This window comes from Equus przewalskii, chromosome 22 (genome assembly GCF_037783145.1).
Source record: "Equus przewalskii isolate Varuska chromosome 22, EquPr2, whole genome shotgun sequence".
NCBI lineage: Eukaryota > Metazoa > Chordata > Mammalia > Perissodactyla > Equidae > Equus > Equus przewalskii.
In genome coordinates, this window is record NC_091852.1 from 3,423,792 (window position 1) to 3,495,880 (window position 72,089).

At 45.2% G+C, this 72,089-nt stretch overlaps 1 protein-coding gene and 2 long non-coding RNA genes across 4 annotated transcripts; 1 reads left to right on the top strand and 2 right to left on the bottom strand.

The window, feature by feature from the left end:
- The first annotated feature begins 18,292 nt into the window (after nucleotides 1–18,292).
- LOC139078418 (uncharacterized) lies at nucleotides 18,293–20,179 on the top strand. The gene is made up of 3 exons (XR_011531351.1): nucleotides 18,293–18,583; nucleotides 19,473–19,661; nucleotides 20,038–20,179. It is a non-coding gene; the product is annotated as an uncharacterized lncRNA (long non-coding RNA).
- Nucleotides 20,180–24,757: 4,578 nt separating this feature from the next.
- On the bottom strand, nucleotides 24,758–45,498 carry LOC139078417 (uncharacterized). Of its 2 annotated transcripts, none has more exons than XM_070589793.1 (2): nucleotides 38,112–38,202; nucleotides 24,758–30,285 (listed from the first exon to the last, which is right to left on the bottom strand). In XM_070589793.1, exon 2 carries the CDS (start codon nucleotides 26,465–26,467, stop codon nucleotides 25,544–25,546), a length of 924 nt encoding a protein of 307 aa, XP_070445894.1. In that variant the 5' UTR covers nucleotides 26,468–30,285; nucleotides 38,112–38,202; the 3' UTR covers nucleotides 24,758–25,543. The 2 variants fall into 2 exon arrangements, 1 of the variants encoding a protein (XP_070445894.1); XR_011531349.1 differs by lacking the exon at nucleotides 38,112–38,202 and adding an exon at nucleotides 44,469–45,498 and having other exon boundaries at nucleotides 29,921–30,285.
- A 1,645-nt stretch (nucleotides 45,499–47,143) lies between these two features.
- LOC139078419 (uncharacterized) lies at nucleotides 47,144–55,093 on the bottom strand. The gene is made up of 3 exons (XR_011531352.1): nucleotides 54,928–55,093; nucleotides 52,383–52,472; nucleotides 47,144–48,749 (listed from the first exon to the last, which is right to left on the bottom strand). It is a non-coding gene; the product is annotated as an uncharacterized lncRNA (long non-coding RNA).
- Nucleotides 55,094–72,089: the final 16,996 nt, after the last annotated feature.

Below are 72,089 nucleotides of genomic sequence, written 5' to 3' on the forward strand. Positions count from 1 at the left end.
GGCCTGAGACAATAAGTCTTTTGGAAGAGAATATAGGCAGTACACTCTTTGACATCAGTTTCAAAAGAATCTTTTCGGACACTATAACTCCTCAGTTGAGGGAAACAATAGAAAGAATAAACAAATGGGACTTCACCAGACTAAAGAGCTTCTTCAAGGCAAGGGAAAACAGGATTGAAACAAAAAAACAGCTCACTAATTGGGAAAAAATATTTACAAGCCACTTATCCGACAAAGGGTTAATCTCCATAATATACAAAGAACTCACACTGCTTAACAACCAAAAACAAACAACCCGATCAAAAAATGGGCAGAGGACATGAACAGACATTTCTCAAAAGAAGATATGAATATGGCCAATAGACACATGAAAAGATGTTCATCATCGCTAATCATCAGGGAAATGCAAATCAAAACTACACTAACATATCACCTTACACCCGTCAGATTGGCAAAAACATCCAAAACCAAGAGCGACAAATGTTGGAGAGGTTGTGGAGAAAAAGGAACCCTCATACACTGTTGGTGGGAATGCAAACTGGTACAGCCACTATGGAAAACAGTATGGAGATTTCTCAAAAAGTTAAAAATAGAAATACCCTATGACCCAGCCATCCCATTACTGGGTATCTATCCTAAGAGCCTGAAATCAGAAATCTCAAGAGTCCGTTGCACCCCTATGTTCATCGCAGCATTATTTACAATAGCCAAGACGTGGAACCAACCTACATGCCCAGAAACTGATGATTGGATAAAGAAGATGTGGTATATATACACAATGGAATACTACTCAGCCATAAAAAAAGACAAAATTGGCCCATTCACAGCAACGTGGATGGACCTCGAGGGTATTACGTTAAGCGAAATAAGCCAGTCAGAGAAAGACGAACTCTATATGACTCCACTCATAGGTGGAAGTTAGTATATTGATAAGGAGATCTGATGGGTGGTTACCAGGGAAAAGGGGGGGTGGGGGGAGGGCACAAAGGGGGAAGTGGTGTACCCACAACAGGACTAACAAAAATGTACAACTGAAATCTCACAAGGTTGTAATCTATCATAACATTAATAAAAAAAAAAAAGAAAAGAAAAAAAAATCATGAATTAAAAAAAATGTAATTCAAATGTTACCAGGTTAAAAGAAATATCCTTAAATCAAAAGCCCTTGAAAAGTGTGCCTTGAGGAGCGAGCGCCTTGGTGAGTTGGTCTGTGCAGACTGAGTTTATTCTGAACCCCCAGTTTGGAGCTTGTTCTTGTTTCTCTGTATTTAGTAGCAGTTGGTACAGCCTCTCTATCCCCCAGGGGTTGTTTCTGGTTGAGGAAGCGGGTAGAAGGTCTCATGTGATCCCATGGATTCCTCGTACTCTAGAAACAATTGTGATCCTGGATCCCTTCTCCATCCTCCCGTCACCACTTTTTAAGTGAACAATGATCACTTTAAATGCTGCCTCTTATTAAGCATCTGCTATATGCCAGGCAGTTGACATGGAATAGCCCACACGCTCACAAAATTTCTGTGAATTACAATCCTATGAAATATATTACTTCCCTATTTTTCAGATGCAGTAACTTGCCTAAAACCAACATTATCCTAGTGAACAACAGGGATAGGATCCGGACTTAGACTGTTCACCAAAACATAACTTGCCGGATAAATTTCTTGTGGTGGCAGATAAATCAGTGCTCTAGTGGCAACACAAGTGCCACGGGTGATCAAGAAAAGAAACAAACTAGGGAGGGGTGGAGCGCCTGGAATTGTCCCCTCGGGGTGCTTTCCCCTTCAGGCTTCAGAACCCATCTTTAAAAGACATTCAGCCAAGTTCTCAATGTGTTTTACCAAACACTTTTCCCCTTGAATTTTAAACCCATGTGTTATTTCAGGAATAATAGAAACCATATGTCTCTGGCATATTTACACTTAAATCATCAAGATGTTGTTTTGTCAGAACTTTTTGATGTCTTCTGAGATTTTTTTTTTTAAATGGGACCCTCCTAGAAGCAGCAATTCACCATCACAAATAAACAAATTAAAACCAAAAATGACTGAATCAGGACCATCTCGGGATGGCAGTGTGGGATGGATCTGAGACTTGGCAAACGGCACTGTTCTTCCCTTGCCACAGGAGGGACTGAGAATAGAATCTGGTGTCCGATGGTCATTTCGGAATTGCTTAATGCATTTCTAGCTTCAGATGAAAACTCGAGTTCAGTTAGAAATATTTTACTGATCTGATGACATTGCAAAACCTGTGCTTGGAAACTTGGAAAGCCAAATGCAAAAGATAGAAGGCAAATCAGTGTACCAGCTAATGAGATTTGATGAAGCTTAAACCTTAGAGTGAAGGACCCCTGAGACAATGACCCCTTTAGGAAAGATTCAATCAATTGTTCAGACGAACCCATGCTATCTCTAACAGGAGTCCCAGCGCTCCAACAAGCAAAAGCTTTCCTTCTTGTTGGGGATAAGCTCACCCATAATTCATAGAGCCTGTCCCTCTAGAATTCTCCTGAAGACAAAGAAATCTTCTCAATCACACCTTGGTTTTTCCGAAAGTCCTTTTCAGAGTCAAGTGCATTGGAGAGAATTCAAGTGAATCTGAGAGGAAAAGCGTTGTTTTCTGAGTATCTCCCTCAGCATCTCCAGAAAGGCTCTGCTGATGAATGCACAGAAACAGGCATGGTTTCAATCCCAGTACTGCTCCTTACCAGCTCAGTGACCTGGGGCGAGGTCTTCAACCTCTCCACAGACAAATTTCTTCATCAGGAGAAGGGGTGTAAGAATGCCACTCTGATGGGTCAGTGTGTGGATTAGTGGTACTGACACACGAGAAGTGTATGATAAAATGAAGTTACTATTCTGACACCTGAAAGAATAGGGAGAAAAATCTTTAAATGTTGATTCAAAGGAACAGCATTTTCTGCTTCAAGGTTTTGCTAATACACTTCATAAAATGCTGTAAAAATAGACAATTTTTAAATCTGAGAGATGACATCTTTAGGCAGTGTTGTGTCCTCTGTATGGTAGCCTCATCTGTATTACTTGGTTTTCAGTCCACTAACAAGTATCTCTTTATGACATAAAGCACTGCTTCCCTTATCCAAAGTGTATGAGGATATCCATGTCTGCGTATTTTGAAAATTTATGTGTTCTTAAGTATTTTAGAGATGGAGTGTGGTCCAGTTTTACAGATGGGGAGGAAACTGAAGTCAGCGATGTTGAGGGACTTGTCCAAGGTCACCATGCTATTTATCTGGGTTTTGGGATGAGCTCCCAGGCCAGTGTTCTTGCCACGTTATTCCAGCTTCCAATCTGTGGTACCTTTTATGTTGGCTCTTCTCTTCTTTCTTTATTTTAACCACCTTACTTTACTTAAAACAGAATCCAGAATCAGTTTGCTCTATTTTTTTTAAAAACTACCCTTGTCAACTCAACGGGTTGTACCTGGCCCTCCCAGTCTAGGATTCTGGCCAGAGCATAACAGAAAGCTTTGTCCCCAGGGAGCACTCAAACTCTTGGTGCCGTGGAATGTTACAGAACACCGCAACTGCTGACACATGGGGAGGCCTGCTGGGGATCACTAGAAAACTCGGGAGAACTGATGGGTTTAGGAAACATTTTTGTAGGGTTTTGCGAATGGGAAAAAAAGGAATCTGGTGTATGTTAATTGACAGATTATTCCAGAAGAATGTTCAAAAATATAAAATATAAATTGGCAAATTCCAGAATGTCTGAAACATGGAAGTTTGCTGAGACGCTCCTGTGCATTGACTGAAGTGATGACATTTGCACTGAATCCAAACTCCAGAGTTCCGAGTCAGTTTCCACTTTCATCCCCTTCCCACCCCATCCTCGTCTGCTTTTCCAATGTGGGTCTCCTAAACTGGGTTTGGGGCCAGGAGAGTCTATATTATCTTGATTCCTTTTTGCCTTGGTAAATCTATCCATAGTGTGGCATTCTCCACTTCACTGTGCCCGTGTGGATGGGGGCTCCCTGAGGGCCCTACCTCTGTGCAGCCAGAGAACTTGGAGCAAAATAAGAAAAGACTGGCCTAACCTGGGGCCGGGACTCACAGATGTTTCCAAGGAGGAAATGGTCATCAGCATGCTCTGCAAAGGGGAGAAGTGGCCTCTCAGAGTGAAGGGGAAAAGATGACAGTGGTGTCCTCAGAGTCATATTGCTGCTTGGCGAAGGGGGAGGGCTCACATGAAACGTGACAGCTGGGAGGCCCCTGCCGGCCCCACTCGACGCATTCCTTGGCCACACCATGGTTTTCCAGACAGCTTAGCCCAGGATGCAGCCCAGCTGTTCCCAGCTGTGGGAGCCAGGCAGAGGATGAGAAAAGGTGGGAAGCCCATGAGGACATCGACCACCTACCCCCAATGTCAGCCGGTCACTCCCTATGAGGAAATGTCTCTAAATCTCCCTTTTTTCCTGTCTCTTGGCCAATGTAGGTACCTAGATTTTAGGACCCGTGGCTATTTAACCTTTCTTTTACAACTTAGGGATAGAAGATGCCTTGGTGCCCCACCCATAACCCACTGGGGCTCACAGGTCAGTGGCTTGGTTTCTTACCATAGGACCCCGTGGAGGATCTGTTCTGGCCACAGGAGCAGGCTCTGCTACGTGTCAGGGAGCTAACTGGCCCTGGGGCAGCCCATGTCCAGTGGCATACGGACCAATAATCCAGATGGGACAACCCCAAGCTGTGTCCTACATAAAGTGCCAGAAGGATTGGGCCCAATGTCCTTCACAGGTAAATAGCTCGCTGGCCCACACTGGCCTGGCAGCTCCCCTCTCTTCTCTCTCCTTCCCCACCTCCTGCCAGTGCTTCCGGGGATCATTGCCCAAGTAGACAACTTGCCCCTGAATCCTTGTCTTAGGGTCTGCGTCTGTGGGGACCTAACCTGAAATATTAGATTTCTGTTATTCAGTAAGAGCTCATTGAACACTGACGCACCAAGCTTTGTGCTAGACACTTGAGGTCAGAGAGGGAAGGGGTGAGGCCAGGCTGAATAAGACACAGGAACCTAGTCCCCATCCTCAGGTGCCTGCACGTTTTTAAAGGGAATGAATGTAGATACACAAACAACACATATCAAATGGCATAGTGAAAAGTTCCATAAAAGAAGATGAGAAAAAACCACTCTGGAAATTCAGGAAAGAGAACTCAGACATGGTGGGGGGCACGAAAAGGAATGTGGGAAGCTTAGCAGTGACAGGTAGACACAGGGGAAGAACATCCCCTCCGAGGACAGCTGACCACAGGAGGGCACTGCTCGGGCGCCAGCTGGCAGACACCGGTGAGGCTCCCATCCCAGGCCTGACCCATCAGCTACGGGGTGGGGAGCGGGGGGGCTGTCAAGGGGCTCAGCTCAGAAGCAAAAACAGGCTTCTCCAGACAATTCTGCCTCCCGTGGGGAGTTCCTTGAATGTAAGTTATGGCAGGGGACTGACAGTTCTCAGGAGGGGAGAGGGGCCAGAGACTGCAGTAACTGCATCTTGTATTCTCTGTGTTCTGATCCTTTGATGTCTGGGGCCTTGCTGATTTTGGAGGGACTGCCCCTCCCTGAGATAGCCAGTTGTGTGAGAGAGAAAACCATTTGCCTGTAAGCACGCTTTTCAATACAAACCCACACGCCAAGTTCCTCCTCCACAGAGCTCTCATACCCTGGGCCACTATCCACCTGTCTTATCACCCCAGGACGCGGTCCCTGACGACCAGGGACTCCCCTGTGCCCCAGAGCCCCCTGAAATCATTCAGACAAGGCAATCCTAGTTCACCTCGCCTCACACATTCTTCCTTGTAGAAACCACAGTAAAGGCTCATGCCCACGCTTTCCCTCACTCCTCCACCTCCTGACCAGCCCGGTGCTTCCCCTTGTGGCCCCCTGTGGCATGGCCTTGGGATCTGTGAGTAACAAACTTTACAATGGCAGTCATCTCTGGATCTGTTGGCCTTACTATACATCCAATTTTCTATTAATACACTATATTTTAAAACAGAGAGCCACAGAGTGAAGGCAATAAGAAGAAGTCATGAGACAGAGAAAGAAAGAAGGTACTGAGAAGATAGTATGGCATGAGCAAGAGAAACAGAGAGAATGGGTGAGCCACAATGACGAGGCGTGTTGGATAGGGATATGGACACTGGCTGCAGGTAGGTTTCACAATCATCTAGTTACAAGGTCACTATTGGACCTAGAATAACATTCCAGTTCCTGAACAATGTGCCAAATTCCTTGACTCCGGGCTGCATGACGGCTGGGTCTGTTGGCTGTCTTCCTTCATACCCACCTATCCTGGCACACCACCTCCTTATAATTGTGCAACCTGAGAGTGTCTCTCTGCTCCCGTAAACAGGAATGGCATAACTAGCAGAGCCTGAGCTGAAGGAACATGTGGAAAAGCTAAGGGAGCGTCACTGAGTCACAGAATTTTGGCATTGAGAGGGACATGAAAAATCATGGGGACACAAAATAGCCTAGGGACACAAAAAGTACTGACCATTAAGGAAATGAATTGGTCTACCTTAAATTAAGAACATATGTTCATCAAAAGATACTGTTAAGAGAAGTAAAAGGCAAGCCACAGAGTGGGAGAACGTGCTTGCCATACATATATCACCAAAATAACTTGTATCCAGAATATATAAATAACTCATATGAGTCAATAGGGACAGACAGACTCTCCAATTTTTAAAATGTGCTGAAGAATTAAATAGGCACATCATGAAAGAGAATGTTGGATAGTCAATAAGCTTATGGAACTGTGCTCGATACATGGTAAGACCAACTGTTGACAAGGATAGAGAGGAGCTAGAACTCACACGCTGCTGGGAGAATGTAAGTGGATACAACAACTCCAGAAAACTGGTGCCATCTACGAAAGCTGAAGTCATGCACACATTATAATTCAGCAAGTCCACTCCCAGGACAAACTAGTATGAAGTGAATCTAAAAGTCAGTCAATTAAAACTTTGCAGAAATTTTCAAAATCATTTAAACAAATGTGTACATATCCTCACCAAACGCATGTGCTGGAAAGTACAGAGCAACCCTCTTTGTAATCGTCTCAAATTGAAAGCAACCCAAACGCTCATCAACAATAGAATGGATCAACTGCAGGATGTGCCTATGAGGAATATTAGACGACGAGAACAAAAGAACTATAACCACACGGCATGAACAGATCTCACATCGTTATGCTGAGCAAAGGGAGCCCACACTACAGAGTTCACACGTATGATTCTGTTTACATAATCTTCAAAGTAGACACACAAAGACAGAGCTGATCTGTGGTGAGGGAAGACAGGATGGTGGTTGCTCCGGGGGAGGGAGCACAGCCCCTGCAGCGGGAAGCAAGAAGCCCTTTTGGAAGGCTGTAGATGTTTCCTGTCCTGGGCTGCATGCAAGTTTCACTCTGCTGTCACTCATGACTTGTGCACTCTCCCACACATATCTGATTCTTCACTACAGACATTTACTAGAAGAAATCCTTTAGCCTGCTCTCCTCTCAACTCATAGAGGCCTCTCTACGTCTCTCCAACAATTAGTCATTTACTCTGTTTCTGCTTAAACTCCTCACAAGTGTTACTTGAGACGGGCAAGTGGAGACTTCTTTCATAACAGACTTTAGAAGATGACGTGCAGTAATTCACCACATGATCATGTCACCAACGCCAATTTGCTGAAGTTTCCAGTCACCCGTAATCTTGCAAATATATTCATGAATATGCTCTTGAACATGACACAAATATAAACGTCCACTTCTTCCGGCGTTTTCCAGAGTGTGTCAGCCTCTTACCCGTGAGATCCTCATTCCTCTTTGTAGTTTTTTCCTTTCTTTTCAAATATCATCTTTATTTTTCCCAATTTGGTTTTTTTCCCCAATTCTTTCACTAAAGCCTTTTCTTAAATTTATTTTTCTAACAGTAGCCAAATTTTAACATTTTTAATTGTCGTGCAATATCAGATCCTTCCTCAGAGACTTATATTTATGGTGAATGGGGTATCAACCTTATATGGAAATTTTAAAATATACTTTTCTGAAGAGTATGTTCCAATAGCACAAATCGCATTATGTTCCTTAATAATTTCTGAAATTGCTCCTCTGAGAGAATTAAAAGTCAGACAAATGTAATTTTGTAGGTATCTCCAAAAGCTATTAAAACTATATCATCCAATATGAAGTCCTATAAATTATACAAATAGTTCAAATTTGTAAGAAATAAACATTAATGTGCTATTAGAGAAGTTAGTCCAAGAATTCTAAAATTGCTAGAATTTTGGTGAATTACAAAATGGCTTTTACAAGATTTCAAAACTGACAATAAACTGAAAAATTCATAAGTGAGTACCTGAAATTCAAAAGAACTCAAAAGATGTAATAGGAGAGAGAAATGTAAATTCTGAGCACGTGAAAGGGAAGCTCTCCCCCTCGGGCAGGCGTGCACGCAGAGACGCTGTGGCCACTGCCGTGACCTCCTTCTCAACTCGTCATACGCTCATACCGGTGGGTCTTCACCACACTTCACTTTAGCTTGTATGAAGGTAGAAATGGAGTCCTTGTTTGTGGAGAGAGAGGGACAAAGAGAAAGAAGAGGCACAGGGAGAAAATGTAATGAAGGGACATGAAAAACAATTTTTTTCGAGCTTTACTGAGATAAAATTGACAAATACCATTTGTGTGAGTTTCAGGTGCACCACGTGTTGATTTGATACACTTATGTATTACAAAATGATGGCTACCAGGGCATTAGGTAACACTTCCATCCCGTCACATAATTGCCATTTCTTTTTTGGGCTGAGAACATTGAACATTGCTGAGAGACAAGGGACAGTGATGGAACCCCTGCTTTATGCAAGACACCATAAAGTTGTGCAAAGACAGTTAAGAAAGTTTTCAAGGTCATCGGAACAAACCCACAGTGCTGATGCACTGGGCGCTGTCCTCCACCTTAACGTGTGTCAGTTCGCTTTATATCCGCACAGCAGCTTCCGACGGAGGTACCAGCGTCGTTACCGCCATGCTGTGGATGCAGCAGCTGAGGCAGTGGGAGTTTAAGGAGCTTGTCTGAGGTCACACAGCTAGTAAGTGGCAAAGCTGGTTGGAACCTTTGTAGCTTGTGCTGCAGAATTGATGCGCATTAGCACAATGCGCTGGTAGACACGACTCACCTCGGGGCAGGTGACCTCTTTGTATAGCTCCATAGAAGCGTCAGCTGAGCAATAAAAGGAGACAAAAAAATATATTTAGCTACTTGGCAAGAAAATTACATAAAGGGAAGGCTGCAGATGAGTGTGGAGCCCTCCTCTTTCAGGGTAAGCCCACCCCTTATTATCTTTTATTGGTGCCTCATCACCAAGTCACATTAAGAGCTGACACGAGTCTCCCTGTCCACCACTTTGCCCTGAGCCCTGCTCTCGTTCAGCCGGGTTAAACCAGCTTCCCTAATTGCCAGCAGGGGCTCAGTCTCGCACAGGGAGAGTTTGGAGGATGAATCCAAACAAGGGACCTTTGTTTGGTGCATGCAGTTGGGCATCACAGTCACCTTAATTATGCAATGATGTCACCAGGGCCAAGGGGAAGTTCTAAGGGCTTAATCACTGGGAGGCCCAGGAGGCCATGAGTAATGAGTGATGGGCGCTGTTGCGTGGGCTCAACGCGGTGCCTCTCCTGGGCAGAGCCAGCTGCAAATGGGACGCGGCACAGGGAGTCAGCAGGGCCTTTGTCCCATGAGCGAGGCAGGACTGTGGCGGGGGGACCAGAGCATGGCCTCCAGGCTCTGGCATGACCTTGCTGGGTGCCCTTGGAGAAGCTCTCTCAGGTTGCTCCAAACAGTGGAGTAACTAAACCTAACTCATAGGATCTCGAGGAGCAAATGAGATGGTGTGTTTCAGTGAGTATTAGTTCTGGGCAAAATAAGCACTCGGTGTTTGTGCCACAGGAGGAGGGGAACCCCTTCTGCCATTAAGAATATATGCATTCCTCCCAAGAGGAGCAGGACTGGGACCTTCTGCTATTGCCCAGCTTTGTCACCAAAGCCCTGGGTTTGTGACCCCACTCTAAGATCCTGAACAAGTGACTTCACCTTTCTGAGCCTTAATTTCCCCTTTTGTAAAATGGACGTAAGATTAGGGAGGCTTGACTGGCCTCATGGATGTAGGAAAGCTCCACGCAGCGCCTTCATTTATTTCTAACTTGGGATGAGAAACAAATGTGTGGGGAGCACAGCCCCGGAGGCCCCTGGTTTCTTCCCAACCACGTGACAGCTCTATTACCACCCGCGTGCAGACAAAGGCTCTCACACTCTGCTCAGCTGGCGCTCCGTCACGGAGACGTTCTGTCTTCCCACTTACTTGGTCTTCTCTTGCCAGCTTATTGGCTGCTGGGGCGGAATAAGTACTTTGGCTTCCTACCTTCTCCCCTTTGCTCCCGTGCTCGCCTCTCCCTCCCCTTGGCCCATGGTGGCTACAAGCAGAAGACAGGATATGACAGACCACCGCACCTTCCTCCTTCCCCAGCCATTCCTACTGCTCCCGCACACCGCTGCGCCCACTGTGCCCCTGGTCACCCAGCAGACAACCCCAACTGCAGTCTACTTCATGTCCATACTGCCCCCACTCCAAGTTTTCAGTCTTTCCCAAGATCAGGCAAGAATCTTGCCTCCCCTGTGCGGGGGACAAGCGAGAAGTCCCGTAGCACTCACTTGGGCTGCAGCCAAGGCCCTGTGCTTTCATCACTGATGGGAGAGAACTCCCACTGCTTGGGACTTTCTGCACACGCACTCACACACACCCCCTCCACCATCCACACAGGAGACAGGATTTCACATGCATATCCGCAATGGATGAGAGCCCCCGGCCTCCCATGGAAGTTTCTGAAGATGATGCAGATGGGTTTCCAACAGTGAGGGAGAGGGCTTGGCACACGGGCAGCTGGGAGCCATGTCGCAAGGATGACTTGGCGGTTTCATTGGATCCAGAGCTAGCTCCAGTGGTGTGTGCTTCTGGGAAATATCTCTGCCAGGAAGACAAGGCCACCCATGCAAACTGTTGCCTTCTTTCTGATCCACATTCTATTTATAGTGTCAGCCCTGTGAAACAAATGTTTCAACCATACATCTGCAAGCGTTTCTGGCACGTAAGCTCATTCCTCTTTGGTCTCAGTCCGCACCACCGGAAGTCCCCGCTGGGGTATTTCTAAGGGTATCAAGGAGAAGGCACACTCGTCTGCAACAAGAACTCTGCACAACAGGTGGCAGAATCCATGCTGGTGGAAGGCAAGGCCACGTATGGTGCACAAAGGAAAGGCGTGGCTTCTGTCCCCTCCCAGGCCACCAGAAGACCCTCTCTGATGTGCTGGCTGGTAGAGACTCGTTTCCCACTGGGGATGGAGTGGATGGGATAAGACTGAACACGCCCATGGTTGTGCCAGTTCTTCTTACTCAACAGCCACACGCTTTATCATGTCAAATGATGAAGAGATTTTGTTTCCTGCCTAGCTTGGGGGCTTCCCATTCTGGCAGGGATTACATGGACGCCAAAGCGAGCCGTCTGCTCGGAATGTGAGCGAACTGGCTGAGAACAGAGCCCTCAAGATCCAACAAGCTGCTGCCTTCTGAACATAAGCAGTCACTTCTCACGCTCTCTCTCTCTCTCGGGGCTTTAGAGGGCTGCAATCTCCCCCTGGTGACTTGGATGCTGAAGGCACATTTTACCAGAGTTCTGTCTCTGGCAGGAATTTGCTCAATCCATTTTTTTTTTTTTTTTTGAGGAAGACTAGCCCTGAGCTAACTGCTGCCAATCCTCCTCTTTTTTTGCTGAGGAAGACTGGCCCTGAGCTAGCATCTGTGCCCATCTTCCTCTACTTGATATGTGGGGTGCCTACCACAGTATGGCTTGTCAAGCGGTGCTATGTCTCCACCCGGGATCCAAACTGGCAAATCCCAGGCTGCCGAAGTGGAACGTGCGAACTTAACCACTGCGCCACCAGGCTGGCCCCTTGCTCAATCCTTTTAGAAAATATACTTAAATTGTCTGTGAATTAGTTCCTCCAGCTAAGAAATTCAGAAGAATATATGATGCTTCACCTTCCACCTGCCCTAACCATTAAATATACCCCAGCCACATTAGCCCTCTGCCCCGATAGGCCTCTGGGCCTTTGCTCATTCTGTTCCCTTACCTAGAGTAGCTTCCCTCCCTTTCCCAAGTCATTTAAGATGCAAGACAAGAGCCACACTTCTAATGAAGGCTCCCTCAACCATCCCCCCAAAAGAAAAGCCTCCTCACGCTCGTTCCTTGTGGCTGCTGTCAAGAATTCCTGCAGACTGGACGGCTTTAGCAGTAGAGACGTCTTCCCTCCCAGTTCTGGAGGGCGGAGGTCTGCAGTCAAGGCGTTGGCTGGGTCGCTCCCTCCAGAGGCCCCAGGGGAGAATCTGTGCTTTGACTCTTCCAGCTTCTGATGGCTGCAGGCACTCCTTGGCTTGTGGCTCTATCACTCCAGTCTCTGCCTTCCTCCACGTCACCTTCTCCTCTGTGTGTCTCAAATCTCTCTCTTTCTCTTATAAAGATGCTTGTCACTGGATTTAGGCCCTACCCGGGTAATCCTGGATGCTGTCATCTCAACATCCTTAACTTATTACATTTGCAAAGATCCTTTTTCCAAATAAGGTCACATTCATGGGTTCCAGGAATTTGGACACACATAGATCTTTTTGGCGGCAACCCTTCCACTCACTATACCTCCTGCTCAACCAAAAACCCACTACACCACGCCACCACACACTACCCCCAAAAATATATCCGTCACTAAGTTACAGCACTTAGCACATTCAGCCAGAAAATGTCCCCACGCCTGGATTGTTAGGCCTTTGACCTACGTAAACTCTACTGGCTTTTCCTTTCAGATTGCAAAATTCTTACGTGCTTGTTACAGTAGACTAGTAATAAAAGTTAAAGCCAAGAATCTCCTCTGGCGCATCCAAATCCAGCTGCTCGGTTCCACCTCTGCTCCTTCAAGGTGGCCAGGGGTAGCATGATGGTTTGTGTCCCCCCACCATGTCCTCAACACTTATACAAACATGTAAAATATCTATTTATACACGCTTCCCCCCACACACAAAGGCTTTTGCTCTCCCTTTGCTTTAAAAACAAAGCAAACCTCTTTTGCTGCTTAAGGATAAATCATGGACCTCCTCTAAGTGAGCTACAACCTTTTTGGTAGCTACATAATACTCCACTGCGTGGAAGCACAGTAGTCTAATCAATCAGTCCCATATGGATACACACAAGGTTTTTAACTGTATTTTACCACTAAAAATGTAGTCATGGACATTCTCCTATGAATATGTCCTGGGATATTCCTGATGATGATGATGAAGACTTTTTTTCCATTTAGGTCTTCAGTACACCTAAACCAATAGTTCTCACCTGGGCAATTTCCCTCTCCTACCCCCTGATAACGTCTGGGCACATTTTTGTTTGTCACAGCCTGGGGCAAGAGGATGCTACTGGCATCTAGTGGGTAGAGGGCAAAGATGCTGTCAAACATCCTACAATGGCCAGGTCAGCCCCCACGCTGACAGCCATCCAGCCCTGGTGTCAGCAGTGCCTGGGTTGAGAAACTGGTGAAAATGCAGCGTCGTAAGTAGGGGAGGCAAGGGTCTGTCTTTGTTTTCATTTATATGGATCATTAATTATGTCCATATCGGTTATTTATAAATCATCTTTTCCCCACTGAAATAAAATGCTGTTTAACCTCATATTTAATTCACATATATCTTTATTTCTAGACTCTCTACAGTGCCTCTAATTTTTCCACTGATCTGTTTTTCTATTCTTGTGCCAATGCTATACTATTTTTTTTACATAAGTGATTTTTTTTATTACCATATACAAGCATATGCTAGGTATAGACTCCTTATTCTCACAGCTCTGCAACTGTCAAACTAAATCTGCTTTACACATTAAATACAAATAAAACTACACAGCCAGGAAACTTCAGATTAACCCAACGCGTTGCCACAACGAAGTTGCTGGTCAGAAGTGAACAGGGCACTCAGGGCCACGGGCAGGTCATCCTGAGCTGGGTGTGCCGCCGAGAACAGCACGTGTCATGCTTGTCGTTCGAACTGATGTCACCTTTTGCTGTCACTGAGCCGCGCTGGCAATTGGCACTCAACACAAACACATCACCAGTGTTTTAAATATGCCTCTCCCTATCCGCACAGGACTGTGAGTAAATCACCACTGCTTCGCACTAACACAATTGTGGACTGTAAATGCAAATATGGCATGGAGATTTTGTGACAGTTCTCAGTTATCGGTGGCCGTCAGATGACCTAGAATAAGATTATGCTTACTTGTGCCATTATTTTGAAAATAAAACACATTTTAGGTTTGTGAGAGAATTGTCAGATCCCAACAAATATCCACAGACACCGATTTGAAAAATTCTCCGTGTGTCTTTCTTCCGTCAGTGAAGTTTCCCTCCAGAGCCGCCTCCTCCCAGAAGCCTGCGGGCTCACTAGTGCTGCCGCGCTTCCTTGCAATGCCACACTATTTTGGTTCCAGAAGTTTTATAACATATTTTCACATCTGGCCTGGCAAATCCTCTCTGCCACTCCTCGGTATTTTCCTTTTTCAAATTTTTATTAGAAATTCTTACACATTTATACTTTCATATATATTTCAAATCTAGAAGTATGATTTTTTGGGGGTGGAGGGGGGAAGGTTAGCCCTGAGCTAACATCTGCTGCCAATCCTCCTCTTTTTGCTGAGGAAGATTGGCCCTGGGCTAACATCCGTGCCCATCTTCCTCTAGTTTTATGTGGGACGTCTGCCATAGCATGGCATGCCAAGTGGTGCCGTGTTCGCACCCGGGATCCAAACCGGCGAACCCCAGGCCACCGAAGCTGAACGTGTGAACTTAACTGCTGTGCCACCAGGCCTGCCCCAAGAAGTACGATTCTTAATGTCCCATAATAAAAGAGGGGTCCTGGTGGGAAGTACCTTCCACGTAACTAGTGATTCCATGAGGGTTGAGACGTGAGATAAGTCGTCTTTCCTCCAAGAACGTGGTATGTTTCTCTATTTGCTTCTACCTTGTTTTAAGTCCTTCAATAAAATTGATAATATTTTTTGTTCTTATTCAATGTATTCTTGGTTATTTTATAGTTTCTGAGCCTATCATAAATGGAACTTTTCCCATTCCCTTTTCTAGCTAATTGTTGCATTATCAGAAAAAAGAACTGTTGATTTTGTATATTTATATACACAATCATATAAATATGATACGTAGTAATTACATACACATTATCAAAATGTCATAAATTCTAAATGGTTTCTAATGAATCTTTCAAGCTTTCTAGGAATACATTAATATTTTCTGAAAACAAAAAGTGTTTTGAGGATTTTTAATTCCAACATACATTCTGCTGATTTAATTTTCTAGAAGCTTCCAACAACGTTGAATAAGAGTGGTGATAGCGGGCAGCCCCTCTTATCCTTGAATTATTGGAAATGGCCGTAGAATTTTACCACGTCGTGTATTTGCTCACGGTCTTCAGACATTTACTCGATCTGAGCTCAGTTAGAGCTTTTATGAAGAATATCTGTCAAATTTTATCAAGCACTTCTTTAGAATCTCTTGATATCATTATTTGGTTTTTCTCCTTAATTGAGTTAAGGATGATGTTTCTAGATTTCCTGATGGGGAACTATTCTTTCAACTGTAAGTCCTACGGGCTTACACTGTAATATTCATTCTTTCAGTATATTGCTGGATTATGTTTTCTAATGTCTTATATAAAATTTGCCATATTATTCATATGTTTATTGTTCTATATGTATATTGTTCTTTTGTTTCAGTGCTTTTTTCCCTCAAATTTTGATATTAAAGGTTATAATAGATTTGAAATGAGTTGGGGAAATTTACGTAATTTTCTGTAAACCAGAAAAATTTAATAACGTAAGGATTGTCTATTCTTTGATTATAAAATGGATGTTAGCTGCGAAAATTAACAGAGGTAGGTAGATTTTTAGTATGTTTATTCTTCTACATATTGGGTCCATTTTGTTGCTTAATATTTTTTTAGAAAATCATCAATTTCCAGTATTTTTCAAATATATTGCTGTGGAGTTGCTTAAAGTATCTACTTGTAGTTATTTTTTCTTTTTAGTATCCATCATGATACTTCACTTTTCATTCTTAACGTTGTGTTTTTGTTTTCTGTTTCCCACACCGTTCTATGATTTTATCTATTTTATCTTTTAAAAAACTGATTTTTTATTTTGTCTGTTTTTTCTTTTTTATTTCATTACTTCAACTTTTATTTTTGTTAGTCCTCTTCTCCGAAGTCCTTTCGTTTATTGTATTCTTCTTTAATTATTTTTAAATATGATAAAGACTATGTGTTACAAATTTTCCTCCCAGCATAGTTTTTGTTGTATCCCCTGTTTCGTCTTAATTTTTCTATATAACTTGCGATTTCAATCTCTTTTTACTCTTTCATATGGGGAGGTATTTACATACACATTTCTAAGATTTCAACTGTTTAAGCTTTTGAGCGACATCTTTTTGTTAGAGCTTTACTAGCTTTGAGCTTTGGGGTGAAGGATTACGGGCAAAGAATGTGATCTATAAAAGCTCCCATATTTGGAAATTTGTTAGGGCTTTATTCTAACCAAAGACCAAATCAATCTTTATCCCTATTCCATGAATTATAAAAGAAGATGGTATCTTTTCCATGCACAGAGATAACATTGCTTTGCTGCTGTTGTCCCAGATTACTATTATTGATTTTCCTATTTTCGTGGGTTTGAAGAAACTTCATTTAATATTTCAATCACAGCTTCCAGTCACATCATCATTCGTTCTAGAAGATTCACTACACATCAAATTTCCTTGCACCTGTTGTCTTTCCTGCACGTGGATCTCTGCTCCATTTCCTTCATATTTCAGAGTACTTTCTTGAGTCTTTCTTCAGAGAGAGGTGCTGCACTTTCTCAACAGTTACATATCTAAAAATGTCCTTTTTTTTTTTTTTGTCCTCACGTAAGAATGTTATCCTGGCAGAACAGAAGATTTTTAATCACATATTTTTCTCTTAATAGTTTGTAAATATGCTTCTATTTTCTTTTACCTTCTAGTATTGCAGAGAAGTCCACGACTAATCCGGCTCTCTGTACTTTCAAGGTGAGCATGTGTGTGTGTCTAGAAGTTTACAAGTTGTTACACTGATGCTTGTATTTCAGAAACTCCACCGCGAAATGCCTAGATCTAAGCTGTCCTACGTGACAGTGACTAGCCACATAGGACTATTTTTTTAATTTTTTAATTATTTCCAAATTATTTAATTATTTCCAAATAGATATTCATGCCTTTTTTTTTCTCTTTGCTGAGGAAGATTCTCCCTGAGCTAACATCTGCTGCCAATCTTCTTCTTTTTGTATGTGGGTCATTGCCATAGCATGGCCACTGACAGATGAGTGGTGTAGGTCCAGGCCCAGACATTGAACCCAGGCCGCCAAAGCAGAGCATGCTGAACCCAACCACTAGGCCACCAGGGCGGGCCCCACATATGACTATTTAAATGTAAATGTTAATTAATTAAGTAAAATTTAAAAGTCTGTTCCTTGCTCATACTACATGCTTAGTAGCCCCATGTGGCTAGTGGCTATTGTGCTGAACAGCACAGAATCATGCACATTTCCATTATTGCAGCAAGTTCTATTGGACAGCTCTGGTCTGGTCTGTATGATTAGTAGCATTATCAGTAATCCTATTATTAACCCTGCATGACATTTGCCGAATCCTTTCTATTTCAAAAGTTTTCTTTAGTTCAAAATGTTTTCTTTTATTATGTATTTATCACTTATCCATCTATTTCCTTTTTGCTATTGGAATTCCTCAATATTGCATACAAGGTCATCTTAATTTTCCAAGTCTCTTTTAATTTCACTTCTTGTTTTTCTTTCTTTTTTTCTTCTTTCCTTCCTTCCTTCTTTCCCTCCTTTCTTTTGCATTTTTGCTTTATGAGATATTTGATTCAGTCATCATGATTATTCTCCTTATCAATTATTTTATTAAACGTTTTAATTTGCAAAACATATTTTAGTTAAACTTTCTTTTAGGGGGGCTCTGTGGATGCTTCTCCCTGAGAGTTTACCTTTTTTTTTAAGTTAAGCTCTCCTTTGTTTCTTCCCTCTGCAGCCACGTGCCCTGGTTGGTTACGCGGCTGGTTATCCGGATGGTCCTCCGCGCTTCACCGATTCCGTTCCCAAACTCCGCCTACTTTTCCTTCCTCCGCAGTGGTGGCTCTCAGCAGCGCGCACCAAGCTCTCCGGGCAGATTGGCTGTAGTCGCTCCGCTCAGTACCCCTCGCCCTGGCCGCTCCCACAGTTGGGCGGTTGTGGAACTTCTGGTCATTTCTCCTGACCCCAAGGTGCCCAGAGCTGGCGCTCAGACGTCACAGATAACGGAAGACCCTCACCAGGTCCCCTCCAGAGCCTCAGGATCCGTTGTTTAATTCACCCTCCCAAGTAGTCAGGACGACCAGCAAGAAGAACAAGGCTTCCAGGTGCCGTCATCTGAATTCTGGGCTCTCGAAGGCTCAGACTTTATCTTACCTGTCGTTGGACGAGAGGCCCAGGAGGGTTGTGGGTGGTAAAAGTTCACTCCTGGTTGTTGGCCTCAAACCACTAACTTTTTTCCCCCAAAACCACTGGCTGGAGCGAGAACGGTGTTCCTCACAAAGTAGCACAAACTGGTACCAGCTTTCTGGAGGACAATTTGGCAATATGACTCAAAATTCCTAAAATACAAATTCCCTTTAACCAAGCAATTGTATATTCAGATGTTTATTCTGAGGAAATAATTAAGAATATGTACAAAGATTTAAGTGTAAGAATATAGTTTAATACTGTTTAAGATAGGAAAACATAGATGGTAGGTAGGTAGATAGAGGAAATAGCCTAATTGTCCAATGATAGCAAGTCAGCTGCACTAACTGTAATCTGTGCACCAATACGAAACCATGAGGTCATTTAAAATGATATTGTAGAAGATGTTCTTGGTTTAGGACTAACTAAAAAGCACACACGAATGAGTGTGGGCACTGGGTCCATTTTAGGCCATATCTAAATTTCTAAGTTTCTCTCTATATTTGTATCTCTCTCTACATAAAATGTGGAAGGACATCATATACCCAAGTGTTAAGAGTGGTGGTTTTACAAGTAATGTTTGACCATTTAAAATTGTATTTTATTATTTTTAAACATTGAATGTATTTTGCTTATGTGATTTTTTAAAAATAGGAAACATTTTTAAACTCCTATACCAGAACTCCAACTGAACTTTACAAAATTGTGTTCAAGGTTTCCAGCAAGCTACATGGTTACCTGATCCCAGTTCCCAAAACCAAGCTGCACAGTTGCCTGAACCCTTCTCTCCGTTCTTGATGCTTCCAGATTTGGTCTGGACCCAGCTGAATGTGCCTCCCTCACAGCTCCCTCCACCACCCCATACCCATTAGACGAGCTGACGGATGACACAGTCATCGTGGTCTGAAGAAAATCACACTTCCTGAGAGGGGGTGACGCTTCCTTCCTTGTTCTGCTCCCAGGTCTTCCTCCAGGTTCCTGTTTCACCAGCAAAAGGTGAGTCGGGGCAGGAATGGGGAACCAGAGCATTTCTCATGCTGGAGCTGCGGCTGGGGAAATGCAGTGGAGGCTAGCACAGACGTCTCTGGTCCTGCCCCGGTGCTGAGACAGCGTCGAGAGGGCTGCAGGGCTGGGGCCATCGCCAGGGAGTAGCAGTAAGCAGGGTACCAGGTCAGAGCAGGGCCAGCGACAAGGCTCACTGATGGCAACTTACCTGCTGGTCTGGGCTCCTTCAATGTTCCCTGATTAGCAATGACGTTAGTCTCAGAGTCTGAGATGGAAGGATAGAAATTTTAGGTCTGCTGCTCCCTGTTCAACCCTGTTCGGGCACCATGTGGTGTAACAGGAGCATATCAACATTTTCTCCCACCAGGCTCTTTGCAGGAAGTGCCGGGACTGAACAACAGGCTAGAACATGGAGATCCTCAGGCCTTTGAGTAACTTTCTTGACACTGACGTTTTGTTATACCCAAGTTTTACTTTCTGACAAAATAAATGAGAAAAAAATGGACAAACTCTTGCTGAGCAGAATAATACATCAAGGTGGCGCTTACCATGTGTGGCGAGTTAAGCTCTCTTTGCTGCTCAGACAGTCTTGGAAGTTGCTTCCCAGCATGTGGCAGGGTACCACACAGCGGAGCCTTCCCCCCGGAGGCAGAGGTTCCCTGCTCCCCGGACGTCTGGCTTTTCTCCTGTTGGACATCATGATCAGTCTGTTGCTGGTGGCATCTTAGGCCTGGGGGTCCCACGACTTTTTCTACTCGTCTCTCTCCCTCCAGCATCAGCCTATGAGAGTGGGAGTCCCTCAAGGGCAGGAATCCTTTCTGAATTCCTGACACACAGCAGGGGCCCTGACACACAGCAGCGGCTGGCTCAGCAACATGCTGAAGGGGTGGGTAGGAGGCCCACAGCACAGGTACAGAGACGAGCTGCCCTGTGACCTGAGGCCTTTTCGTCTTGGGAGCATCCCAAAGGATGAGGCAGGAGGGGACATGTGGGAGAGTCTGGGGAGTCAAAGTGGCAATCCCCCACCATAGAGAAGGGCTGACTTCTCTCCAAGGGAAGTGGCCTTCTCAGGGGCTCCCAAGGGCCCTTTGTCTTGTAAAACAACATCTCCATCACTTGCTGCCTTTAGACCAGTGCTCCTCAAATTGCCATGTGCGCACGAATCACTTGGAGATCTTGTTAAAATGCAGATTCCTCTAGGTCTTGGGTGGGGACCCACGAGTCTGCGTTTTGACAAACTCCCGGGCGAGGCTGCTGCTGCTGGCCCGGGGCTCACACTCTGAGAAGTAAGACTTCCAGGAGCACACATCGCACAGAAGCCTGTTCTCTGTAGAATAGAGCGGGCTTCGTCAGATGCGCAACTTGGTTTCTGGCCTCTACAGTGTCTGGGGAAAGGATAGGAAGATGCTACGTGTGCACAAAGAGGATGGGCTTGTTTACCCACAGTTCCAATAAGCACATCACCTCTTTCAAGTTCACTGCATGTCTGCAAAGATACTCTTTATAGTCTCTGCATCTAAGAAATCCGTTCTGGGCGTTTAAGGGGTTAAAGGGGCCAGAGACAGTGGGAGAAAGCTCCCTTTTCATGGCCTTTCTAACAAGCTGAACCTGGTCCAAACCCTGTTTAATGAGCACTTATTTTATACAAATAAGCTCACAGGCGTGTACTCATCTCTAATTAAAGCAGAAAGGAAGCATTTGTTCTAATTGGACTGCATAGCTCAAGAATTAATTGTGAGATTGTTTAGAATTGCAATCTTGTGACCCGTTCACCAAAAGGGGGAAAAAAAAACCCTACTTTAGGAGTCTCACTCTATGTAATTTTTTCTGGACTTTTTTTTCTTTTTAATTCCTGGAAACCTTAGTGCAAGTTGAACTGATGATTTACAAACAAAAGCAGAGACTTCTAAGGGCAGCTTACTGTGCAGTTTTACAAAAGCCTTGGCAAAGGTGAAGATAACTTCATTTAGCATAATATTCTAATGTGCCCCTGAGAAAGTGCCCTCATAATTAAGGATTTGCACAATTTCTATGGGGGGAATCATGTGTCACATTATTTATCAATATCAAAAGAGTCACTTTTGTATTCGGCAGTCTGGAGTGCCTGGAAACAACAGATATTCTCACCAAATGCTAGTCTCAAGCCACATTCAGCCAAAGGTGCAAGAGGTTTTTATTGGCACATCTGGTGCCCTTGGGTGGCATTGATTACCATCGAGTTTGCAAAAGATGACTTGACGGGGCTTGGCACCATCAGCTCCAGAGCTGCCTTCCCCTGCTTGGGCTCTCTCTTTTGCATCTTGTTGGTACAGCTTGCTGAGAAACCCTGCTTGTTTGCCTGCTGCTGTTTTCTGCTGCAGAGAGAACAAGCTGCCTCTTTGCCCTACAAAAGAAAAAAAAAAAAGGGATATAGCTATGTCATCCTTGACTGCATACTCTGAACCCCTCAGGACCAGGGGCACATGTCTTTAGAGGGCTGGGCAGGCTGGGACCAAGATGCTCTTTCGCCCCCGGGGGGCTCCAGTCCATTGGTGCGGCTCTGTTCAGCGAGCTGTGCTTTGGTTACTAATACTCTGCCAGGGGCAAAAGAAACCAAGTTCACTGCCAACAACTAGCTTGAGCTTGTGATTCTGACACTTGGAAAAGTCTTGCTTTGACTTGTGTATGGAAGGAGTATATTTCAAGTTGAATGTCAGTGATGGAGAAAAGGAGGATGCTTGAGATGGTCTTCCCACAACATGCTGCGTTTCACGCTAACGACACTTTCAGACAGCATATTCATGAGCAGGTCAGATTTCTGCCGGGTGTTTTTCCACCTCACAGCCTCCCGCCAAATGTACAAGTTTACACAGTTGCTTGCTATCAAATGCAAACCCTGGCTGTCCTTGAGCAAGTTTTAGGAATGGAAAATGAAGATGACTTTGCCAGAATTACATAGCATGAAGCAACCCAAAGCAGACCATAGTAATCCAGGACGGGTGAATGGATCTGAACTAAAAGCAGGAGAACCATTTTGCTTTGGGAATGGATTTTAATAAAAATCAAGAGGGATGCACGGGCTGATGAATGTGCCCAGTGCAGAGGGGCATCAACTATCTATGAAACAGCCTCCACGCTGCCAGCATTATGCCAGGGCGTGTGGCAGATAAATGGGAAATGAAAGGCATAATTCTTCCCCAGAAGGAGGGAGCAAAGTGGACAACTCTGAAACTCTGAGTAGACCGTAAGGGAACTTCTCACCAGACTGTGAGGTCTTTAAGGGCTAGCTTAGGTCTCGGAGTTCCCATCTAGGCTCAGCAAATGTTTGTGGGAAGAATGGATGAACAATATGAGACAGAACATAACTAAGGTGAAGCACAGATAACCACCGCCATAGCGGTTCGGAAGGGGACAGGCCAGCGTGGGACTGAAGAGGCGAGGGAAGCTCCTGGAAGCTGAATTAAGCCTCGATTCCAACAGCAATTCTGAATATCCTGTGGCCTCTGGAGCTCCAGATTCTCATTCTAGGCCTTTTCCTGCTTTTCTGAGCTTCCTTGGGCCACAGACTGTTTCAAGCTTCATTCACTGCAGAAAAAATTTGATTTATAGACTCCTAATCCCACTGTCCACATTGGGTAAAAATCTTACCATGTGCTTAATACATGAAAAAACAGAAAGAGTTGCTAATTTGTGCTTTATTTTATTTCCTGCACAAAAGAATTTTATGAGCCCAAACTTTTTAATCATATATTTTCACATACATGGTAATATGCATACATAAGAGTATTTTAAATATTTTAAGATTCAATTGTTTAAATAAAATTTACTTAGAATACATGTTGTATCAGTCAGGATAGGTTAAGCTATGCAGTAGTAACAAGTGAGCTCTGAAATCCCAAAGGCTTTGCACGCTACAAGTTTACTCCTCACCCTGCTGCATGTTCAGGTGCATGGCAGGGAGGGGGTCACTCTGCAGGAAGCAGGCTCTACTGCTGAAAACATCTCCAGATCCAGGGAAGACACAGCTGAGAAGGGTCACGCTCCAACTCTTCTACACTTTAGCCCAGAAATGACACAAACCCCTTTCGACTACAGCCTGTTAATCAGAACTAGTCACGTGACCTGCCTAACCACAAGGCAACGTGCGGGAGGGCAGATGGAAGCTGTGTGTGCCACCATCCTTTCTGGAATCACTCTCTGTGAGGAAGTTCCAGGACCGCCACAGTGGTGCACTCACTGCTCTTATGAGGGTAGTCCCTGGAGAGAGGCCGGCTTTTCTTCCCCCGCAGTCTCAAGAGAACCTGGAGTGGCGGGTAGCAGGATGCGGGTAGCAGGGCACCTGAGATGGGGCGGCCCCTGGCTCCCTGCTCCTCTAGCAAATGTGCATTTCCCAAACAAAATAAAGGGGCCAGCCCCATGGCTGAGTGGTTAAGTCCGCGTGCTCCACTGTGGCGGCCCAGGGTTTCACCAGTTGGGATCCTAGGTGCAGACATGGCACCGCTTGTGAGGCCACACTGAGGCGGTGTCCCACATGCCACAACTAGAAGGACCCACAACTAAAATATAAAATTACGTACCAGGGGGATTTGGGGAGATAAAGCAGAAAAAAAAAAAAAGATTGGCAACAGTTGTTAGCTCAGGTGCCAATTGTTAAAAAAAAAATTTTAAATAAATAAAAAATAAAGAGGAAACGGCAGCCACCACTGGCTAAAAACTTACCAGGGAAGTCACCAACCTCTCACGGTAAAGCCCAAGCTACTGGCTAAGATCTTCTCGGCCCCCAGGGTACCTCGCAGTTGGGTGATACCAAAGTGCCTGTCAAGAATCTAGAGCAGGAACCACAGCCGACAGGGGCAGGGCAGACGAAGTCTGACGGGGAGATGCTGAGAGCAGGGGAACTGTTCGGCCCAATCTTCACATTCACGAGGTCTCCAATTTTGTCTTTGTTGTTGTCATTTCTAACTAGGGATATCATACAATTCTGGAAATATACTTAGTATATTGAACATTTAAAATTGAACATTTAAAACATATCATAAGTTGTTTTTTGTTTGTTTTTTGCAGGGGAAGATTCACCCTAAGCTAACATCTGTTGCCTATCTTCTTCCTTTTTTTTTTTCCTTTTTACCCCCAAAGCCCAAGTACATAGCTGTGTATAGCTGTAAAGCCTTCTGGTTCTTCTGTGCGAGCTGCTCCAGCACGGCTGCTGACAGACGAGTAGTGCTTCTGCGCCTGGGAAATCAAACCCGGGTCGGTGAGATGGAGCGCGCCAAACTTTAACCACTAGGCCATCAGCGCTGGATCTCATAAGTTTCTTTTAAGTCTTTTAAGACTTATTTGGTGTTTCTTCCTTTTTCTAAATACTAGGACCTTCAAAAATTGGGAATTCAGAACCCCAAGAATCCCTGAAGCTCTGAGAGGCCTGACCAGGGACAGATAATTCAGTGAGTGAGTCAGACAAAATCAGCTGCAAATGCACGTGGGTGTCAGCCCTCTGGAGACTGGCGGCTTTCACACGAGACCACCACCAGTCATGAGCCAACGCCATCCCAGCAGGGTGACCGCCCACTCAGAGAAAGGCAAGAACATGCACCAGTGGGCGGGCCTTCAGACCAGGTTTGCAGCCCAGCTGGTGTGGCCCACGCCAGGCCTCCAGTGTCTCTGAGGGAGGTCCCTCTAGCTGCCAAAACCTCAAAGTGTTAGTGAGAGAAGCTGGTTGGATTTTTCAGGTTGAGGGGATACAGGATTAAGCCAGTGTGCGGACTCAATTGCCTCTCAGCGCTGGAAGGGTGGCCCCTGGGGATGGGGGGGTCTGGCCCAAGGCCCACTCAGCCCCATCACCTGAACAAATATCTCCCTGTCACACCGATGTCACTGGCGAGAACAGCTGAGGTTCAGCAGGGCATCCGCGGTGCCCGCTCTCCTGCTGGGGGCCCAGTCTGCACGCTGACATTCTTTTCCTTACGTGAACAAAAGGAACCCAGGATGGCATTTCTCCAGGCCAGGTGACGAGGTGGGCACAACTGGCTCCCCCACCTTAGAGAGCCTCCCTGATCCCCAGCTCCACACAACCTCAAAGCCAGGCTCTGTGAATCCTCCTCCTCTGGGAGACAGACGCAAACCGGGGCCCAAAACCACGGCTCCCTGTGGTGGGAAGATGCCAGGATGGCCGTCCTCCAAAGGCTGGCAGCAGGGTGACAAGGAGAGGGAGAGCACGGCCTGGCCCCGGGGCGGGGTGGGGAGGGTTCCTGGGAAAGAGGGTTTGTTCCGGTGCCTCTGTGAGGGCTGCCTGGGAACTCAGGGAGGAGCCGGAGCCCAGGCCGCAGGTGTGCGGCAGGCAGCCGTGTAGACGCTGAACCTGGGCCAGCTTCAGCAACGGCGAAGGTGAAAGTGGGTTCTGTGGGCAATTGCCTAGCCGCTTTCTTCCAGTGGCAACTTATGTTTGAAACTGCACTTCGCATTAAAACGTGGAAAATGGGGTTGAGTTTGTTGCACAAGAAAGCAGACCGGGCCAGATTTAGGTTGTCTATTTTCTGAGCTAAAAGAACACTTACTTGGCCTTTCAAAAAGTTTTCTCCAACTTTTAAGGCGTGCCTACGAAAAGTACTTACAGGACGGTGCACGGCCGCGGGAGCGCACTCCGCGGCAGAGCGGCTGCGCAGACGCGGGCTCCGGGACTTTCTCATCTGGCACAGAGAACACCGACGTGTTATGTATCTTGCAAATTTGAGAAGTTCAAGAAAGTCTTCGAAGGTGAATTTGGGACGGGTGACCCTCTCGCCCTGGAAGAGCTCCTTCACAGTGTGACACCCAGCCATCTCCTTGAGAGACACTGTGCTCTCCAATTCTTTCCCGCTTCAGCCTCACCAATAACCGCACGCCTAGGAAATGCTTCGAGGAGTGTTCAGGCTGGGCTCTCATATTCAGGAGCGCACAGGAGAACCCTGCTTTTAGAAACTCAGGGATTTCTGTGTTTTTTGAAAATGAAGTCCATTTGAAAAACTCATGCATTTGCACCTCTCTGGCTCCCATCCCCTTTAGAAGGACTAATCTGAAATGTGTATAATAAAGGGAGCACTGCCAGGTTAGCCTTCATCCAGGCAGATGACCAGGTCAGTACAGTCAGACTTTTCTGCAAATCCCCCTGCGTCCATGGTATCACCCTCCGGGGAAGGGACAAGCCGTGTGACCTAAGTTACTCACGGCGGAGCAGCAAATGGACCCTTCCCTGTGGATTCTTCAAACCCTTCTTTCTCTTGCAGCATTGTTCCATTCTGGCTTATTTATATGGATCACTATGAAAGTAAAGGGTCAGCGTCATCCATTAAAGACCACGAGGCTGGGAGTGTTGGAAACAATCATTCTAACTTATCTGCTTGAATTGGGGCTCTCCAAAGCAATGAACGTGCAAGAAGGTCAGCAAGGATGGATGGCCATTTGCAAAACACACGTGGATATAAGTCTACGGGAGTTTGCAGGTTCTAAGCATCTGCATTCTTTCCAAAGTAAAGTAAATAAGCCAACAGCATAGCTCTGCCAAACCAGCCTCCAATTCCTGTATTTATATGAAAAGGAAGCACAACTCTAAGCCAAGAGAAAAAGAATATTTTGTCTCTAAAGATCTACTCAGAGAAGAAAGCCCTGCACTGAGAAGGTCTGAGAATCCGCTTTACAATGAGAAGCTGATGTGGGGACGCAGATGATTTCCGACGTTCATGTAACAAGTGTCCTGCAGTAGGTAGGCTGATTTGGCTCTGCTCTCAGGGCACTCACAGAGTAGTGACAGTAAATGAGTTTGAGCCAAAGGACATACTGATAAAAGGATTACAAATTGCAATAAGTGCCATGGAAAGATCAAGTAAAGGGCTGACTCGGAGAAGAGCAAGTTATCAGAAAAGACCCAGTGGAGGCTGCTGTATCCAGGCTGAGGCCAAAAGTATGAGGAAGGGAGGGAAGCAAGCTTCCAAGCAGAACAGCAGTGCTGGACAGCAGGGCAGGGACGGGGGACCAAGAGACCGAGGGAGAGAACGAGAGCAGTGCCCTTAGAGAAAGCGGGGCTGGGGCCTGAGGGCCTCTGGCCACTGTGAGGACTTCGGACTTTACTCCACGTGCAGTTGGAAGGGATCATAACTGGGAACCATGATATGATCTGGTTTACATAATTAGAAGATTATTCTGGATGGTGTGTGGAGAATGAGTGGGAGGGGAGCTAAAGAAGAAGAAAGAAAACAATTGAGGGGCTGTTAGAATAGTCCACGGGCACTGTTGGAATAGGCCACGTAAGTGGTAAGAGTGGTCTGGGTAACGGCAGTGACATGAGGATGGAGAAGATAGACCTGATGACAAGTAAAAAGTGTTTTTTTGGACAAAATTCAGGTGTACCTTCAAGATCTCAAAGGAGAGAGAGTGAGTAGGCAGTTAGGTGCATGAGTCTGGCGTTTACAAATATAAATTTGGAAGTCAGAGACATAAAGCGGTATTTACACATCCAAGAATGAGTGAGTTCCCCTGGTGTGCGAGCACAGAGTGAGAAGAGGGGCCAGGACTGAGCCCCGGGAGCAGCCAACAAGTCCACTTAAGTAGCTGGCCAGTGGAGAGAACAGCTTCAGGTAATTCAGCCCTAGCTCTGTCACTAACAAGTCTGTGTCACTGAGCACAGAGACTACATTATGTGGACCCAAAGGTCCCTAACATTTACCACTCTGTGATTTTACCAAAAGGCATTTTCCAGCCCTGCAATCTGAGGAATGTTGCGGGAATTCAGGACTGACATTAAAGAGGTCAGCTAGAATGACACCCACATTATCCTCCCGGTGTTTTTGCAGATAAAAAGCTGGGCTAAGTAAATGATGGGCCTGATATTCCTGTGGATAGAACCCTCAGACCATAGCAAAGAAAACTTTAAGTGATAAGAAGGATAAATGATGGATATTTGTCAGCCTAGAGGTGAAGTTTGGGAGTGCCTTTTGGGTGAGGAAATAACTGGGAAAAGATTAAGAGCGCCAGGGGAATTCCCCACCCACTCGCGAGACCTGAGCACACCATTGGCTTTTTGACAAACGAAAATGAATATTTTTATTCTGCCTTTTGCAAAAATGGAAGCAGGATGGAATAGCTGATCCTTTGGATCACCTAAAGCAAATGCTTCTCAAGTCATTGGGAGAACCAATCTCAGTGTCATTCTTTTTCAGAAAAGCTTTGAGGAAATGAATGTTGTAGATTGTCTGTTGCAGAGTGCATTGAATTATGGGTGGGTTCTTCTAGGTCCGGAATTACTCTCTCCTGCAGTCTGTGTAGTTTGGGAAACTATAGCCAGGGAAAAATTGGGGGTTATTATCTTTAACAGAATTCTTGAAGGAGTTATATTCATAGTTAGTGTATCAGTTTGCATTTGCTGTGTAACAAGCCACCTCAAAATTTAGGGGCTTAAAATATTAAACATTTATAATTTCTCACAATTCCATGGCTCAGCCGGGCAGTTCTGGTTTGGGCTGGCTTGGATCCATCAGATCAACAAGTTGCCATCACCCAGCAGGTGAGCCCAGGTTCCTTCCTGTGGTACGGGCTGCAGGGCTCCAGGAGAGCAAACTTTCTTGTGTGAGCACTTTTCAAGCCTCTGCTTGCATCACGTTTGCTATTGTCCTGTTGGCCAATGCAAGTATTACGTGCAAGTCCTGATTAATCTGGGAGGGGACTAGCCAAGGGTATGGATATAATGAGACAGGAAGAAATTGAAGGCCACTACTGCAACAATCCACCACAGATAGGAACTATGTGATGCTCTGGAAGAATCCAGAGTTAAAAAGAAAGAATTTAGGGGCCTACCACAAGAACATGAGCACCTGAAAATATTTTATAATTGTCTAAAGAAAATTTTAAATTTCGATATGGCAGAAAACACTCTGGACAAAGTTAAAAGTCAAATACAAATGGAATAAAAAATTTTTCTAACACAGAAGACGTACAAAGGACCAGTACCCCAAATGTATAAAGAACTGGTACCAAACACTCAGGAGGAGACAGATACCCCATAGTGGCATTCGCCTTTTCCTTGACTGGGCAGTTTGAGAGCCCAGTGACCCTTGGGAGCAGTGAGGGAGGAGTGTGTCCCTTGGTGGCAGCTTAATTCACCCCCAGCCTCCCCTGTGGCCTTGGCTGTGGTTTCTGTCTCTTTTCCTTCCTTTTGTTCTTGCCCATTTTCTAAGACTCATTTTTCAGCCTATCTGTCGATTCCGTGAGCCACTTTGTACCCTAAAAGAATCAATTCTCAATTTGATTAAATTGGTTTCTATTGTTTGCAACTCAGAACTTTAACTGATACCCTAATAGAAAAATGGGCAAAGAATACAAACAGACAAGTCATAGAAGGCAAAATATGATAAAGCAATGAGAAGGCTGCCAACTGTGTTGTAGTCGGAGATCTGCGTGTGAACATGATGCTGATGATGTTCCTATGCGATAGGACGGAAATGAAAAACGATGAGCAATCCTCACGGTGGGGAGGAGGCGGAAAGCAGGCACTTTCCAGCGCTGTTTCTTGGAGTTCATGCTGCATCAATTTTGCAGAAGTCAATTTAACGTTGTGTATCAAAATACAAAATTTCATGTTCAACAATTCCATTTCTTGGACTCTCACCTGAGGGCATAATCAGAAAATTATGTGAAAGCATATATGTATCTGGAGGACCATGGCACCAATGTACATCATGGCACAAAAAATGAAAAACTGAAGTCATGGTACATACACAAAATGGAATAATACACTGTCACTAAAAAACGAATGCAAATTGGCACTGTTTCATCTGGCAGGAGATCTGAAGATGATTGGCACACACTGGCAAGCAGAGCGCAGAACCTGCGGACTGGGGGGAGCGTCTCTGTGTGCACAGAGACATGTTTCTGGATATGGTTATTAATTCATCTGTCACTTCCTTGACAAACACTTATATAGCATTCACTCTAAGCCAACAACTCTTTTAAGTTCTCTACCAATACTAACTCCTTTACTCGTGCTCATAGCCCTGTGAGAGAGGGCCTCGTATTCTTTCCATTGTACAGACCAGAACACTGAGGCAAGGACCTCGACCAAGGTCACAGGCTGATAGGTGGTAGAACTGGGATTCAAACCTAGGAAATGTGGGTCTATACCTTTAGCATTACAATATGTGCCTTTCAAAACAGTAACTGGAAAATTTAATGGGAGCTGTATCTCTCTCTAGTTGAAAGTTGGTTTCTCTTTGTTATATTTTCCTCTTTTTTCTTTTTTTGCTTGTTTTACAATTTTTATGTGCTAGTTATCTAATTAGAGAGATCTTCAAATAGGCTTGCCCATACAAGGAGCAATCTGAGGGCCAGACAACCCCTTTGCTCCCACCCGCACGTCTCGCTCCCGCACAGTGTCGAACACAGCACACAGCACAGACGTTTCCTGTATTAGAAATGGAGACAACCAAGTTGACCTGCAATCACTCCACCTCGAATGTGCCAGAGAACATTCATGGGAAGGGGAACAGGCAGCCAGAGAACCCAAATAGAAATGATGAACAAGAAGGGGAGAGATTCGAGTCTGCTAATCTAGGGGAACATTATCCAAAGGAGAGAGGGAGTCATACACTCAAGGCTCCTACTGTAGGGGCCACAGATGGAGAAGAGCGTGGGGAGAGTAGCACTCATGGATTTTCTTGAATTTAGAGGTGAGCTCTTCTTAGCACAAACGTTGAGTTTTACTCTTTACTTTTGCTGTTATTTTTGTTGGGGATACAGATGATGGTGACAGTGGTGACAATATGATCTTGATAATAGGTAACTTTAAAGGTAATTTGTCATGTAGAACAGTGGAAGCATTAAGTTTTTAAAAGTGTGTTTGCATTAATGAATAGATTTATGTAGGTCTAACTCATTCATCTATTAAGACTTTGCCTAGACTAGTTACAGTGTAGCCACACTGTCCAGGTTGAAGCCGTTCTACACAACACCAGAGCAACTGGGAAAGTTTGTCAAACACGTCCAGGTTGGACTGACGTGAGGTGTTTGTGTGAAGGAGATTCGCCTTAATTGACTTGTCTTGTTAGTCCAAACGGCTGGTTGGGCAACCCAGCATCGCCCGTTTGTGGTGGACACGGAGTGGGCCCCCCAGGTTCGCCTTCAAGGAAAGAACTGCTGTCCTTGCGGCTGGGAGTGTGGTGAGCAGACAGTCCTTGGCCCCTGGAGGGTCTGCCGCAGCTACAGAGAGCCTCTCAAGGTCACGGCCGTCCAAGGGTGGCCCAACCTTCTGCAGCCCAGTTCTGCTGGAGCCACATACCGTCCAGAGCTCCCCATTGGGTTGGCCAAGGCTTTGTCCAGCCTGCACCACAGTTCAGTTCCCTTCCACCACAGGTGTTGATGCCCAATAAATACCCTGCACCCCAAACTCCCTCTCAGCTTCCACTTCAGTGAATCCAAACTGCCATACCATTCTAGTCTCCTTTCTTCATCTACTGTCAGTTATTGATCTTGCCTTTTGCCCATTGCAGGTGATAATAAGCAAAACTAAAAAATCAATGAGAAAACTCACAGATGCCCATGACCATCTTCTCTTGTTGCCAATGACAAAAGGGCAGGGGGACAAGGGGAGAGCCGTGTAGAGGTCCACGGCTGACAAGACGCTTAGGTCCACGGGACACCGCCCTAGGAACAAACCCAGAGGCACGGTGGCGGGAGCCTGCTGAAATGCATCGAAGAGAGAGCAATTGCCTCTTGCTCTCTATTTACATTTGTGAGAAACAGATACAAGGGAAGAGATCCCACATTCTAGACTCTGCAATGTGCGCCGTGGAAAGAATAAAGGAAATGCAAGTACCACGAGTGTGCACGAATGTCCTGCCGTACAAAGGGTGAGCCGCTGAGGGCATGGAGAGTATGAGGCAGAAGCAGCAGGCCATTCAAAAAACCCTGTGTGACCAAACCGTCCTATTGGCTAATAGGCCATGACCTGTGGGTAGAGAAGTATCAATTTGCCACCAGACTTGCCTGATGTCCTGTCCCCCTTGGGTCAACGCTGAGCTTGCAAATGGGTATGTCTGTTTGCAAAGTGACAAAACGGGCCTGCTGAGTGCGAGCTGCATCCCACGCTGTGTCTGCTGGTGGTTTGCTTATGTTCCATGGGGCAAAACTATTTTAAAGGAGAAAGCATGTTTGCGTCTGTCCGTTCAATGAAGGTAGTGCTTCAGTTGACTTTCTGTTGTGGGTTTTACTCGTGTGTGTTGGGGCCTCATCACCGGCCTGGCTGGTGACAGTCCCATGGCACTTGGCCCAAAGGGACTCACCAAACGCCCGTTCTCTCCGCTTCTCAACCAGCGCCCCTCCGTGATTCCCTCTTCCGCCCTGCCGCTGTTCTCCCCCTTGGGGACCTTTGTGCCCAAGTCCATCTACCTAAGAGGAAGCCACCCCTCTCTCTCTACCCTCTCTCATTCCCTTGATGACAAGCACACAGCTTCTTTATCAAAAAATGTGTATTTTCTAGAATAAAGTAGAAAATACATACAAGTATAAAGGAAAAAAAATGGAAGTACCCGTAGTTCCACCACGCAAAGATGGTTACTGTTAACCCCTTGGTCTAGATCCTTTCAGATCTTTCTCCATGCGTACTGATTTATACATGTTTTATTTCACTTCTCTTCACCTCCTGGTCCCCTCTCTCTCGCTAACCCTGTGCCGGAGCCCTGGTCATAGGGAGGGGGCTTCAGAGGCAACTCCGGGCAGGAGAGGAAACCAAACCACTGAGCATGCCGAGCTGGCGAGCCGCGAGCAGGAGGGCAGCGAGTGTGCGGGGAGTTCCAGATTGCCCCACAATGCTCCCCCGGATGGGACCCTGGGGAAAACCACTTCCCTCACCTCCTGGTCCCTGCACCAGGAGGAACTCCATAGCTGACGACCAGCATCAGAGAAAAGGAGAAGAAAAATGGGAACTTCCAGGGAGCTGAAGCATCACTAACCCTAATGTGTGTATGTATCCACGCACACGATGGAATGCTCCTCAGCCACGAGAAACGAAGGAATGCCGCCCTCGGGGGCCGCGTGGATGGACCTTGAGCAAGTTGTGCCAAGTGAGATAAGCCAGACAGAGAAAGATAAATACTTTTTTATCTCAGTCATATGTGGATCTAAGAGTCGAACGCGTAGAAATAGAGTCAAATGGTGGTTCCCAGGGCTGGGGGAACCGGGGAGGTGTTGTTTAAGGGGACAGACTTGCAGCTGGAAGATGAATAATTTCTGGAGAGCTAAGGCACAGCCTGGTGATTAAAGACATCACTACTGTACTGTCAACTTCAGAGATGCTAAGAGACTACATCTTAACTGTTCGCACCACAAAGAAGAAATGGCAGTGATGAGCCGGGGCGGAGGGCTAGCTAATGCTGTGGTGGTAATCCTACTGCGAAGCATAAACGCATCAAAGTAACGCATGGTGTGCTTCAACCTCACACGATCTTACATGGCAATTATATTCAATTTTAAAAAGGATTGCAGTTTCCCTTCTCCTAGGGAGGGGGGCTAGTTCAAATGACTCAGAGAACAACTCGCTAGTCCACACACTCCGGGATAATTCAGTTCTCCCAAGCAAGTCCCCTCATTGACACCTGGAGCTGACAAACCACCGTGCGGTTGTGAGGCCTAAATAAGGCGAAGTGAGGTACTGCGGCCACTGTCTGACGGAAGCCAGCGCCCAAGAAGTGGGAGCTGTCTTTATTATTATCATCACTCTAGTGCTGTCAATTCTTTTTCTAAAATGTTACAATAGGTACAGAGTATTGCATTGGACATATTCACTTAATTTACTTATCTCATCCCCTGTAACGGAACATTTAACTTGTTCACACATCCTTTACCATTAATTCTATTCATGACCATAGGGAAAGCAAGCAGAGGATGTCAAAAATACGAGGTGGGAGAGGAACACGACTTACTGTGTCCTAATGAGTCCCGGTCTCTCTCCTAGGGAGGTCCCTCTGCTTCAGTGACCGAGGGGATGCTCCCTGGCCTGCACCGTCTCATGCTTGTGTTTACGAGGGCAGTCGGCATTCCACACGCCTGAGCAGGCCTGCCCAGAGCATTTGCGGGCTCAGAAGAGTCCAAATGGAGGCCACACATAAACCCTTAGAAGTTCTAAACCAAGCCCACAAACTGCTCAGAGCATAATCTTCTATCTTCCCCCTTCATCCCCATCCAGAAGGCCAGGTTTCAATGCAGATTTTTCAGATTCCTTGGCGTTCCATGCCAAAACTGGCAAAGGGGAAAAGCAGCCCTCATCTCTCACCTGCCCCTCTTCTCTTGCCGCCCCAGGCGCCATCCCACGGCACGAGGAGTGAGCGGATCCCCGCCTGCACACCTGAGACCTGTCCACACCTGAACCCAGCCAGCTGCTCCTCTGCCTCCACCAGGCCTAGGGCCGTGCACCGCAGTCGGCCTTGAGAGGACAGACACAGGGAGGAGTCCTCTGTGGGCCCTGGAGGGGAGCTGCAGGTCACCAGGCAGGGAATTCTGGGTCTAGAAGAGGTGCGTTCTAGAAGGGGTTCTAGAATATTCCCTTCTAGACTGCACTCTGGGAGTGCCCATCACATCAACTCCTTGATATCCTCATCCTACGAGGAGGAGCAAGGCTAGAAGAAGGTCAGAGAAGGGCCCCATAAAGCAAGGGGCCCAGGACAGAGGCCCCTTTCGTCCAGGTCTAACTGAGGGCAGCATTCCCCAGAGGAAGTCCTCTCTTCTAGCTGGTAAACTCGTAGACTACTATCGGGGCTTGAACTCAAGTAGATACTTTCATTCATTCATTTATTCAACAAGTATTTTTTGATCATCAACTACATGCCAAGTATTCTTGTAGGTGATGGGGATACAGGGGTGAAAAGACAAAGTCCTTGCTTTCACGGCACTTATGGTGGTGACTGGACAGGTAAATAACAACACTACTTCAGAAGATGATAAGCAATTAAAATACGGTAATGAGTGAGAGAGGGAGGATCAGCAGGCTCATTTGTGTGGAGTGTTCGGGAAAGACCTCTCTGAGGAGTTGACGTCAAGAAGGAGCCAGCCATGTAAAGCCCTGGAAGCAGAGGGGATAGCAAGTGCAAAGGCCCTGAGGCAGGAGAAAGGTTATGATATTAGAGTAACAGGGGGCTAGAGCCTAGTAAGCAAAACGAAAGGGGCAGGAGGTGAGGACAGGGAGGATGCCAACACCAGATCTAGGAGGGTCCTTTAGGTACCTATATTTCATGGTATTTAGATTATTGTTCAAAGTGCTGTGAAAAGCCACTGCGTATCCTAGGCAGGATGAGATGTGACCTGATTTATGTCTTTAAATAGTATCCTGTGCTGCTGTGTGAAGAAAGAAGAGGGGATATAGTGGCTGGAAGCAACCACACCAAACGAGAGGCTCAGTCTGGGTGAGAGGTGGCAGTGTCTGGGACTAGGTCAGAAGCTGTGAAGGTGGAGAGACATGGAGAAATTCAGGACATATATTTGGAGCTAGACTTCAAAGGACTTGGTGACAGATTGGATGTGGAAGGTAAAGAGAGAATTCACAGATGAGTCTCAGAAGTGTGTTTGCCTGGTTGGGTAGAGGCTAGGGCCGTGAACACAGATGTGGCAAAGTGAGAGGGGTGGGCAAATCCAGGGCTTCTTATGGGCATGCTCAGTTTTCAGTGTCTCTTAGAGTAGAGATGTCAGGGAAGCATGTGGATAAATGGTCCTCTGGAATGGAGATGGAAACATGAGAATCATCAGCATATGGATGGCATTTGGAGCATGGGACCAAGGGGATCACCTAGGTGCCCAGAGAGATGAGGTCCCAGGATGTACCCTGGGGCCGCCCTAAAGTTGAGTCATGGAGAAGGGAAGGAGAAGATGGCAGGAAACTGAGGATCCCCCAGTGAGGTAGAAAGAAACCCAGGAGAGTAGGAATACACGGAAGCCAAGAGAACGTTGAGACAGCCAGGTCTGCATCTGCAAGTGTCTCTGTCCTCCGCAGATGAAGCATCTCCTCTGCTCTGCGCCAAAGAGGCGGAGGAAATGTTGGCAGTACCTTATTGCCTCTGGGAAAAGCCCCTCGGGATGGTGGCATTTCAGGGTTTTGAAGAGCAGGTCTGGGCCAAAGCACCATTTTACTGCTTCTGAAAAGCAGAGGCTGGCTCATAGACAGGCCACTGAAAATGCACCGACTGTGGAGAGGTCTGACCATCAGGTGTACCAGCGCCGATGTTAGCAGCGTAGGATGAGGCCAGGCTACGCTGCAGTAACAGGCAGGCCCTGGAATCTCAGTAGCATAACACAATATAGTCTTATTTCTTGGTCACAAAGAAGTCTGAGGGGATTTGGGTGGCCATCCTCCACCCTATAGCCCTCTGGAGCACGGGGTCTCCAAGATGGCCAAAGTAGGGGAAGGAAGAGATGGAGGAAATAAATAACCTTTTGGCCAGGGGGAGATACACAATATTCCCAATTCAATTGACTAGAACAAGTCACATGACCCAACCTAATCACAAGGGAGGCTGGAGAATGCAGGGGAGCCTGTGGACTCCTCAGTGAGCAGTCACCACCTCCACCACAGCGGGCCACATACGGGATTTAAGAGAGGAAATCCTCCTTTGGACCCTTCCTACCTGGCAGCCCGTGCCCCTTTCCCTTCCACCCCTTCTCTGCTAACTCAAGCTCCTACTCTGTCTCCTTTCCCAGGACTTGGCTCTCCATCACTCAAGAACTAACAACGCCTGAAGGAGAGCTGCTTCCTTGGGAATCTGCTGTTACCCATTAAAATGCAAAGCAAGTCTGTATAAAGATAGCATTTCTGGCCCAGTAACAGGGAGACGAGGTGCCAACATGCCAATTAGACATTTATCTAATTTGTGTAATAATAATGGCTTCCTTTTATTGGGTACCTGCTACATATTGCCACTATTATTTTTATGGTTATTACTATTACTTTGAAAATCTTCATAGTCAAGTCAAATCCCAAGTCTCAGACTTAGTGACCTTGAGCAAGTTACTCAACCTCTCAATTCCTCTGTTTGCTCAGCCATCTGAGACTGAGGCCCATGCCACCACCTCTCCTGTGGCCCTGCAAAGGACGAGCAATGACAGATGTAAAACCAAGTTGTTGTAAGAGCTGCTCCAACAGAAGAAGGGCTGAGCGCTGCGTTCTACGGAGCCAGGCTGGCGGCCGCAGCCGGCCCACTGCACCTTCTTTCCTGAGTGGAAGAGAAGCTGGGGGAAGAAGGGAGGAGAAGGAAGTGAAGTCATTCTGACGGAGGCCTTTGAGGCAGAGCTGGAGGCCCTTATTCCTGGGCTGAGGGGCAGCTGTGTCCAGAGCCTGTCCTGCCCACACTGTCAGAGACCACGAGGCAACCAGGAGCCCTTGCCACATGGCCCACCCCAGGGAACAAGCCTGTGCCATCCTCCTGTTCTGCTCTCCCTCCCTGGACTTCCACTCACCGTGTGAATCCATGCTTGGAGACCTGGGAATGTTTCCATGCAAAGGAAGAGGCTGGCAGCACACGAAGAATATTGCCACAGTGGCGGTTTTATTAAATCTTTAGTGGAAAAACATAGTTAAGAGGTGGGGCCTTCCCCGACACCCGTCTCTGAGTCACCAATTTGCTGGGCGTCTGAGCCCTTGGCATCCCAGTACCAACGCTTGAGCTAATGCTGTCACTCTTGCCATGACGGCACTCCCAAAGGTGCTGAAATGTCATTTGAAAACACAGCCCAGATCTTGAAACCAGACACCTTTGGTGGAGAAACCCCTCGGGTAGAAATTCTGAGCGTGACACAAGGCGAAGCAGAGACCTGGATGCACTGATGCACGGTGCGGTGAGACGTGAGTCCAGTAGGAGCTGGGACGATGGTGACAGATGCGCCCCGGGAGATGGGGAACTCCAATTCCTGTGCCCTCAAGTTCCGCAGGCTGGCCCCAGATCTTTCCTGTACAGACCCACCTCTACAGTGACTTTGAGCTGAAAAATCTGGGATCCTAGATGAGACAGCCATTGAGGCGGGCCAAGGCGCAGGGAGGAGACCCAGCAGACGAGAGCGTCAGGCCTTTGACTGGTGCAAGCCTCCTCTCTCAAAACAAGGCCAAGAGTATTTCCCAGTTCCTATTGATTTACCAGTACCATCTGACGTTTATTAGGCATTACAAATACACCAGACCCGTACTGTCCAATATGGTGGGTACCAGCCACACATGGCTATTCAGCACGTCCATTGTGACTTATTCAGTTGAGATGTGCTCTATGTATAAAGCACACACCAGATCCTGAGGACTTTGTTTAAAAAAAAGTGAAATACTTCATTAATAATTTTTATATTGATTGTATGATAGAATGACAATATTTTGGATATACAAAGTTAAATGAAACATTATTAAAATTAATTGCATGTATTTTTTTTTAGAATTTTTTAATGTGGCTACTAGAAAATTTAAAATTTCATCTGTGGCCTGCATGAGATTTCCATTGGACAGGACTGTGTACTGAGCACTTTTTGTATTCTCATCTCATTTAATCTTTTTTTTCATATCAGAGCTAAAGGTGTTTTCATTCTTTCCCTTTCTCAAGGCATCAACACAGTCAGAAGTTTGTAAATTATCTCTATCTATCTTGCTACATTCAGTGTAGTACAAAGCAGATGAGGCGATCTTTCCTCTTTAGCACTTAGTGTGAAACATGTACAGACTTACTGCAGCTGAACTAATATTTAACACACATCTACAGTATTTGCTGTTTTTGCTTTTTTTCTTTTCACCTTTAAGGGGGTCATTTAGTCTTCAAACAACGTCCCTGAGGCTGCTTGCATTTTATAGATGGGCCCTTCACAAGGCCGCATGACGCCCCTCTCCCCTCTGACTCCTCTCCCTGCTCCAGCCCCTTCACGCCCTCACTCCGCACCAGCCACAGGCTCCTCCATGTTCTCAGACCAGGCCCTGCGCACTCTGCCTTCAGAGCTTCTCCAGCCGTCCTCTCTACGTGGAACACTCTTCCTTCAGACAGCTGCCGGCAAATCCTTGACACTACCCAAATGAGATTATATTTCAGCAGAATTTTCATTACTGACCCCCATTTCCTTCAAATTTTGCTCAATGTCATCTTCGTGAAATGTATCTTGCCCATCTAACCTTCGTACCCTCATTTTCTTCCTGCTCTTCTTTATCATCTTTACTAGCATTTGCCATCTTCTGCTTGTTATGCAGTTTACTCACTTGATATGTATATTGTTGAATTTGAGTCTCCTCATGAAAAAATGCTGGATCTCCAAGGCCAGGGACCTTGGTTGGTTTTGTTCCTAGCTATAACCCAACCCCTTAGGACAGTACTTAGCACAGAGTAGGGCCAACTTCTGTTTGTGGAGCAGGAGGGTCAGACACAGAGGCAATGGAAGATCAGCAATTCCTCTAGGAAGAAAACATTGCTATTTCTTCAACTGAGAGTTCTGAGCCCTTGCTGTGGGCCAGGACTGTGCAGCTGTGGCGAACACGGCAGCAAAGCCATCGCTCAAATAGGGGTTACACTTCAGCAGAATTCTAGTTCACGATCCCAAGCTTCTAACATCTACATTCTATCCCATGACCTATGGAGTCCAGAGCACTTTAAGTTTGACCTTGAAAATTAAGTATGAAGAGATGCCAGGCAAGGACACTCCTGAAAGAAGGATTAGCATGTTCAAAGGTGCCCACATCAAAAAGTACAACGCCTATGTTCAGGGGGTAGCTAGAACTTCTTTATGGTTAACACTTTTGATGAGTAAAGAGGAATGGCAAAAAACCAGCCTTGCAAAGTAGCCCAAATCAAATTGTGGAGAGTCTTGAGGGCCAAGCTAGGGAGTTGAGACTTGTCCACCAGCAAAAGGCAGGCATTTAAAATTTTAACCCAAGTTGAAAGTAATAGAGGAACTAGTTCATGTGAAAGAGGAAGAGGGCTCCACTTGAAGGCATGAGGTGTGGAAGGGTAAACAGTACAACAGAATACAAGAGTGGAAGGGACAGAAACTGAAGGATCCCGAGTGGGAGCTGCAGAAAGGGTCCTGGATGGCTTTGATGTCTGCAGCCTGGGAAGCGGTGGACGGAAGGTCATTACCTGGGATGGAGAATATGGAGGAGCACAGAGAATGAGTCTAATTGAGGACCTTTTGTGTTTGAGATTTCCCTGGACCCCCTGGCAGAAGTGAGAAGAGACAATGCTGACAGATCAGGCCTTGGAATCCACATTTTAAGCCATGCATGTAGATGAGAGCCCCAGAGACAAGCTGTAGAGAAGTGGCAGAGGGCAGAAACCTGGGGGATATCAATGTCGAGGTGTGCGTGAAAGAAATCGGGCCAGTGAGAGACGAGAAGGAAGAGTGAGAGGAGAAAACCCAAATGAGCGTGATGACACAGAAGTGGATGGGAGAAGAGCTTCCAAAGGGAGGTGTACAAAGAACGAATTTTCCCATGGGACCATGTTAGTTTCTGGACAGTCCAGGGAAGCCTATTATCTGAGTCAGGGAGGAAACACACGGCATACGCAAAGTGGGTCATTTAGGAGGGTTAACCAAGCGATTCGGTACTTACAAAGACCTGGGCGAGGCGTAGGGGATAGTGCGGTAATTTGGAGGATAATCATGGGAGGCCCGAATAAAAGCGACTGACTTTGTTGACTAGGAGAGTTTCACCAAATTTTACGAGGGCAGTTCCAGGGGGGCATGAACGTAGATGTCGGCGTACAGAGAGTTGAGGAGCAAATGGGAATCAAGAAAACACGTAGAATACAGCCAGCTCCAACAAGAATAGGGGCGGCGCTGGGAAGGATAAAGCAGAGCGGCTTGAGGAGGAGGCAGGGTCAGGGGCTTGTCTTAGGATGGCGAAGGCTCGCTGGTGTTAGCACAAGTGTGAGAAGCGTATGATGAGGAAAAGATTAATGACTGAAGAGGAGAAAGAAAAATGAACAGTGTGAGGTCCGGGAAGAAGGTATGAAGAGCACGCCATCGCTAGATGTAGAAGTACACAGTGGCGGTGTGCAAGTTTTCCCAGAGGCTGCAGCAGTAGATAATTTGGGCAAAATTATCTCCACTCGACCAAAAAAGGAGTAGGCTCTTGAAGTTAAGATGCTTTTCAGAAGCCCCAGGGCACTCCCTCTCACATCTCGTTGGCTAGAACTGGTCTCAAGCCCTCTTGTGAGCCATTGTAAAAGTGTTGGGATTATCACGATTTCTCAGAGCAATCTGGATTTACCCCTGAACTGGACATAGGGTCACCTCCTCTAATGGGCATTTACCTGAAGAAGCTGGAGTTCACCAGGAAAGCAGCAGTGTCAGCTACAGGAAATAACTCTTTCAGTGAGGGATTCAGTGTTATTTAATAACACATCTGAATTCTGCTTGAAATCATCTCTTTTTGTTTTTAAGTATGCTTTTTGGTGAGGAAGATTGGCCCTCAGCTAGCATCTGTTGCCAATCTTCCTCTTTGTTTTTTTCTCCCCAAAGCCCCAGTACCTAGTCATATATCCCAGTTATAGGCCTTTCTAATTCTTCTACATGGGATGCCACCACAGCTTGGCTTGATGAGCAGTGTGTAGCTCCACTCCCAGGATCTGAACTGGCGAACCCCAGGCACCAAAGTGGAGCACGCCAACTTAACGTCGCGGTCACGGGCCAGCCCCGGAAATCATCCTGAGTATCACAGTGGGGTGCAGCCCACACTTTGGGGAATTAGCAGATGACCCATAAAACACAGCTTTGGTTGTCTCTAAAAGAAGGAGGATTTGTGATCGTAAATCAGATGGAAATAGAAGTGGGGCTGAGGCCGCGCTAGGGGCTGGATGGGTCAGGACGTAGTGTAGAGTTGGGACACCCTGACCAGAAGATAGTTTCCTAGCCAGCACAACAACTCAAGACCTTTCAGCCACCTGCCCTCATCTTGCTATGAATCTTCTTCGCACAGGAAACCATCTTCAGGATGGTGAGAATTTGAAAAACTTGTTGCCAGTAAGGTATCAACAGCCAAAGCAACCTAAAGTAAAATCTTTCTTAGGGACATTTACACTTACGTGGGAAAAAATACCTCAATGCGAAGGAACAGTCGTGTTAATGGGGAAATTTAAGCATGGGGCATAGCTGACATCTTCTCAAATTGTACCTCACAGGTACACCCACTATCTGAGAGGAATGCTTGCCAAGCAAGTATAACATGCAGTCTGCTCTCTGTATCCGCGGGTTCCACATCCACTGATGCAAGCAACTGTGTGGAACCTGTGGATATGGAGGGTTGAGTAAGGGACTTGAGCACCTGCGGATTTGGGTATCTGTGGGGAAAGATGTGGGGTGGATGGCATGTGATGTCCTGGAACCAAAATCCCACAGATATCCAAGGACAACTATATATGCAATATATACAATGATTATGAAGTAATGAGATTAAAATTCATTTGGGCCTTTCAGAATCCATCTCATTGCGTTTTAGTTAGGGTGCCATATGTCACAGTTTGCCCAGAATAGTGACAGTTTACCTATTCAATTATTATTAATTATTAATAATTATTAACACCACCCCCTCCTTTCACTCTAAAAATTAAATTAAATGATTATCTTAACTATATTAATGCATGTATCAGCACTATTAGATATATGTGTATATGTATACACAAGACATATATGTACAAGAGAGAGACACTCTACACCTTACAAATGAGTGGTCTTCAAGCTCAGCAAGTATGTGTTTGGAGCTCGGAATGCATTTTCCAAGAAATAATAGTTGTTGAGTTCTTGGGGCCTTTTAGAAAGCCATGTTGTGACTGGGGATCCCCACTCTTCTCTCTTCCACCCTGCTCCACCCAAAAAGGCAGATCTGAGTGGTCTGCACTGACTGTCACCTTGGCCTTTGGCTTCTGGGTAGGTTCACCCAATGGGGAAGGAGAGAGTGAGGTGGATGCATTGATTCCCCTGTCTCCCTGTCCCAGTAGAAAAGCTAGCGGTGTCTCTCTGTAGAAGGGGCTTGGCTGGTGGCTCTCCCCACAAGGAATTCTCTCTCCAAGTCTTGGTAACTACTCCCTTTGCCTCTTCTGGCTGAGGGGTGGCACCTAAGCTTTCCCCCTGTCATTCTCCAGGTTCCTGCACTACGCTTTGTGATTTCTCTATAGCATTCCCACATCTTTGTAAACAATCCTCGCATTAAACTCTCCTTAATTACCCAACTTGAGTGCCATGTGTTTCCTCCCTGACTCATATAAGATCCTTTTGCGGACTGCTCCAAAAACCAAGTAGCATGTGATGCATCATCTTATGGGAAAACACATTCCAAGGAGCAAGTCAGATTGCCGGGAAACTATTCTCTCCTAACGTTGCCCCAGCAGGAGGAGGGCCTCCCACCCTTCTGTTGAGTAGATGGGGGTGAACTGTTTCAATCTCCAATCCCAAGGTTCCAGAAGTTCCATGGAACCAGATGGGAGCACTGTGAGGTCAAATTATGGTCAAAGGAAAGGGCTAGATCTTTCCAGTTATGTCCATCTACAAAGACTGAGCTCAACCAAGGGTTTATACATCAGAGGTGGCCTAAGTATATGTGAGCCTCTGTGAGTGAGAGATTAGCTCACTCATCACGTATTTGAGTGACTCCTATGCACCAGGCCTGTGCTTGGAGGACTTTACATCCAGAATTCTTTAATCCTCAAGACAGTCAAGAAGTATACATACTTCTTGGTTGCCATATATATAAACATACATGTATTTCTTGATATATGTGATATATACATATCCTATCAAACAATTATTCAAGCTAAACTCCCTTCCAAAACTGAGATTCAGGGAAGTTCAGTGGCTTACCTGTGAAGGCACGGTGGAAAGCCATGGTGGAAATCAGTGGCTCTTGTGCCAGACTCTTGAGATATCTATCCAACTGGTTGGTTATCCCTCTTCAGCGCATGAGCTGTTTGACATTTTCTGGTTGACAATGAACGTGGCTGCAAGAGCAATGAACTCTTCCCATCCAGGGGTAACACAAACGTGTTATAAAAGGAACAGGATCCAGGGGATTCTGTCATGCCCATTATAGGAGTAGTCACACTGACAAAGGTACACTGAGAGTCCCTGTGATAAAGAATGCTATTTTTGGCTGGCTGGAGAGAGCAGACCAAGATGGCCAGGGAACAACTGATACATTTATAAAGGAGGAAAATGAGCGAAGAAAAAGTGCTGTCACATTTGGTTCAATTTCAGCTCTGTCTTTTGGGAAACTCTGCACTTTCCTTTGCTGCAGATGGCTCAGAGGGATGTCACAGACCTTCAGGAGAAGCCATGAAGTGCGTGTGGGGGATGGACACACTTCAGGGTCTGGCCCCAGTCTCTTTCCTCCTTGGCTGTCTTGTCTATTTCATATGCCCTGAAGACTCTTGGGAGACCTGGAGAATTCCTCTTTCTCCCCAGCCCGGTTCCTGCGCCTCTCTCATGAACCACTGGTAAGCTCTCTGGGCCCAGGCGGACATCTTCGTAGACGCAGAAAGGGAGAAACCACTGTGTGTCGTCCTGTCTTCTCGCCCCATCTCATTCAACACCAAGGGCTGATCAACACAATGTTCTCCCAAGCTCCAATACTCTGAACATACCAGAAGGAATTAAGCCATGAAATACTATCCCTCTTGGATTCTCTTGCCCTCGTCTCACGGTTTGTGCAGTTTGGGCAGAACACACAGCACCGAGATGGCCGCCAGAACACTTGCAAATCCTGTTAGTGCTCCCGGGAGGCTCCCTGTGTTTGAGCCAAAAAATGACTCATGGATGATCGGTTTCATGGTGCTAAACCCCAATCCCATGACAGCATCATGCCTCATCGGCTTTGACATTCTCCTTTGTAACTGAATCTTTAAGAGAATTAGGTTTCTCTTACAACCACTCTCATGATGCACTACTGACTGCACTGTGTGATTTGCCAATCAGGGCCATTACTTTATAATCTGGATATTGTGCTGAAACCAAGAGACAAAATAGTGCTATGGATCATGGCACACTGTAGTTGGAAATCCTAGGAAGGTCTGATTGGGAACTCATTTGTTTTTACCATGTTAGGTTCCTTTTATAAGCAGAAAATTGTCCAAATGCTTCCCAACAGCCCCACATAGATGTTATCCATGTTTGTATTTATTTTAAAGATCTAAGAAAAATAATTAAATCAGTATTTTAGGAGGAAATTTATTGGTGAATTCTGTGGCTCACTCTGCAATTCTTTAGTTTCAAGTCAATGCTAGCCCAGCAATATTGACATTAAGAAAAGACTAATAATGATAACAAGATGATAATTACTTAATGTTTAGGGCATAATTTAAAAGTCCCCGTTCCAAGTATTGCATGTCTACTATCTTGTTTAATCCTTACAATGGTCTTATAAAATAGGACTACTATTATCCCCATTTTATTAATGAGGAAACTGGAATTTTAAGAAGTGAAGATAAATATTGAAGGTCACACAGCTAAGCGCGTCAAGGTCAAGATTCAAGTCAGCCTTCTCTGACACCAGAGCCCTGTTCTTAACCTCTAAACAAAATTGGAGGAGAGAGAAAGGAGATTTGATTTCCTCTTATCTCATTTTTTTGACTTACATCACTTTCCCCATTTTTCACCTTTCTGCAGGGTTTGGAAGGCCAAGGAGTCCAGCCGAAGCCCCAAAGCCATTTACCATTCGCTTGAGTCAGAGGCAGTTAACCTCAAAGGAACTGGGCAGGTTTATTTGAAGCTCTATTTGTTAAATCATAGTTTATCTCGGAAGAGAAAGATGATGATGCCAAAAAGAAAAAAAAAGATAACACCTAATATTCAGCCCAACATAAGCGATGTTGAAATCTCTGCAATTACACAAGGGCTCCCCATGTGTGGGATTTATTTATGCTTGGGGAATGGTGGTGCAGGGGTGTGTGTGTGTGTCTGTGTGTACGTGTGAGAGAGAGAGAGAGAGACTGAGTATAAGAGAGAGAGACGGAGAGACAGAGATGTTCAGTTTGTATTTTTGAGAGTTGAATCTATAGAATCAGACTTCCTATTCCAGACAAGTTCACAGTGAGATAAACTAGAGCTGGTATTTAAATGATATGTGTGTGCGTGTGTGTGTTGGGGATGGGGTCAGGATGAAGTGGAATATCGTTTCATTATAAGGAAGTTAGTGTAAATCTCTCAGATTTCCTCTAGTTTAAAATTTTCAGAAGGCTTGTAAGGCTTCACCTGCCAAGTGGAAATGAACGTGTTCATGCATTTGTTCATTAAGGTATGAGTTCATTCATTTCAACTACTTACTCATATTATTCACGTTTAAGAGAGTCTGAAATGACATATCACAAGTTGCGATACAAATTTTTTCCCAATTTTGTAGGAAAAAATAGTAATATAATTCAATATGATACTTTATAATATGTTAAATATCATATCATACTATATACTATTATATATATATTATATACTATGCCTACTATATATATATGTAGTATTTATTTCAATCTTACACACAAATATTAATAGTGAAATTATAGGTGATTTTAATTTCGTATTGTTTTGCTCATCCAAATTTTCTATGATAAAAATATATTACTTACATGTTTAGAAAACAAAAAGATAAGTTTTTTTAGAAAAAACACATAGCCTGTAAGTAAATCACCCTACTTCCCCTTTTCCCAAACGGAAAAGCCCGTTTCCAATTCTGATGGCATCAACCATGCTGGAGACATTCAGCCTGTGTGGACTTATAAACCCCTTTCTCTGCAAAATTCTCTCTTGTATCAAGTACTTTCAGAGTAGGTGGAGAAATGGACTCTGAGCTCTCTTACACACACACACACACCCCCTCACGCTCACACTGGAGAATGTGGAGAATGTGGTGGCTCACCCTGAGTGGCTCAATTTGACAGCTGTGACTTCCCATCACTCACTGTGGAAACGTGGCCAGAGGAGCCGTGACACGCCCACACGTTCCCGAGCACCCATCACCCTGTAGTATGGAGGAAAACAGCAGCAGGGCCCAGGCCACCTTGCTGAAACACTGAGCACACCTCTGAATGCAATCCAGCGCACGCAACCTTCACCTTGAGAAAGAAGAGCCCTAAGCTGCAAGGCAGCTGGTGCTGGTTTCTAGTGGATCAGGGCCATCAGATGCAGCTGCAATGCAGGAAAGAGTGGGGAGAGGTACTAATGGGGAAGCGTGTTTTCTTCAGGCGACCACTGGACAAAGTCCCTCCACGTGACCATGAGCGTCACAGCAGCTGGGCGGCCGGGTGTTTACGGGTTGGGTCAGCTGGCTTCTCACCAGAATGAGTGCCAAGACACCTGCCATCCTAAATTCAGGGCAGGGTTGAGACACATGTGCCCGCTGCTGGGACTAGCAGGATATCCCTCAGCTGTGCTATTAGGTTGGTTCCTCTTGTTAAAATAATTGGGAAATTTAAGAATCTTTTAATAATTCTTAATGAACTTTCAATATGTTGCAAGCATCAAAGCAACACCTGACCACTAAGGCAACTATTATGAGCCCAGAGCCAAAGATTATGCAAACATAAGAAATGATCTCGGCCTCTCCAAGAACTCAACAGGAGAAATAAGACTGAAGAACATGAAATAATCAGAAAATATCATAAGAGAGTATATAAACGTGTATATATAGGTAATAAGCATGAATTTTCCACACAGCACTTGAATATAAGAGATGTACGATTTTCTTATTCTTCCAGAGCAGATCAGTCTGGGTCCAGGTCCTTATGTGACTAGCAGAACATCTGATATGAGTGTTTGTGGACTCCCTTCTTTCTTCCCTCACATTGGAGAAGAATTCCTGGTCCTCTGACCTTTAGTCTATGAGAGACTGGGTTCTCTCTCCCCTTCTGCTTCTAAGCCTGCAGTTGAGCAGGCCCTGCCTTCATTGTGAGTCAGTCATGAGCAGACGCAGGATAGACCAAAAAATACAGCGCTTGTCCAGGTGTGGTGCTGAGCCCCAGGCTGGCAACGGGAGACTCTCCCTTCCCTTTCAAGGCCTCGATGTTGGAGATCAGTCTCCAGGGAGCCACTCGACTTTTCCTCTGAGGCCCTGCTGCTCCCCAGGCTGTGTGGGGTGAGCAAGGGCCTTTGACATGCCTAGTCAGAGTGAAACAAGGCGTAACATTATATGTGAAAAAAAGGCAAAAATTAATATCTAATAGATTATACCCATAAGCTTATGTCTTTGTGGTACTGGGTGACAGTACCCTGCAAAGCACAAGGTCTTACTTAAGAAGATAAATGATTTCCCTACACGAAGCCAGACTGAACAGAATGGAATTAACCAAATGCTTTTCCCAGGGTCGCCCTAAACTATGCTAGTCATATCACATGCTTGGCTGGAAAGCTCAGGCTGGCCTGGACAACGCACCAGAAAGTGCTTTGAACTTCCCCTTGCCTAACGGGAAATGCCTCTTGGCCTCCGAGATCTTTTTGGAGGCCAGAGCACACATCTTCAGATTGTAGCCACTCCTTTTCTCTCTCTCCCCACCCCTCTACTTCAATCACATTTTTGTGTTGGATCTTTCTTCTAAAGATAGGGATGGAGTAATATTGTACTTTGAGGCCATTTCAAAAATTGCCTCCAACACTTAACTCTCTGGAATTCTTTTCTTCCAAGTCCTTGGTTTCTTGTATTCCTTTGTCCAAGGCGTGATCTATCTGGCAGATCTTTTGTGTACATCCTCCTGGGAGATAGGGCGGTGGTGAGTCTAGCTTCAGACAGACCTGGAACTGAGCACAAATTCCAGTTCCAATTCTTACTTCCTGTGAGACGTTGGGCAATTTCTTAATTCCTCAGAAACCATTTCCTCGGCTATCAATGCTAATTCTTCCCTCTGAGCGCGGCTGTGAGGACTGAACGAGGTACTGGGTGAACGCATCACTCATTCCCCCTTCCCTGATGGTGCAAGGGATGTTGTATGAAATGCTTCCTCGTGTTTGAGTGGATGGACGTGACCAGGCAATTCGCTGCATCCCACTCATTCTTATTACAGACTCTTGGGGCAGAGAAAAGACTCTATTTGAGAGTATTGTTCAACTTTCTGTGGATGATGGAATCTTCCCTCTCTCACCTCTGAATTCCTCTCAGACAAGCTCAGATTTTAGAAATATAGTTTTATTATGATGCTCCTCTAATTACTTAATATTCTCAGGCTTAGCGATTCAATCTTTAGGAAGTTACCACCACCTGCAAGATATCATTTGGCAATGTGGGCAGTATCCTGCCATCAATTAGCGGTAAGTGGTTAGATTTCCTAAATACATGATGGTCAACCAAGGTAAAGTTCTTCCACACAAATGAGACATCTCAAATTCTCCTATCTTTGGGCAAAGAGAGAAGTCTTCAAGTATATCATACTGTTGGTACTCCTGCCTCTGTCCCTTTGAGAGCAGAATAAGTAGGGGACGTCTGTAAAGTGTTGGGTGGCCATCTCAGTTATTGAGGTCTAAATCATGGAGATGCTGCATGGCTGTCTGTGATAGATTTCATAGAGCCACAAAGCCTTTGCGTCTCTTCTTATTGAGAGGAGGAGTCTGTTTCCCCATCTTTTCATTACAGGCTGGATTTGTGACTTGCTTTGACCAATAGAATGTTGTAGAATTGATGTCTTATAGATTCTGGAGCCTAGGCCTAGAGAGACCTTGTAGCCTCTGCTCTTGCCATCTTGGAATGTTACCTTGAAACTGATCTAGCCTCCCGGAGGATGAGAGGCCACATGGAGGAGAACCCAGGTACCCAAGTTGAAAGCCAGCATTATCTGCCAGTCATGTGAGTGAGGCCATCTTGCATCCTGGCCCAGATGACCCTGCAGATGTAGCTACATGAGTGACCCCAGGAGAAACCAGCAGAGGAACTGTATTGCCAAACACAGCATCTTGAAAAATAACATTTCATTGTCATCTTAAACACTAACTTTGGGGGTGGTTTGCAACACATAAAAGGAAGACACATAAAAAACAGAAACAATGTTGAAAAGGAGAATTTTCCATGAGAATCCAATTCTCCAACTTCCATCCCCGTGTCTTAAGAATAAAGGAAAAGCAAGTCTCAGACATACGTAGGTTAGGCCTCCACCCACAGGGTGGGATTTGGAGCCAGAAACAAAACCTGCCTCCAATTAACATGGCTAACTTGGCTTCATACCTTAAATGCCCACTTTCAACTCTTCTAAGTTCAGGATTGTGCATGCAAATAGGTCAACAGGATGAGAAGGTAACATATTAATTTCTTAAAGGTAATTTACACCTTAGTTAACAGCTTTTTGTTTAAGAAACAAATTTTTGAGCTCTGGGTTAACAAAGGATACAAAGATTAAAATAACAATTACAACAACAATAATAATAATAGCACTCTAATGACACTGGTAGTGTGCAATATATTAGGGAAGAGATACGTAAGCTATTTGTACCTTTGTCATGGCACTGGGAGAGATATGGGAGTTTGCAGCAAAAAGAAACTGCTTTTGATTGGGGAAATTAGGGAATGATTCACAGAAGGGTAAGATTTAAGAAGACAGAGATAACCCATGTAGGGTATACATTCAAAGGAAGTGAAATCAGGATCTCAAAGAGATATCTGCACTCTCGTGTTCATTGCATCATTATTCACAATAGCCAAGATATGGAAACAACCCAAATGTCCATCAATGGATGAATGGATAAAGAACATGTGGTATGTATAGTGGAATATCATTCGGCCATGAGAAAGAGGGAAATGCTGCCATTGCAATAACATTGATGGACCTTGAGGTCATCATGCTAAGTGAAATAAGCCAGACAGAGAAAGACAAATATTGTATACTATCACTTATATCTGGAATCTAGAAAAGTTGAACTCGTGGAAACAGATAGTAGAATGGTGGGTATGAGGTGTTGGACAGTGGGGGAAATGGGGAGATCTTGGTCAAAGGATGCAAACTTCCAGTTATAAGATGAATAAGTTCTGGAGATCTGCAATACAACATGGCGATTACAGTTAATAATATTGTATTAAATACTTGAAAGTTGCTAAGAGAGTAAATCTTAAATGTTCTCACCACAAAAAAGAAACGGCAATTATGTGAGGTGTTGGAGGTGTTAGCTCTGTAGGGTAATCATTTCAAAGTATCTAAACATATCAAATCAATATGTTATATATCTTAAACTTATACCATGTTATATGTCAATTGTATCTCAACAGAACTGGGAAAAAAAGAGAGAACCCATGTAGTTTATACAATTAAATATATAAATTAAACATAGATGTAATAATGTGAATATATATGTAATTTTATATATAATTACATATACATAATATTGTGTATATTATTATATCCATGTAACAATAAACACTCATTGTGTATAATAACAATGTGTGTGTGTGTGTGTGTATCCACTTCCATACAGCAGAGGCCAGAGATAAGCAGCATTAGACAATTTTATTGACAAGGAAAGACCTGAGCACGTGGCTTGTCTCTGAGGAGTCAGGCCCAACTGTAGAGCCGAGGAGGGTGTCCCAGGCTGCTAGACAGCATCACAGGAACCGTCAGGGAGGGAATGAGTTTGGGAGAAGCAAGTGGCATGTGAAAGGGGGTTACATAGAGGCCCAGCACATGGCATGAGTCTGGTTCAGAGCAAGTGCTTAATATGGTATCTGCTTAACTGAGTTTGATGAAACGCAATACAAGAGCTTCCCCAACCAGCAAGTGGAGCTATCATCACCCACTATCAGACCCTCGGACAACTTACAGTTTCCCTGCTCCTTGTTTCTTCTGCTTTTCACACTCCTGAGGTCTTCTGTTTTTTGCTCTTTCTTCTATGGCACTGTCATCTTGCCCTCTGCACCAGCTCAATACAACACAAAGAACCATAGATAATCAGCTAGTCTAGGTTCCTCTAACTCAACTAACAATGATAAATAAATAAATACACACACACACACATATCGTTGGCAAAATTAGGGTGGCCATTTTTTATCTGTGAGAATATTCTTAAACTTTTTATCCCATTCCAGCCCTCCCCGCCAATCAAGTGTTTCTTGAAGCAAAGTGGTTCTCAACTGGGGGGGCCATTTTGCCTTCCAGGCAACATTTGGCAACATCTGGAGGATTTTTGATTGTCACAACTGAGAGGGTGCTATAGACATCCAGGAGGTAGAGGCCAGGGATGCTGCTAAACATCCCACAATACACAGGACAGTCCCCGCAACAAAGAATTATGTTTTAACCCAACTCTTATCCCATATGTACTTTTTTTAATAATCTGTTTTTAGAACAAATTTAGAGTTACATAAAATAACGAAGATAGTATAGGGAGTTCGCATATATCCCACACTCAGTTTCCCCATTAACAGCTTTCGTTAGCATGGTACATTTATTAGAATTAATGAGTTAATATTGATACATTACTATTAACTAGAGTCCATACTTGATTCAGATTTCCTTACTTTTTACCTAGTGTCCTTTTTCTGTTCCATGATGGCGTCTAGTCTACCACCTTCCATTTAGTCATCATGTCTTCCTGTTATTCTTTAATTCCTCTTGGCTGTGCTAGTTTCTCAGACTTTTCTTGGTTTTAATGACCTGGACAGTTTTAAGGAGTGCTCATCAGGTGTTTTGTCTAATGTTCCTCAACTAGGATTTGTCTGATGTTTTTCTCATGATTAGTCTGGGGTTAGGGATTCTTGAAGGCAAGAACACAGAGATAAAGTGCCATTTTCATCACATCATATCAAGGGTGCATACTGTCAACATGAGTTGTCCCTGCTGATGTTGACCTTGATCACCTGGTGGAGGTAGTGCTTCTCAAGTTTCTCCCTTTTTCCCCTCCATCTTCCACACTATCCCCTCTGAAGGAAGTCGCTATGGGGAGCCCACACTCACAAAGTCAGGAGTCATGCTCCACCTCCCCAGTGGTGGAATATCCACGTCAGTTATTTAGAATGCTTCTGCATGTGAAACTTGTCTGTTCTTCGTCATTTATTTATTCAATCATTTATTTGTATCAGTATGGGCTCACGGATATTTATTTTATGTTTTGGATTATAACCCTACACAGTCATGTGCCACATAATGATGTTTCAGTAAACAGAAGACCACATACATGGCAGTGGTCACATAAGAGTAGTACCACATAGCCTAGGTGTGTAGTAGGCTAGACCATCTAGGTCTGCGTAAGCACACTCCGTGATATTTGCATACGATGAAATCACTTAGCAATGCATTTCTCAGAACGTATCCCCATTGTTAAGCAACACATGACTGTATTATTTTATTTATTTTCTTGCTCAAATTTTTCCAGTTTTGGCCATTGGGAGCTCTTTCAGTTGGCTCCTGGGTCCCTTTGACAGACCCCCAGTATTACGTTGTTTCGTTTTGTTTTGTTTGAGTGCTTCCATATTTTCTGGCACTAAAAGACTCTCCAGGTTCATCTCACACATTTCCTGCCCCAGTCCTAGGATCAACCATTTATCAAAGAAGTCTGCTTCTTTTTATTGGAGAATGGTAATAGAAACCCACATCCAGGTATTAGATGTGCTTGTTGCTACTGGGGCCATATTTACTTTTCATTTTAAAAAATCCTAAGTGTACAGTATACTTTGAGATATTAGCTAGTTATAGTAGTACATATATATAATCTATAAATACATAAATATAAATATACATGTTCCTTTTTGTGTGTGTGTGAAGAAGATTGGCCCTGAGCTAAGATCTGTTGCCAATCTCCCTCTTTTTGCTAGAGGAAAACTGTTGCTGAGCTAATATCTGTGCCAATCTTCCTCTGTTTTGTATGTGGGACCCCGCCACAGCATGGCTTGACAAGTGGTGCTAGGTCCATGACCAGGATCCAACCTGTGAACCTCAGGCCACCCAAGCAGAGTGCACAAACTTAACCACTATGCCACCAGGCCAGGCCTATGTGTTCCATTTTTTTAACCCATGCATAACGACAAAATGCCTGGTGACCACTGGCCTCAAATATTGTTGTTAAGGAGACCCAGCTCTAACACATCCTAGTCTCTGTGACCTGCAGTTCTGATTTCATCTTCCTGAGACGGAGAATCTGTCGCCCCAGAGCTGGGCAGCCACTTCTCAGCCAAGGGTGGTAAGACATGGCTTCCACAGGCTCACCCCTCTGACTCAGAGGCAGGTCCCAAGAAGGAGTTGGTGCTGTGAACTGAGCAGCCTCCCCGGGAGATGCCCACTGAAGAGGGACCTGAAGGCAATGTGGTCACAGAGACAGGGGCAAGAGGAAGTGAGGGGTGCTGAGTGGGTGGAGTTAAGCCAACACTGACATGGAGCAGGGCAGGCTCTCAGATTCCTCCCTGGCCACACACCTGGTTCCGCTGTCACCTTGGGCTGCCATCTCCTGGAAAAGGTGCCCCCTTTCACCAGGAACAAGAAAGGAGAAACAGGATAGGCCAGTGCCTCTCTGGCCTGAAAACAGGAAAGAAACTCTACACACCCAAAGCATTCTCTATGCTGCGAAGAGTACCTTGTATACATGTCAGCACAGGAACACAGAACATTACAGAAACATAAGGAGGCCGGCCGCGGATGGGTCCATCTACTCACTGCCCTCCCTCCAGGGCTCTCCGGGAGCTTTGTGCATCATCTCCTTTGTCTTTTAAGTGGTCGGTTGGAGAAAGGTAAATGCTGGGCCTCTGTTTCTCCTCTTAAAAAAATGCCCCGGAAAGCAAACTGTCTTATTCTTGCAGAGAACTTTCCCAGGAACCCCGTTGCTACTGCTGGCTGCAAATATGGCAAACTATAGCTACTGACTAAGGCAGGCGTTGGACCTTGGTTTTCCAGGTCAAACCGTAAATTCCTTGGGATATTGGCAGTGATTTTGGTGGAGGCCATGCTAACTAAATGGACTGGGTGGGAGAGTCCAGAAGATTTTGTCCTGGGTAGGGCAGGATTGGGTTACCCTGGAGAGCAGCCTACAGCCTGGGAAGTGACCTAGACTCTTTCAACTTTCCCAATAGAGGGAAGAAACAACATTACTTATAACATCTGGAAAATGTAAGGTGTCACCATCTGAGATGTCTCCTCAGGTCTGCGAAGAGGTGCCCCTGAATGCCTGGCCATCTGAGTCCTGACCAGGAGGGGCCAGACGGGAGCTGGAACTTGCCTTCCACTCCTTCCTCTCCCTGCCCCTGGCCTTGCGAGGAAGCCCTCGGTCTCCCAGGTTTGCATCTCAGCAGCTGGAATGCCAGCTGACAGGACTCCCTGCGCAGCTGCGCCAGCCCCCAGCCTCCCCGTCCTCCTCACAAAACACTCACTGGCCACAGCCTGGCCGGGGAACAAACGCACGTCTGTCAGGGAATCCACAAGCCTTCGGTCTGGGGTTAAAAACGTAGAAAATCATAGTATCAGTTATCAGTGTTGTAGCTCTAATGTTACCCTGGTCAAATCACTGCTGATTAAAACCAGCCCTGTTAATAAACCACAGGCTTTCTTTCCCCTCAAATGTCTATAACCACTCTCTTCAACCCCTATTAAAAGGCAAAACCCAAAGAAAAACACAGGTTTGGAGCCAAGTGCTGTTTATTCCCCAGAGAAGAAGTGAACAAGAAAGAAATGGTTCTTTCTCTCTCACCTTTCCCCCACTTAATGGAGTCAACCTTTTTCATAACTGAAGGGAGAAATCAATCAAAACAGACGGCGTTCTCATCGGTCCGCAGCGGCAGACCGGCTGCCCGAGCCCTCCTCCGCCTCCTAGGGCGAACGCGTTTGCCAGCAATTCCCCGCGTCTGACTCACATCCTTATTACCTCCTTCTCCTCTTGCTTTCCCCTTAAGGGACTGATTTTTCCTCCCATCTAAGCCAAAAAGAATTTCTCTGGATTAAGGAGACTGATGAAAGCATTTTTAATATTTGAGTTCAGGTTTTCAAGCTCCACGAAACCGACACTTCCCGTTGCCTGCTTTGTCTCCCCCCCAACCCCACCCCCCACCCTTGTCAGTAGTTTTCCTCCTTCATTTGCTCTACAGAAACCAGCCAAAAACCTTCTCCTGAGGGGTCTCTGGCCCCCTGGCAGCTTCCCCTGCAGAACTGCCTGCTCTCCGCAGCAGCCTTTGCTCTGTGGGCCCCAGATGCAGGATGTAACATCTTTCAAATATCTTTCAGAAAAGGGGGTGGGGGAGACTTATGTGACATCTTTCATGTTGATGCCATATGACTTTCAAGTAAAGACCAGTTTGACAACGTGCTGAACGGCTCGGAGGGGAAAGTGTTCCAAGCCTGGAGGGGAAAGTTTTAACAATTCATTCCAGCGAAAACTGGAACCTTCCCCACCCGCCCTGCCTTTGACTAATATAGGAGGTGGAAAGGACGGAAGCAGTGTCTTCCCAGGGCATGAAGATAATGGTCTTTGTTCTTTGTTCTTCCCGCATTTGCATCACTGTTACAACATTGCTTTCCCTCGCTCCTCAAATTAATGGTAGCTTTGCCAACTTTACCTTAAATTCCAGGAACCTTGAAATTACCACGTGTAAACAAGCCTTCGAGGAGTAACCTTGCCAGGAGCTGCTCAGATCCAATTCAATTAATGGGTTCTGGGGAGGCAAGGGATATAGTTTTTTAAAAAAATTAGTACTGATTCGGCCACCCTGCTACTGTTCTGAGCTTGGGGTCTGAGATCTGATTGCTCCCCTGGCAGCTACACCACACCAGGCGACTGTTTCGCCTTCTTGCAGATCCAAAAGGGCCCCTGCCTTCAAGCCAAAGCATCATTTTAAAACAGTAAAAACCATCTGCCACCAAATGCCTCCCTCTGACATTTTCCATCCCTTTCATATCCAATGGCATCAACCATCCACAGGACAATTGTTTTCAGATGATGGCAACGTACTAAATGACACGCTAAATGACAGATTGGTGTGTGTGTACACTTTATGACCACCTCTATACCATTCTTTGTAAGAGGGCATGACAAATGTCATCTCAAGGTACAACACTCTGAAGAGATTGGTTGACACAGAAAACCAAATGGGTGCAATGAGCCATGCAAAGAAATTGTCCCTCTAACGGAGGAGAGAGGAACTCTTTTTGTCTAGACGAGCAGATTTTAGAGTATGAGTTCCTTATGTTTTTTCCGTGGGTGTGCTCCAACCACTTTAGTTCCTATGACATTAATGACAGCTAATGTTTCCATTTTAAATATGATGTTTTTTAGCAACAAGAACAACCAAAATATCATCTCATTGGTGTTTCTCCAGAAGACTAGGAAAACTAATATACTTTGTGCCAGGAACTGCTTTCTCAAAAATTATTGTGTTTAATCTTGACGATAGTCTCATGACGTAGGTATTATAAATGAAATGGGGCCCAGAGATATTGTGTCACTTGCCCAACATCATTCATCATCATCACCATGATTGTCATCATCATTACCATATCTCCTTTTTATTTGGCACCAACTTAAGGCTAGTGGCTATTTGAAGTATTTTGTAAGCATAATTTCTAATCCTATCCTACCTATACTAGGTATTTTGTACATCACTTCACAAATGAGTAAGTTGAAGCTCAAAGATTGATCAGCTTTCTCCCAGCAACACAGTTAATAAGCGGCAGACTTGAGATTCACATCCACGTCAATGACCTCTGAGGCTCATGATGTGTCGTTGATTTTAAAATATATCTACAAATTCTTTGGTAATCCTCCCATCAAAAGGTGGACACTAATTTTTCTGCCCTTAAAAGGAGGTTTACTTAGTGATTCACTTCCAGTGAAAAAAATATGGTGGAAGGAAGGTGTGTGACTTTCAAAATTAGGTCAAGGCATTGTGGCTTCCTTCTTGCTCTCCCTCACTTCTCAGTTCACTCTGGGGGAAGCCAGCTGCCGTATGATGAGGACACTGAAGCAGCCCCACGGAGAGGCCCATGTGGCGAGAAGCTGAGGCCTCTTGCAACAGCCATGTGATGGAGCCATCTTGAAAGCACATCTCACAGCCCCAGTCAAGCCTTCAGATGGTTGTGGCCCCAGCTGACATGGTGACTACAACCTCGTTAGAGATCCTGAGCCACAGCAACCCAGCTCAGCCACTCTTGAATTCTGTAAGATAATTCTGTGAGGAACTGTGAGATAATAACTATTTCTTGTTTTAATCTCCTAAATTCTGCAGTAATTTGTTATACAGAAATAGATAACTAATGCACGTGGTTCTGTCCTGAATCATATTACCTCAAAAGCAATTCCATTTGCTCTCGTGTGTCCAGTGGCATACAAAATTAAGTGGGACAAGGAAATAAAAGCCCCTTTCCATGCCTTTCTAGACTTGGCACGTTTAGAAACATGTACCAAGTGCCCAGAAACTACACGACCGGTCACCATGCCTGTACAGAGAATCACGAAAGCTGGAGTTGACTGTATGTGGTTGAACCCAGTTTCCCCTGGTCCAAACCAAAGGCACAAAGCAGCGTTGGCTTTTTAAGTTGAAGTTTCAACCTTCTGAAGTCTCCAAAGAATGGAGTGGAAGGTCTCATTCCACTAATCCCGTGATGTTACGATGAGACCCTTTGTCCTGGGCTGGCACCACTTAACCGAGAAGCTTCGAGACCGACCACTGAAATCCCCCAGAGCCATTTTGGATTGACAGAAAATTTCCTCCAGATATTTCGCCTGGGGGGGTGACCCCAGCATGTCTCTCAAACTCCCAAAGAAACTTGGGGGTATTTAAACATCCCACACTCAGGACTGAATGTCTCAGTGTTACTTTTGCTGCTTTGGTGCTTGGCCAAGCCCTTGATAAAAACACTTGAGACAGCCTGAGAAATGTACACGCTACCACAGACACAGAATCCAAAATGGCACAGCCGAAAAGTTCAAAGAGCCTGGACAAGTTCCTAAACTTTATCAGAATTTCTGAGACATGCAAGCTCATTTTTCCTGTCACTGCTTTTCCAGGGCTTAGAAGTTCTTGCACGGAAGATTAAAAATGTGGAGGTTTTGCCTCTTTATAGCACTGCAAATAAAATATCCCCAAGAGAAGGTCTCCTTGATGAAGAAACACATGACTTTCATTTGCCTGGCTCTGCAAAAGTGCTTTCAAAGTAATCCAGGCGAAGGCTCCCCGGCCCACGGCTGCAGGCTGCCTGCTCTCCAGTCCCAGCACCAGGATAACACACGCTATGGTTTTTTCCTTCGTCTTTTTAATCAAATTCATTACAGCTTGCTCTTCCTCCTGGGGCTGCATTTCTCCAGATGGCTTTCCAGCACCACTGTGGACTCCATTCAGAAGGAAATGGAACAGTGTTTCCCGCTTTCATACCTTAAATCAGTTTGTTCTCCCCAGGTCCCTGTGCATGCTGACCTCACTTTTCACTGAACTCCAAGAGGACGGAGTCTGTATCACACCCGGCTGGATCATGTGTCTAGGATTACACAAAATAAAAGTAGCTTTCTCTCCTCGTTGGGGTGGTGGCGCGGTGTTGAAAAACCTAAGGCCAAAACAATACCTTGAACTGCTTTTGTGCTAAATTCACGGTGGCCATTACCTATTAGTTAACTCAAATGCGTAAAATATATCCATGTAATATTTCTTTATGATTCTGTCCAGTTTGTATCCATCTTGGTTTGAAAGTCCTGTGGTGGCACAGCTAATATAGCAGCCTGTTCATTTTCCAGATTCCCCACGGCCTCGCCACCAGCAGCCGGTGCCCAGCCGAAGCTCACGCCTCTCTTCTCTCCAGGATGCCAACTGGTCCCTTCGTGAAGTCTCCCTTTAGCAGCTGATAGCAGCAGTGGACTCGTACCCACTCCTCACTCCTCTAAATCTGCTACTTCGTACCCAAAGCACAGAAGAAACCCTTCCTTCTGACGACAGGCCCAGTCCCAGACATCTCCAGAAGACAATTCCTCTCTGTATTGATAGTACACTAACAGATAATATTAATAGATAATGCTATATTTCCTTCTATGTGCCAGGCATTGTGCTGTACGTTTCTCATTTACCTCTCATAACAGTCTATAAAGCGGACCTCATTAGCCCCTTTAAACTGAGAATGAAGTAGACAGGGGTTGTATAATGTGTCCAAGGTCACTTAGTTAATAAGAAGTAGAGTGTGAGGCTCTAGGAACCTAAATCTGAACAAGACAGAGGCAAGGAGCAAAAGGGCAGACAGTGAAAATTCTAATGCTGTGTGATAAATCCCAAAATAGAGCCATGTAGAAACTATAGTGTCCCGGAAGACGCCCTGATTAAGGGGGTTCAGTGAATGGGAGGGAAGCCTGAGAGAACTGTGGGGAAGTGAGGAAGCTTGAGCTGGATCTTAAATGATGAGTAGATGTTGACAAGGCTGACGCAGAGAAAGAGCAGCCAGAGACTGGAGGGGTGTCCGAGGAGATGGGAGATGGCACATCATGTCACAGAGGCCTGAAAAGGGTGGCATGGTTCAGAGCCACACATGGTTTGGGATAATGGGAGTAGAGAATGTCTGAGAAGGGAGAGAGAGAATGGAGGACAGGGACAGTCAGATGGCCTGGGATCAGATCATAAGAGCTTTTTATGCCATCCTAAGGTCTCTGCCATTTACACTGTAGGTGACAGCATGCACTCAAGGGTGGTCATTATAAATTTGTATTTTGAAAAGATATCTCTGAGGATAGCATGAGCTGGAGGCATGGTGACCAGTTGTCTGTTCTAAGGAATCTGTAACAGAGATTGAGAGGAGGGAGAAATGAATAATATATTTAGGAGGTACGCGCAGTAAGACTTAGAGCCTGGAGGGAAAGCCAGTAGTGGTGGTAAGAAAGTTGGATTCCAGGTGGCAGTGAAGTTTGGGGTGGATGGTAGTGACCTAAAAAATGCAAGGAAAAACAATTCGTTTTTGCCAGAGGGACTGTAGAGTTAAGACTGTATTACATTGTGTTTTCCATGAAACGCTGACATCTTCCATCTGGATATGTTGGAGGCCACTCAGAGAAAATCTAGAAGGTGCTGGCTGAGATACAGTCATTGGTCTGATTCTGAAACCCTTTAGGAGTACAGCTGACATCCAAATCTTTCACATCCCTTCACAGCCTGGTAGAGATCATCTGCACGAAACCTGCATCATCCCATAAAGGACGGGGAGTGCCTGGAGCAGAAGCTTCTCCCTCATTCGAGCAGCCGTCTTCACCTTTCAGTGCCTGTCTAGGCCTCTCAGCCAGACCCCGTGGTGGGGGATGCTCGATGAAGGGCCTCGCTGAAGAATAACACCTAGGTAGGACCCACAGCCTCTCTGTCCAGCTGAGGCCTATACTTGGAAGTAGAAAAGTAGCAGGAAGGCCCGCAGTTCAACTGAACTAACATTTATTTGGCACCTGCTATGGACTAGTCACTGTGCAGAGCATTGGTTCTCAGAGCTGAGACCATGATCTCACAGTCCAGGCAGGACTAAGAGGAGCAGAGTGGAAGGACTGAGAAAGATGGAGATGGAGATAAATACTGGTCCAGAGGAGTGGCATGGGATGGCATTCTCCTTGCTCAACCTGACCAGATCCTGCTCACGTCAATAAAGACAAACCCATGTCCAGAACCGGGGCACAATGAGGAAAGCTTCCATCTTCATATCAAGGTGGTCAAAATATGTACTGCTGGGTGTTTCTCCTGCATCACATTCGTAATGTTTATTGTAAGTAAAATCAGTGAATTCCTTGGCAATCCTTTGCCTCGTGTTTGTCTCCCCATCAGGCCTGCACATATCCTGTTCGTCATCGTATCCCCTCTACTTAGCACAGTTCCAGGTACATAAGTGGTGCTTAAGAAAGTGGTGGCTAAGGGGAAACCTTCTAGAAAATTGGAGGAGGAAAGAGACTATGTCTTAGGCAAATATAACAATATTGTGCTCAGAGAAGCCACGCAGCCCCCTCCCCTAGCATGCAGATGCCAAGGATGTAGCATTTCACAAATCAGACTCACTGCACAAATCCTTTTTTCAAGCCCGAAATTTCTCACAAAGATTACCACTTTAAGAAGTAAAACATAGGAATCTGCCTTGAAACAAATCTTCTCTAGTAAATATTATGCGTCTCCCTGGGATGCATTCCCCATTTATTCCTCCTCTTGGATTTTCATTCCTGAGACTTTATCCTCTAAATGCTTTCTATCCATAAATAATCTGTGTCCATTTCAAAGGCTCCAGCTATCCACAACCACTTGAGAATTATAGTGAAATGCAGCTCTTGACACCGGCACCTCCGACTTCATGCTCGCCTGGTGATGTGGCTAATTGAGAGCAATGTGGAGCCTCTCTCGATTAGGTGGTGAGTCTGGATTGCATGGGAGTGAGCTAATGTGCAACTGGACTTTTAGGAAGTCGAAGGACCTGAAATAAAGCATATGTCAGATGTTGAAAATGCAGAATAAGCTGATGCACTAAACTTGATCTTGGTTGCAGATGTGCTTCTTGAAAGCAAGACATGTAAATCACCCATCCTTGCCGAGACAGTGCCTCCCCCAGCACTTGCATAGAGTGGGCCCTCAGTAAATGTTTGATGAACGGGGCCGAGCATGCACCGCTACTACAAAGATTCAAGAGACATCTGTCTACAGGACGAACAGGGCAAACATTTAAGATCAAATGACAATTTTCACCCCCAAAGAGCTTATGCCATGCTACAAGGCCACCATCCAGCTGGTAGAGTTGAAAAAATTAATAAGCTTCCCAAGAAATCTCTTTTGGTTCCAAAGGGTAGACAATACCTTACACAAACACTCACTTGTGTGTGCACACACACATTCAGGGAGCATGGAAGTTCCAGATAAATTAAATATATTCAGACAAAGGTCAGAAAAGTGAGTCTTGCTCATTAGAGAAACTAAGAGAGGACGCAGGGTTGCCAGCCTCTGCCATGCAGGCTCCTTTCTGAACTCTCCTCTCTGCGTGACCAGCCCAAGTCCAGCTTCCTCTGCAAAGACTCTTGACCTTTCTCACCTTTAGGGGTTGCGCCTTTCTTAGAACCACAGCAGATGTTCAGCCTGGTTAAGGGCCGAATGAGTAGGCTCTAGAATGATAATGCCAGTAGGTGAACCCATGAGACACGAGCTAAATCGTCTACACTGTTTCATCTTCAGAGCCAACCAGTTGTAAGTGCTTCCTAGCACTTTGAATAAAACCCAAATGAGAGACCAAACATGACATAGCTCCCTCCCAGCTGACCTCCCCCCTGCACCTCTTGCCTTTGCTCACAGTCCTCCACATACACCGGCCTTCCCTCAATCCGTCGAATGAGCCACGCTTGCCCACCCTGGGGCCATTGCAAGTGCTGTGCCCATGCCCGACATCCCCCACCCACTTCATGTGGCTGACCACTCACCATTCAGATGGCAAGTCACCCGTCTCCTCCCCAGAAAGGTGCCCCCTGAGCACCCCATCACCCCCACACCACTGTGACTCTCTCTCATGCTGCCCTGATAGTAGATAGAGCTTATGATTATCTAGAATAGCATCATCTGGTCACTTACTTACTCTCTGGGTATTTTCCCCATGAAGTTGTAAATTCTGTAAAAGCAGCCCCCTTGGCTGTTAACCTCTGTAACTCCAACCCTTAGAAAAGTGTCTGATGCATAATGGATGCTCAGTGAAGACCTGTTGAGTGAATGAGTAATTTAAGAACAAATATTTTTATGAGGACATCAACAAATTTGTTCTCTAGATGAATCAATATGCATAAAATGCTCAGGAGTACCTGGCATATAGAAACCATGCAACGTGTTATATTTTATTATTATTACTACAGTATCGCTACTGGTTTCTATTGTCCCAGCCTCCTCTTTTTTGCACCTTTTTGGGTTTTGGGGGTCTTGTTTCTTGGATTTTTCTTCTTATTAGTTTCTATCTCCCTCCCAGGCACCCAGTTACAGCTTTCCTCTCTCCTTTCTCCATCAGTCCTGTTTTCCCACCCTTCCCTCTACACACATGAGTATATACATGAAGGATCATTCTTTAAAAGTAATAACCACCACCCCCCCCAGAAATATTTGTCTTTTTGCACTCACCTGTGCCAATGAGAACACACTGAGTGGAGAATTTATGACACTAACTGATGGGTTGATGAGTCTATGTAGGACCACTGCTTTTTTTCAGTGTCCCTAATATATCACACTGTGACGTTATCACATCTTACAGATCAAATCTTTCCTTGAAAGTCATTGCTGAAGACTCATCTTTTGGCAAAATCTAATAATTATCTAAATCTCCCATATCAGGTAAAACAAAGCTTTATACAAAAGCACCAAGAAAGTAACATTTGTCTTTCTCTAACACAGTCGGCCTTCCAAGCTTTGGTCTACGTTGTACCCCCTCCACTCTCCTGGGGAGCCTACTCTCTTTGTGTGACCTTCTCCAGCCATCCCATTGAAATTCCTTCTTCGACAACAAATTTTCCTATCAGTTATTTGCTCTTTAGTAAGAACTTTAGTCAAGGTGCTACGTCTGTAGAAGTATTTGTCTCTCATATCTCATTTTTCAATTGTAAAATGGAAGGAAGTCAGTGGGAAAGAAATTTCAAGAATCTGTGAACAAACTGGCAGAAAATATTTGCAAGGAGCAAGGGGGAAATTCCTGGTTTCTAAATCATTTGTCACTGACCTGTCCAACAGATTAGAAAAGCCACCCTTGGTCCGCCCTTCCTCAACTGCCCTTAAGTTCTCAATGTCTCTCTCAGAGACAGTGTCTTTAGATAGAATTCTTTATAGGGGATAGCTGAATTTGCTAATTAAAATAATATTAGGTGTACTGCCAGACTCGACAGCATCCCATGATTTATAGCTCTTTCATCTATGGGTGAAAGGAACGACTATGAACTCAAAAGATCCTAAGATATTTTCAGCTTGTTCCAAGCAGAATTCATTTTCTCCCTGTTTATATTCAGAGATAATAATATTTAACAAGACAATTTGGGAGCACTTTTTCCCTTTCTGTTAGCTGTGGACCCATCTGTTCTGCATTTAAATTTGGCTTCAACCCCACATCATTAAATTGTGAAACAGTGCTATATATGACTTTGCTTCTGCACCCAAGAGGCTTCATTGTGAAATTCTCCATTAGGTGGAGTTGTCCCTCTCAACTCTTTAACACATTTCTGACTACGCTGAACATGGAATCAGGGTTTAGACTAGGATTAAGTTTCCATAAATATTTTTACTCAAGAAACACACATAAACTCTCTTCCCTCTCCTCATAAGTTTTATCAAGATGGTGGAAAGCCTTTGCAGAACAGGCTTCAGCCCTCCCTGGGGAGGGTGTTGGAACACGTGAGCAGTAGTTTGCCTACCCCATGGTGCTGACCCAAGGGGTAGGTACGTTGGAGAACGTAGGCAACTTACTCACTGGTCAGCCTCCTTCTTCTTTAAATTATAGGAGGACATTGGCATGAATTCCTGGATTCACAAAGAACATCACAAAATCTTATAAAAGGAGCTCAGAGGCCATCTAAACCAACGCTTCCTTTTTAGTCACAGATGCCAGTCACTCGGTCATTTCTCCAAGGTCATCTGCTTAGTAATTGGTAGGAATGGACTCAAAACCAGGTTTCTGGGGCCAGCCCCAGTGGCCCAGTGGTTAAGTTTAGCCCACTCCACTTTGGCAGCCCGGGTTCGGTTCCCTTGTACAGACCTATACCACTCATCTGTCAGTGGCCGTGCTGTGACAGTGGCTGACACACAAAAAGAGGAACATTGGCAACAGACATTAGCTTAAGTGAATCTTCCTCAGCAAAACAAAAACAAAAAACTAGGCTTCTGACTTTTTAAGTTCAGTTTCCTTTAAAAGTCAAGTATTCTTAGAGTTTTTACTCAGAGAATATTGATACAGTTTGCCAGTGCAACACCAACAGAGCAAAAGTGAAATGGATAAGTTGGATCACTCTCTAGGATATTCAGGTAATTTGAGAAAGATCAGAGCATTATCTTCCCTCTAATTGATCAAGAAGAGTCAACTTGTGAACTCTAACTAAGAAAATGAGATGCTAGTGCCTTCTATATGTTATCCATCTCATTATTTATAAGAAAGTTAATGCACTTCAGGAAGGGTACTACGAAATGTGAAATCTTTGAAATATAATCAATTCCATTCTCTCATCTCCATTTGGAACATCTTTCCAGAAGGAATATCTGTGTTTCTAGTGCTCACCTCCCTATTGTGTTGATTTAGTGTGTATATATATATATACACAATTTTAAATTGTGATATGTACTTTAAGAGAAATTTTTTAAATTCTGTGGCAAAAGATAACTGAGGAAACCTAGCTTATATTGAAGGGTGAGGAAAAGGAGGTGACAATTTATCTAAGCTACAAAGAGTGAAAGAGAGTCAGCCCCCACATCAAAGGGGTGATGAAGGCCAGGCAGAGGGGATAACATGTGCGCAGGTTCTGAGGAAGGAAAGGGTGCTTTAGCTGGCTTCTGACCCTTGTCGAGCTCGTCATTGCTTCCTCCCTTCTGCACTTCCCGTATTTCTTCCCTCCTTTCCACATACCTGGCCTCTTGGTGCTCTTTCTGGGTTTTCCTTTACTGTTTCTCTAGATCCCATGGCTCCCTTGGGTCTGAGGACCTCTGAGGATGCCTTCCAGACTATGAGCTTCTCACACCAGCCTGATCCTATGAAAAGTCGAGTCATCTCCAGCACAAAGGTATTCAAGAAGACATATTCCACAGAGAAACTTTTCTTAGCAAACAGTGGCCTGGTTGTGCCCAAGGGCAAAGCTTATGTACATGCACCTTTGTGTGCAAGTGAAACCTATTTGCAAAGGGCCATGAAAAGGCAGCTCTTTGGGATTGACCAGATATCCAAATACTAAGAGAATCTAAACACATATGAATGGAGATAGATTCTCTTTTCTTTCTTTCTTAAGGAAAAGCAGCCTTCAACTGAGAAAGCTTCTCAAAGCTTCTTAATCTGGGAGCCGAAGGAATGAAGATCCAAAGAGATTTTCAGAGGGTCTCTGAATACCCTAAAATTATATGCGAAATATTTCTCTAGGTGCGTATGTGCGTTTTTCTAGGGCGGAGGGGTGCATAGTCTTCATTACATCCTCAAAGGTGTCCATTGGTTTGTGTGAAAACCTAGTACTCAGACAGAAGAAAAAAACACTGTTCTGCATGAAGAGACTCAGCCCTACTCACTGCCCCCTGCTCGGCCCGTGACACCCCCAGAGAGGCTCTGAGACACCCCGGGGCTCTGCAGAGCACCGGTTTAAAACTCTTGCTACCAGGAACCACTTAATTAAAATTCTAAACTCCAGAGTTTTGAGCTATTTGTGGCTCAGAGACACTCCCTGTAACATCTGTGCATGGCATGTGGTCCAGGCCTGCTGAAATGAGGAACTTAGAAAGAAGCTAGGAGATGATTAACGTCTGCTGATGACTTTGGGACTTTTGCTTTCATGCTTTGTCTAGAAGCAGTCTTGCTCCATTCAAGGAAACAGGTTAAATATATTCCCCAGATATATCTCTTAGAGTTAACTACAATAGCAGGAATTAGTGTATCTTCAGAGTTAATAATATCTGGACATTTTAACCTCTATTAGAGTAAAATTAAAAATAAGCTCTTTTACAGTCAAACAAAACATTTACTTTAGTCTTAAGTCTACAGAGGATAAAACATGAGGAGAGAGGGAAAATATGGGATAATGTTGGCCAAGTTGATACTACCCAAATGATAAGAAAGATTATCATTGAAAATTTTGGTAATATTAAGTATTCAATATATTCATCTAAAAATAGCTTGAGGTGGAAGGCATATGCAAAATATTTGTACCAGTCTGGGTTCTTGCTGGCAGGCAACAGAAATGGACATTGATTATCTTAAGCAGAAAGAGGAACTCATTGGATGGGCGTTGGGCAGCTCAGGGAATCTATAAGAAGCCTAGAGAACAAGACTCGGAGAGATGCTAGGAAGGGAAAGAGCAGCCATGATCCAGGCACAGGAACTGTGTCTTTAGGACATGCCCAGTGGCACCAGGGACAATGGACACTCACCGTCACCACCACTCCACCAACAAGCCCTCCAGTCCACAGCGATGGACACCAGCTTCCACAGCAGCAGCCACGAATAGTCTCTCATTAACCCTGGTCTTCGTATCAATTCCCAAGACCTTCTAGAAATTCAATATCTGACCCCGTCGACTTCCATTAATCCTGGAATTCCTCCCCAAATAGGAAAGTGTTCAGATGGTGAGAAGCCAAATATTTTTTTTCCAAATGTCCTTAGCAATATTATCCTAGAAAATGTGACGATATAGATGTGATGAGAAAGAGAAAATTTTATCTTAAGAGCTGATGTCAGGATTTCCTTTAAGAAGCAACTAGAAATGTTTAGTCAAATACTTTGATAAGCACTGAGGTCAAAGGCAAGACTGTAAGCAGCACGGGGCCTGGGCCCAAGTGTGAGAGAGGGAGGGAAGCTGCTCTCATCATGAGAGGAGGTGAGCTGCAGCTCCCGGACAGCCTGACAGCGAAGGCGCTGAGAGAGCGAGGGAGAGACAGCAGAGGGAGGAGGCCAGCTCTCCCAGTGGGAGGTGGGCACTGGATGACATGGCCTTCCCCAGGACCACTCCATCCAACAATTTTCTTCTTCCAGAAAGTCTATCACACTACTAAAGCCTCAGTGTAAGTGATGTGGACATTTCTCATTATGGAACCAAAGAAGCTGTCTCCTGTTGGGAACAAAGTTATGCCATCAAACTTAGTGTGTGAACGAAGCCAAATGAGGCATAGAAAGTTAGGAGAACATAGCCCCCCCACTACACACACACACACACACACCCCTCCACATACACTTACATTTGACGGAAATTTGGAAAGGGCCTTATACTTCCGCCACCAAAGAGTGGATAGGGAGACATTCAAAGCAATGAGGGGACAAAGTGATATCTGGGCTCCCTGGAGATAAAGGATCTGGTGGGAGAGACAAACCAATAGGAAAACAAGGTTAATTCCATGCTATCACAGTGTATGCAGCGGAGCGGGAAGTCCAACAGATGGAATAATTTACGCTGACATCCAAGAGGGACAAACACTGTGGGAGAGATGATATTTACAGTAAACTTTAATGCTTTAATGGACGAGAAGAATTTGGACAAGTAGAAGAAAGGGCTGCCAGAGATAATGTGTAGAAAATAGCATGACAAACAGATAGGAAGACACAAACGTACAAGGGGCTCAGAGAACTGTACCCACTTCATGGAAGATGTGTGATGAGATGCTGTGCGAAAATGGCCATAAAGGCAGGTGAGTGGCCTCATCACAGGGAACTTTGAATGTCTTCTTAGCATCTGGAACTTTATTCAATTATAGGGCAATGAGGAGCCACAGTATGTTTCAACAAGGAGAAAGAAATAATCTGATCTGCGTTTTAGAAAGGCAGCTTGTGGTGGTGTGGAGAAGGTGCAGATTTCGTAAGAGATTAGAGGGATGGTGACTAGTTGAAAGGTTATTGTAATAATATAAGCAAGAATTGTCAAAAGTGTGAAACAGGGCCATGGTAAGAGGGCAGAGATAGGAGGTGCCCTGGGGATAAAATAGGTACAATCCACTGACCGATGGCTACACAGCAAGAGGAAGTAACTGAAGTCTCCCCAACGAATGTAAACCGGACAATGAGAAGGGAGAGAGTTTGGGGACAGTGACGCTGCTTTGGATATGTTGAAGTTGAGGTTCTGACAGGATGGTCCGGTGGTGACAACCCAGCAGGGAAGGGAGCATTCAGTTCTGGGGTGTGGATGTGGGAATGGAGGAGCATTCCCAGAGAGTGGGGAATGAGCATAGGGGAGAAGTGAGAAACTCGGATGCCCATCCTTAAAGGACAAGCCAAAATGGATCAGCCAGCAGAAAAGCACACGGGGCAGATCTAGAGGTAGTCGGAAAAGCAGGAGAGCTCCTCCGAGTCCTCAGAAGGGTCTCTTTCCCGTCCCCTTGAGAACTTTCCACACACGAAAGCTATCTTCCGAGGGCTCTAGGGAGGTGTGCTAACAACCAGATTGTTTACAAGGGCCATGACAACACTGTCATGGTCATCAGTGAAAGTGGGCAACCTGATACTAATTTGAGACCCTTGTAACTGGCCTCCACCGGCCTTAGAGGTGGGAATGCACGAAACCCTATTTCAAATAACTCAAGATTCCCGAAGAAAACTGGAGGGTGACCTGGACTCTGCCGCTTGGCACATCCTTTGCAATAACCTCACGAGAGAACGCTAACTTTGGGCACTGATAGCTGTGGTTTAATTGTAGCTCAAACAATAGATTCTCTGGTACACTTGATAAAATTGGATTCTCAAAATTATGTTTGTTTCCAGTCTGGGTTAGGTAGCCCCACGCACAATCAATGGCCACCAAAATTGAAAAATAAATAAATACATAAATCTGACAATTAAGATAAAATCAAATCTCTAAACTAATATATCACAAAGGCTGAGGGAAAAGGGCTGGGGAGGTCACAAGCAAATGTGAGCATCCTTCCGAGCCTGGCCCCTTCTCGGTGCGGGACGCAGGCACCGGGAGCACTGTGTTTGGTGCACTCAGGACAGGAGTGCTGCCACGCAGGAAAAGACTGAAGATCATGGTTCTCAAACTTCAGTGGATGTCAGGACCACAGGAAGGGCTTGCTGAAACAGATCACTGGTCCCCACCCCCAGTTTCTGATTTGGGAGATCTGGGGTCGGACCTGAGGGTTTGTTTTTTTAACCAGTTCCCAGGTGATGCTGATGTCACTGGTCTGGGACCACACTGAACCACCGATTTGAGAGAGAAAGAGCTGTGGCGTTAGCTGGAGTGTGAGCCCACACAGTCATCTAAAGATGGGGGGATCATGAATCCAGGGTTGAGCTTGTGAGGGCAGCATAAAGCCTGTCTGTCTCCAGCTTCCCTGAGAGTTTTGGGCTGGGCTCAGTGTGAGGCCCCGCCTCAGCGGTGGGCTCTGCAGAGACAGAGAGGACAGGACACAGCAGCTTCCCCCAGCGCTGCCAGCCGTGCAGGGCCCAACAGCGAGGCCACAGATCTTGGGATTATTGATTTCCATCAAGCGCATGTCAGTGTCCCCTCACTGGGGATAGGACCACCTTTTATTCATGGTTTTTATTGCCAAAGTACCTACCACACAGGAGACGCTTGTATATTTTTAATTGATTTTATTTGTAGTAGAATAAACCACTTCTGATCAAATGTCAACTAATTTTCTTCTTTCTCCATCATCTCCCTACAGGAGATCATATCCATTCACTTCATGGGTGGGATCTCTCTTTCTTATAAATATAGTAAATCAAACCTCAGAAGACCAAGGTGGATAGGTAAGACATCAGGAGCTTCATTTTCCAATAAATCTGTCCAAGAATTAAGCAATGGAGCCCTTGACATTTAAAAAATCACGGAATATTATTCAGCCTTAAAAAAGAAGAAAATCCTGCCATTTGCAACAACACAGGTGAAACCAGAGGACGTTATGCTAAGTGAAATAAGCCAGACACAGAAAAA

Coding starts and splice junctions, on each gene's coding strand:
- LOC139078417 (XM_070589793.1), bottom strand. CDS start 26,467: ATGGCTGGGTGTCACACTGTGAAGGAGCTCTTCCAGGGCGAGAGGGTC.